The following is a 72,089-nucleotide window of genomic DNA, read 5'->3' on the forward strand; positions in this document are numbered from 1 at the left end:
CGGTGATACTCCTCGGGTTATGATGTATAGGATACAACGATACATTGGCTATTTTAGTATTCCTTTTCTATTTTCTATTGACATGTTTCTCATCCAAAAGTATATTTTTAGAGTGGAGTTAAATATTGTTTCTTGGAATCAATCACACGCTTGGTCGAAGGGTTCATAAACGACTGGAATAGTGAATTGGGCATTTTGAACTCCTACAAAAAGATTGTTAGGGATAAAAAAAGGGGTTCCAATTTAATAAAAGATTCCGGCTAGTTGTCACGACTTCCACCAAAGGTGGCTCCTCTCCCTGTTCGGGCGGCGCTCGCCGGTCTACTAGCTGCCACCGATCCTTTTTCATTTGGTTTTGTCTGTCTTGTCGTTCATATGTGTCCTATTTTGGTTAATTAATGAGGGTTTTTAATTCTGCCCTTCCCTCTTGGTTTGTGCGGGATTGTTTTGTTTACTGTCATTTGTTTGGGTTGCGTTTTCGTCTGTTCTGTTGAACAGGTGTTTTTCTGGCTACTGTTGTGATTCTGTTCCTATTCTTTGGACTTGTATAATAAACGCCCTTTCTTTACATTCTTTCTTTACCTTTGTATAATGAGTTGTTGAAGAAAATAAAAATCAAGTTTGTTGATCCCTGTCTGATGAACTTTTACCACCTCATAAAAACAATCTGCTGGTTTTGGATGATATGCTATTTGCTGGTAGCGAACATCCTGAAATTGCCCGAGCTTTTACACAATATACTCATCATCGAAACCTGTCCGTGCTTTACTTGGTACACAACATGTGTTTCACCAAGGTAAAAATAGCCGTACCATTAGTTTGAAAAAAAAATCATAGGGACAAACAACAAATTAACACTCTAGCTCAGCAGATGTACCCTGGAAGGAAATCCTACTTTATGGAAAGCTATGAGGACGCGACCAAAGCGCCATTTTCTTATTTAATCGTGTATTTAAAATCAAATACTCCAGAATACCTGAGGCTCCGAAAAGGATTGTTTCTGTGGGAGTGGCTGACGTTTTACATTCCTAAAAAGTAACCGATATGTCTCTGCGTTCATCACCAGCCTTATTGCTGCCAGACGTGGGGGTTGAACACAGGGTGTGATGGCAAATAAAATGTACTTGGTGCCTCAACAAGATTTGGATAAACTTAAACAGCAATTACAGGGTCCTGAAAATATCAGACAGAGGAAAATTATTTGGATATGGCCATGAAGGATATTTTGAACAGAAAAGGATGGAGAAGGTCCAAAAATATACAAACCTCTTGTAAAGGTATTTGGTCTTGGTAAAACAAGGTGAGAGAGAGAGACCAACCATTTATCTGGAATAAAAGTCTGCTTTAGTAATAATCGCCTATTTACTAATATGTCTAACATTTACAAACAAATTTGCTTATTTGGAAATTATATGTTGATTCATTTCACAACAATGTTTGCAAGTCAAAGCCACAATGTATGTGATCCAAAGTACCCATTAATGTGAATTTTACATATAGGCCTTTGTATTCTACGGGAAGGGAGCTATAATCATCAATGTCATGACAGGTATAATGAAAGAGAAATAAGATAGAATATATGAAAATCATAATGTTAAGATAACACAATCCAGTCGGTAGCAAATTACATGGGAAATTCATGCTTAGTGTTTCATTTACAGTGTTATAATGTGTGTTACTTGTGAATTCTGTCCTGTGGTGGGCAAATTTCACAATCGTGTCAAAACATTTAGAAATGGTGGTGGCTTTGATCACAGTTCTGAAGTAGCTAGCAGCACAAGCAAACATTGTTGTGCAAATCTCTTTTCACCCACCAGCAATCTCTTGCAATCCTCCTCCATACCATTTCCCTTCTGATTTTGTCTCTGTATTATAGAATTGGAACATCAGACATGGCCATGATTGGCTTTCCTCCATTTTTCTTTGTTTGGCTTGACCGGAACAAATGTTTCATGAATGGAAGATTTTCAAACTAACACCTGCTCCTCACCTGATTGGTTAATGGCAGTGGTGGCTGCGTGACATTTGCATGAAGTTGAGCAGAGCTCCTCCAGCAGGGTTCTCATTGCTCACCTTCCCACAATCCCGCATGCCCTCATTGGGTGAAAATCCTCCTCCTCTCCCCCTCCTAGTAGGGTCATTCCTACAGAGCTAGCAGGGTCATTCATACAGAGCTAGCAGGGTCATTCCTACCGAGCTAGCAGGGTCATTCCTACAGAGCTAGCAGGGTCATTCCTACAGAGCTAGCAGGGTCATTCCTACAGATCTAGCAGGGTCATTCCTACAGAGCTCGCAGGGTCATTCCTACAGAGCTAGCAGGGTCATTCATACAGAGCTAGCAGGGTCATTCCTACCGAGCTAGCAGGGTCATTCCTACCGAGCTAGCAGGGTCATTCCTACATATCTAGCAGGGTCATTCATACAGAGCTAGCAGGGTCATTCCTACAATGCGGTGCCTTTTCTGCCACCAGGAAATATGACTTATTATTTAGTTTAAAATAGTGTAAAATGTGGATTCCAAAACGTTTTAAAATTACGTTCAGGTGTCCTTTACCTTAAAAACAGTTATTGAAAGGGAATTGTATGAATTTGTAACTCTATTTTTCAGTGGATGTAGGCAGTCTTGCCATGTCCCTGGGTGTTATTCATACGGTTTAGTAATTTAGCAGACTCTTTTCCAGAACAACTTACAGTAGTGAGTGCATACATTTTTTGCACTGGTCCCCCGTGTGAATCAAACCCACCACCTTGATATTGCAAGCAGTATGCTCTATCAACTGAGCCAAATGGGACCATCTACTTCTATGAGGAATATCAGCCATAAAATAATACAATATTTAAAATAGTTCTTCATTATTTTTATAGTCCTAGTTTTTCATCAAAAACCTTATTATTATTATTTTTGACTAAATGTTTATTTGTTTTGTTATTTTTGTAGTTGGGGGGGGGTTAAAGGTACATTATCAAACTCAAATATAAAACATGTATCTGTAGGCTGCCACTCAAATATAACACATGTGTCTGTAGGCTGCCACTCAAATATAAAACATGTACCTGTAGGCTGCCACTCAAATATAAAACATGTACCTGTAGGCTGCCACTCAAATATAAAACATGTACCTGTAGGCTGCCACACAAATATAAAACATGTACCTGTAGGCTGCCACTCAAATATAAAACATGTACCTGTAGGCTGCCACTCAAATATAAGACATGTACCTGTAGGCTGCCACTCAAATGTAATAGTAAGAAATACATACAGAGTTTAAGTTATGAGAAATTCTATATAAACACGAAAAGTAAACAATGAAGAGGTGGGCCTCCACCCCCAACCTCCCATCGCATCCCATCACATCCCATCCCATCCCATTCCCCCAACCCCACCCAGCCAACATGTCGTCATCCAACGCCCCACCCCCACCCCCCATTCCCAGAAACCATGTTTCCCACCCCTTCACACCCCCCCATAACAACTAGGGTTGCTCGTCAGTCACCCCCCTCACCCTCCCGGGCTTTGGCTCTAGTGTTTCTGGGATAATGGTGTTGGTGAGCCATGACCAGCCTTTCAAGGCTACCGACTTGAGTGCTATGGGTCGGTAGTCATTTAGGCAGGTTACCTTAGTGTTCTTAGGCACAGGGACTTTGGTCATCTGCTTGAAACATGTTGATATTACAGACTCAGTCAGGGACAGGTTGAAAATATCAGCGAAGACACTTGTTTTATTTTATTCATCTGTTATTTTACCAGGTAAGTTGACTGAGAACACATTCTCATTTGCAGCAACAACCTGGGAAATAGTTACAGGGGAGAGGAGGGGGATGAATCTGCCAATTGTAAACTGAGGATTATTATTTGACTGCGATGGTTTGATGGCCAGATTGGGAATTTAGCCAGGACACCGGGGTTAACACCCCTACTCTTAAGATAAGTACCATGGGATCTTTAATGACTGCAGAGAGTCAGGACACCCATTTAACATCCCATCCAAAAGACAGCACCCTACACAGGGCAGTGTCCCCAATCACTGGCCTGGGGTATTGGAATATTTTTTAGACCAGAGGAATACTGGCCCTCCAACTAACTTCCAGCAGCATCTGGTCTCCCATCCAGGGACTGACCAGGACCAATCCTGCTTAACTTCAGGAGCAAGCCAGCAGTGGTATGCAGGGTGGTATGCTGCTGGCTAAACTTTCAAAGCACTTCATGGTTACCGACGTGAGTACTACTTGCAAGTTGGTCAGCACATGCTCGGAGTACACATCCTGGTAATCCGTCTGAATGTTGACCTATTTAAAGGTCTTACTCACATCGGCTACGGAGATCGTGATCAAACTGTCGTCCGGAACAGCTGATGATCTCATACATGCTTCAGTGTTACTTGCCTCGAAGTGAGAGTAGATGTACTTTAGCTCGTCTGGTATGCTCGTGTCACTGGGCAGCTTGCGGCTGTGCTTCTCTTTGTAGTCTGTAATAGTTTGCAAGCCCTGCCACATCCGATGAGTGTCTTAGCCGGTGTAGTACGATTCAATCTTAGTCATGTACTGACACTTTGCCTATTTGATGGTTCGTTGGAGGATATAGCAGGATTTCTTGTAAGCTTCCGGGTTAGAGTCCCGCTCCTTGAAAGTGGCAGCTCTACCCTTTAGCTCAAGGCAAATGTTGCCTGTAATCCATGACTTCTGTGCTTCCATCTTTGTGGCAACAGTTTGGGGAAGGCCCTTTTCTGTTTCAGCATGACAATGCCTCCATGCACAAAGCAACGTTCATACAGAAATAGTTTGACGAGATCGGTGTGGAAGAACTTGACTGGCCTGCACAGAGCCCTGACCTCAACCCCATCGAAATCCTTACGGATGAATTGGAATGCCAACTGCGAGCCAGGCCTAATCGCTCAACATCAGTGCCAGACATCACTAAGCTCTTAAGGCTGAATGGAAGCAAGTCCCCACAGCAATGTTCCAACATCTAGTGGAAAGCCTTCCCAGAAGGCTGGAGGCTGTTATAGGAGCAAAACTCAATTTTAATGCCCATGATTTTGGAATGAGATGTTCGACGTGGAGGTGTCCACATTCTTTTGGTAATGTAGTGTATGACCATTCTTGTCTATCAAAAGCTTTTCCTGCATCGAGAGATAATACATCCAAAGGAGCTGTTGTTTCTGATGAAGAGTCTTAGATATGTAATATTGAACGGATAATTGTTGAACAAACCCAATTTGGGTTGTAAGTCTCGAGACGAGACAACAACCTTTTGGAAAACAGTTTAATTTCTATGTTTATAACTGTGAGAATACTGAGTGGCATCCTTACCTTTATTTTCTAAAAGTGAAATCAGTGCCGTATTTACATCTCCCAAATTAACCTTTGTGAACGGCTGTGTTAATCATTAAGAGCCATAAGTGGACCTTTGATCCCGGGCTGTATCACAGCCGGCATGATCCGGCAGCGCACAATTTGCCCAGCATCGTCCGGGTTAGGGGAGGGTTTGACCGGGGTAGGCCGTCATTGTAAAATAATAATTTGTTCTTAACTGACTTGCAAGGGTTAAATAAGGGTTAAATAGAATAGAAAGTGTACTCTGGCATAAGGGTCATGAGTTTGCCAGGCATCAATGCGGTTGTAATCAGAGAATATATGTTGGAAAGCCTTAGTTGCCTGTGGATTGTAGTTGGTCTTATTAGATTTGTCCCGCATGTCCAAAACGACATTCATGTCTGTCCCAAAACCCAGTTGGAATTCAGTTCACTCTAAAAAAAACATGCTGTTAAGAGAATCAAAAAACATAGGAACATGAATTCTGAGCATACACATGAAAGGCAATTTTCTTTACATTTTGGATAAATTTAAGGAGAGTGATTTTGCCTTCTAGGTCTTAGCCTTTAGTAAGGATGGTGATTTTGAGTTTCTTATGTATTGTTATGATTATACCCTTAGTTTTGTTTGGAGCTGATGAAAAAGCAGACAATTTGTACAAATGGTTCTCAATTGTATGTGCGTCCTTTTGGAGCAGGTGTGTTTCTTGGAACTTTGCTATATCAACTTGATATAGAAAAGCCATCAATATGGCTTCTTGCTAAAAAATCAAGACAGCTGGAATGTTTGATATGACTATTAAAGCCTTTCAAGTTCCATGAGAGAATACCTAGTTTTGCCATAAAATGTCATTGTTATCTTGATCTGTCCAGTGCGCAATGTTAATCAGCAGCATGGGACCCATCTTCTCCTGCCCGAATAGTTTATAGAAAAGATTGCCCATGAAGGAAGTTGGGTTGCTCCCCTCCACACCAGTTTCAAGTCCTGTCACACACACATTGAATTTACGGGAATGATTTTCATGTGATTTCGTTTTCTCTTTTAAGAGTTTGATTATTTCCCCTTCCAATTTAGCTTGCGCTGTTTGCAGGTCGTGAAATCATACCTCTGTCACATTGGCTGTCTTCTCAAGACTTTCCACTTTAGTTGAATAGGTATCCACTTTCACAGTGAGCACTACCAACAAATTCATTTACAGATTTTAATTATAAATCGAGGGTGGAGGTAATCTCCTCACAAACAATCTCTCGTATAGTCTGGTGTTGAGAGCCGCCGTTTTCCCACAGTGGAATTGTGGACGGACAAATTCTTGCTGCTGAAGCAAAATAGACCTGCTAGTTATTTTTTGTCACACAATGAATGTCCCACACCTTAAAATTATGGTTAGTATTGACAAGTTTTAGGAAATAAGTCTGTTAATTCAGAGTCATTTTCCAAAAATGGCCATGATAAGGCCACATATTGCAATGCTTGCCACTGGAACCGGAACCACATTTTTCCTTCCTCATTATTATTTCATTTATTATTATTGTATTTAGCATTTTTCAAGTCTTTTTGTGTTCCCCTTAAAAAAAAAATCCCACAATGACATCACATTCAGCAAGTGTCATAATTGTTTTTTAGTGATAATTGTTTTTTCATGATGTTAGTCTGTTTGTATCACTCATACATTTCCACATTGTTAGGCTAAATTACAGATAAAATATCTAAAAAATAAAATAAAAAGTTAAATACGTTTAATATAGAAGTTAAAATCCTCTTCAAGTTCAACCATTATACTAGCTCAATTTCAATCACCCACAGACCTATGGCTAATTTAGGCTCCCAAATGTTCAACTTGTTAGGTTCCACCCTGTTAGGATTATGCATCTAACAGTGGTGAATAATTATTGGATGTATTTCTTTGGTGCCTGAGCTTGATCAATATTTTTTTCTGAAAGTCAAAGATGTACTTTTTCTGATAGAATGCATTTTTAAATATACTTTTTTTCCCCAAATGTTATGAGGTCCAAAAGGCACTGGAAAGTAGGAATGACCCAACAGTTGTTTTTTCTTGCAAGTGTTTATTCTAAGTACAGCCACACACCAACCATGCCAAGCAAGGGCTATTAATCTTGAGCTGACAGCTGTTTTGCTATGGCTGTATTTATCAATCTAGCAAGAAAGCAATAGAGCTCGCCAGCTTGTAAGTCCTAAAACCTGGGAATTAGTTTCATATTGTCAGAGTGGGCGCAACTGGTCAAAGGAAGTCAGGTGCAGAAGAGCGGAGATGAGTGAACAGGCACACTTTAATCAGGCAGAGGAAAACAGCCGGACGCAACTGCGTCACAACACTCCAGCCCAAGGAAAGAGCGATAGCACACATATCACCCAAATAGGTACAAAAGAACAAAATCACAGGTTACAACAATACCCGGCGCAAAACTAGCCTGTAGCGACACACAGGTAACGAACGAACAATACCACACACAGACATGGGAGGGAACAGAGGATAATATACACGTAGAGTAATGAGGGGTTGTAAACCAGGTGTGTGGGAAAACAAGACAAAACAAATGGAAAATGACAGGTGGAGCGGCGATGGCTAGAAGACCGGTGACATCGACCGCCAAACGCCGCCCGAACAGGAAGAGGGACCGTCTTCGGCGGGAGTCGTGACACATATTGTTCATTCAGCCATCCCTATGGGAAAATTTAATGGCAAAAGAATGGGGTTTTGGAATAAACTCAGAAAAATCAAGTCTGAGATTAACACAGGCTTACGTTTTGTTCTATGAGACAATCTTCATCAGCTAATGTCACAGGGTGGGGGTTACTGTATGTTTTGTTTTGTTTGAGATAATAGCAATCAGTTAACATGACCTTTATGAATTATGAAGCCTTTATGTGCTTGAAGTGCTTTTTTTAATAACATCAATTCTTCAAAATTCACAAAAAGTGACATTAGCTGATGAAGATTGTCTCATAGAACAAAACATATCCTAAGCCTGCATTTACCACAGACCTTATTTTTGGCTTTTTTATCCAAAAACACTACACAAATGCCATTCATTTTCTCCGTAGGCTTTGTCCAACTAACTATGGCGGAGTTAGTGTCTACACTATTTTTCAACCCATATGATCTCATACATAATAAAAATATAATAAACCATATTCAAATATGATGATAACATAGTCAACTAACGATGTGAATGAATAAGCCTTTTCATACTTTATTTTATGTCGATATATAGTTACAATCAGTTTTAGGAACATCTACCAAAAATATTTCAACTCCTTTATTGCATTACCCAAATATTGACATTAGGGATAGCCAAATATGTGAAATATGTGAACGTCCAAATCAACATTTTGGTCATTCGAACAGCATGTGTCCATCCGAGGGGAGATGTGAAAGGAGATGTGCTGTGAAAAGAGCCCTTTAACTTGGTGCTACTGATGTGCTTTGTGTCTTTCTCCAGGGCCTGATTGATGCAGGGGTTTACAGGGGCCTAGGATTTCTTAATCCAGCCCCATCTGTTTCAGAAGTAAAAACAAGTTTTTGACTTAAACAGAATATTACTTATTTACTTATTCTTTATCGTACAGCTATGAAAGTTATATATTTAAAACTACCAGCTCAAAAGAGTTCCCGAGTGGCGCAGTGGTCTAAGGCACTGCATGTCAGTGCTAGAGGTGTCACTACAGTCCTGGTTTGATTCCAGGCTGTATCACAACCGGCCGTGATTGGGAGTCCCATAGGTCGGTGCACAATTGGCCCAGCGTTGTCCATGTTAGGGCTTGGCCGGGGTAGGTTGTCATTGTACATAAGCTTTTGTTCTTAACTGACTTGCCCAGTTAAATAAAGGTTAAAAAAATAGGAATCCAGCGATGTCTGTGTCCCGATCAAGTCCGCTGAGAGCAGCTTTTCTAAGGACCGCCCCATTGATGTGACATAGCAATGAGCTGAATTTTTTGTATTGTAATGATGCAGCCAACCACTGGATAGAGCCAAAGAGGCGTATATTCAGAGAAGCCTAAGTGTCCTATAACTGTCTTTTTTTGTTCTGACTATTAAATGGTGGGAGATTAATAAAATAAGTAATATAAACATATTATCAGTAATTACCAGTGCCAAAAATGGGCGCTGTAGTCTTCCGAGGGGCTTTTAAAAGGCGTCTGGGTCGACCCATCAGTCTTGTCATGTCATCTCTCTCTCTTCCCCCCTCCTTTTATCTCTCTGCCTCCCTCTCAGCTGATAGAGCTTATTGAGGCCAAATAGGTTTAGGAGCATCGCTATGGCAACAGGGAGTCGTAAGAGGCTTTACCAAGCACCTCATCAGGAGCTGTGATCCGCTTTTTCCCTTTGAGATAGTGCCCCCAACCTCCTTGAACAAGAAACAACAGGCCAGGCCTCCCAAGGGGGAGAAAAGGGTGGGGGTTACTGTATAAGACCGATTAAGAGTGTGTGTGCTCAGATAATCCCCCTCCTGCTTGTGAAGTATCAGAGTCCCGTGCGACCAACAGAAATACGTCTTTCACCAACATCTCTCTCTCTACATCTGTCTTTTGGTCCAAGGACTTATCATATATTCACTCCACTGAGAATTCACTTCCTGCTATAGGTCCCGAGACTAACAAGAGTTCAGGTAAGCAGAGTTTATTCATTCAATGCTTTGTTTTAGTTCAAGGGGAAATTTGTAGTAGCACTATGGACTACAATACTGTGTGTCAAGTGAGATTGCTGGTAGTCAGGGTGTTAAAAGTGGGAAATATAGTCACATAAATGTATTTGTTGGATGAATTTCCTGTCTGAGATAGAAGCACTATACATTAGACGAGAACATCTTCAACCTTAAATCTAATAACACCTACCTACAATTGACAATGACAATTAAATAACAGGCAAGCAATTTACTAGAAAATTCCATGTGTTTGAGCTAATTTGTACATTATTAGCCGTGTTTATAGCTGGTGCTGACATGCAACCTGTGTCTGGATCATGTTCACATTCTGAGATTGCCCACATTTTCAGACGGGTGTAGACGATTAAAAGAGGCATTGTCAACAGATTTTGAACAATTTCTGCATATTTTCCTTAAAATATAATTATTTGAGATTAATATTACTGTCCCCACTACAACAACAAAAATACATACATTTTATTGAAATACTGTAAAATTCCGTTCATTCCTATGGAGGACTGCTCCTACTGGAGAGTGCCAATATGGTCAACCGATGGCTTCAAAGCCTCTCAATGGCCAATACATAGCATCAGTAATCCAGGGTTAATATATAGATTTTACTTAGTTACAGTTCATATAAGTAAATCAGTGAATTGAAATAAATTCATTAGGCCCTGATCTATGGATTTTACATACATATGGGAATACAGATATGCATCTGTTGGTCACACATACCTTAAAACGAAAGTAGGTAGCTGCGTGGATCAGAAAACCAGTCATCTGGTGTGACCACCATTTGCCTCATGCAGCGCGACACATCTCCTTCGCAAAGAGTTGATCAGGCTGATTGTGGCCTGTGGTATGTTGTCTCACACTTCAATGGCTGTGCGAAGTTCCTGGATATTGTTGGATAACATGCTGTTGGATAACATCCTGTCGTACATGTCGATCCGGAGCATCCAAAACATGCTCAACGGGTGACATGTCTGGTGTGTATGCAGGCCATGGAAGAACTGGGGCATTTTCACCTTCCAGGAATTATGTATAGATCCTTACGACAAATCTCGTCACAGTAGATCTGTGCATTCAAACTGCCATCGATAAAATGCAATTGTATTTGTTGTCTGTCCATAGCTTATGACTGCCCATACCATAACCCCACGGCCACCACTCTGTTCACCACTCTGTTCACAATGTTGACATCAGCAAACCACTCGCCCACACGACGCCACATACGTGGTCTGCGGTTGTGAGACCGGTTGGACGTAACTGCCTAAGTCTCTATAACAACGCTCGAGGTGGCTTATGGTAGAGAAATGTATAACCTGGCCTCCTCAGTTTTAATGGACATGGCAACCCTGAAGAGTTTGACATGAATTGGAAGTAAGCAACTTTGGTTGTGATTGATCCATGAAGTAGTGCACTATGTCGGGAACAGGGTGCCATTTGGAACACAAACACAATGATAGTGGATGTGAAGGGATATTATGGGCTTTGGCTTGTACAGACACCTGAATAACAGGAGTGTGTGTGTGAGAGACAACTATCTCTGTGCTGTTCCCCTTTGGGGATATTTTTTTTATCTGTGATAACAGCCTGTCCGGGGGAGACAGCCTCCAAACTGTTGTAAAAAAAAACGGCATTAGCTCACGAGGTACACACAGTACCTGTACCTCCCATGGGTTACATTGATGTGACCACAACCTAGGCTAAACAGACTATCTAGACATTCACCCAATCCATCCAGCGATATCAAGAAATTACTAACAAACCTCACTTATACAATATATAAGATTATAAAATTGATTAAGATTAAAATGATGCAATGTATTTTAGTACAGTGCCATTTCCATTTAGTTGACCTGGTTCATCAAAGATACAGTATACTGAGAAAAACGTCATTGCACAAAAGCAACCCTTTCAGACAAACAATCCATACCACAACCTAGCAAACACAGTATACTTTTCTTTTGGTGCGGAGGCAAAGAATTACAGTGCATTTGGTAAGTATATTCAAGCCCCTTGACTTTGTCAAAATGTTGTTACGTTACAGCCTTATTCTAAATTGGAATAAAATGTTTTTTAACCTCATCAATCTACACACAATACTTCATATATGACAAAGCAAAAACAGATTTTTAGACATTTTTGCTAATATATAAAAAAACAAAAAAAACGGAAATATCACATTTACATAAGTATTCAAACTCTTTAGACAGTACTTTGTTTAAGCAGCTTTGGCAGCGATTACAGTCTCAAGTCTTCTTGAGTATGATGTTACAAGCTAGGCATACCTGTATTTGGGGAGTTTCTTCCATTTTTCTCTGCATATCCTCACAAGCTCTGTCAGGTTGGATGGATGGGGAGCGTCGCTGCACAGCTATTTTCAGGTCTCCAGAGATGTTCGATCGGGTTCAAGTCCGGACTCTGGCAGGGCCACTCAAGGACATTCAGAGACGTGTCCCGAAGCCACTCCTGCGTTGTCTTGGCTGTGTGCTTAGGGTCGTTGTCCTGTTGAAAGGTGAACCTTCGCCCCAGTCTGAGGTCCTCCAGAGCAGGTTTTCATCAAGGATCTCTGTACTTTGCTCCGTTCACCTTTCCCTCAATTCTGACAAAGTCTCCTAGTCCCTGCTGCTGAAAAACATCCCCACGGCATGATGCTGCCACCAACATGCTTCACCGTAGGGATGGTGCCAGGTTTCCTCCAGACATGGTGCTTGGCATTTGCACCTAAGCGTCCAATCTTGGTTTCATCAGACCAGACCATCTTGTTTCTCATGGTCTGAGAGTCCTTTAGGTGCCTTTTGGCAAACTCCATGCAGGCTGTCATGTGCCTTTTACTTAGGAGTGGTTTCCGTCTGGCCACTCTACCATAAAGGCCTGATTGGTGGTTGATTGGTGCCTGATTGTCCTTCTGGAAGGTTCTACCATCTCCACAGAGGAACTCTGGAGCTCTGTCAGAGTGACCCGATTGCTCAGTTTGGCCGGGCGGACAGCTCTAGGAAGAGTCTTGGTAATTCCAAACTTCTTCCATTTAAGAATTGAATTTACCACAGGTGGACTCCAACCAAGTTGTAGAAACATCTCACGGAATGATCAATGGAAACAGGATGCACCTGAGCACAATCTTATAGTCTTATAGCAAAGAGTCTGAATACTTATTTATATAAGGCATTTCTGTTTACGCTTTGTCATTATGGGGTATCGTGTGTAGATTGATGACATTTACATAAAAATAAAAAATATATATTTCAGAATAACGCTTGTAAACGTATCCAAATGTGGAAAAAGTCAAGGCGTCTGAATACTTCCCAAATGCACTGTATGCCATGTACTGAATTACACCATGTTCTCTTCGTACACTCTGGTTCCTCCCAATCAAGCACATGGTAAAAGGGGGACAAGGCAACAGTGGTGATGGCCTCGTGGTTCGGTTGGAGCAGCGAGCTGGACTACCGGAGTCCACGGCGGGACCCATCTGATGTGGTCACAGACACCCTGATGCTGGAGCTCAGCTGGCAGCTGAAGGAGGCAGAGAGGATGCAGCGTGAGAGGGACAACGAGTATCGGCGCCTTCAGACAGGCGTGGACTACACGTGGCTGGTCAACACGCCACGCAACACCTACAATGTGTCGACTGGTGAGAGGCTGGGCCTGGAGGACCTGTGCTCCAAGGTGCATCCGTCCTACTGTGGAACCGTCATACTGAGGTGAAAAACCCTTGTCTTGACCTTATTTGTTTCTTTACTTAACCCCATAATCTACACTGGCCTTCTGGTCAAGTTATCTATCCAACCCTTCACCCCCATTGATTCGATGGTGTTCTCATGATCGAGTACCCTCTTACTCCTGTTAGAGTTGCGTCAATTTGAATCTGGTATCAGGATAAATATGATAATGAGTCACCGATTGTATACTATGTATTTTTTATTAGCTAAGCAATAAGTGGTAAATGCAATTTTTGTATATACGGGCTCTCTGTCCCACCTCGCAGGGCAAACAGAGAACTGACTTGTTCTTGACAAAGATATTATAAATATACCCTGACAGAAATGGTTCCTGCTTCTGAGCCGGCCTGTCAGAGTGGTCAACAATGGTCAGTGGAATTATCTAACTGGTCAGAGCACACGTACCTTGCCAGTCTCCTCTAAGAATGGGTCTCAGTACTCTTTTGGGTCCACATATCCACCACACATCAGCCAGACCACTAGTTTGGTTTAAGCCTGTAACTGGCCAAGTGGAATTAATGGCTATGTTACTACTGCAATCAGCTTCAGGCAATCTCCCATAGTCTATGCCATTACCTGTACCCGTGATGCAACTGTAATTGCCCCCATACGCCTTAACACCCCAAGGGGCCCGATGAGGAGGTACTGTAGGAAACACAAGGCTCAAAGAGGAACAGAGGGTTGAATTGGGCTTAACCTGGTAAAAACTTCTCAGAATACACAACCACCCCTCTCCTTCTCCTATAGCAAATGGGTATGTAGCCAGAACAGGTGTAGCATAACCACATATAATGCAGTCATTTCTTTTCAGGGTCTTAGCTGTATACCTCATATAAGACAGCCACAAATTGTCCCTACCATCAAAACCAGTCTCAGTGCCTAATTGATCAATAGCTGAATCGTCTCTAACGTTAATTACCTGAATGGGGTTTGACACAGTGGTGGTGGGTGGTAGGCTCGGTCCAGGGGTGGTAGAGGAGTGTGTCTGGCTCTGGTTCGTCTGGGACCTCTGTGGTTTTGGCAGCACCTTAATAGAAAACACACCCATTGTGTCTGTACCGGTCCTTTGTAGTCCGAGGGTGTAAGTGCCTGCATCAGAGAGCTTAATAGTTTTGATGTCCTTTACCAGATCACGTTCGGATCACCAATTGTTAGAGTTGCGTCAATTCGAATCTGGTATCAGGATAAATATGATAATGACTCACTGATTGTATACTATGTATCTTTTATTAGCTAAGCAATAAGTGGTAAATGCAATTTTCGTATATACGGGCTCTCTGTCGCACCTCGCAGGGCAAACAGAGAACTGACTTGTTCTTGACAAAGATATTATAAATATACCATGACAGAAATAGTTCCTGCTTCCGAGCCGGCCTGTCAGAGTAGAGACTGGGCGTGGTTTAAATTCACCCAGCCTATCGTTGATTGTTGTCGTACGAGCTGGTACCAGCCCCCGGGCGCTCCAGTTGATAGATGTAACTTGCTGTAAAGAATATCTATGCGCTCATGCTCGATACCGTTATCTCACACCTGGCTCCTGTTATCTAACAAAAGACTGTTTGTTCTCGCAACACTACGTTCTGAATGTGCCCCCCCAACTCATTGCACAGTGCCTGTCTTCATGTTACTCTGTATTTTTCCATCATGAGAAAGGCCCATGGCCCTGAAACTGTTAGCAATGTGTCAAGTCAGCTATGTTGCAAAACACATACATACATCCACACAGGCCAACAGCAGATAATATTCAATCACATATATGGTAACGGGCTATAGTGCATAACACAGAATCCTCATACTCCCTGAACGAACCCTCTGACCAAGGTTGTGTTCAGTAGGGCATGCAATGGAAAACTAAAGTGAGCATTTCTTATTTAAACAACTCTAGGTAGTCCCTTCCTGTTTTAGTCCATTTGATGCCAAATGAACACTACCCTGCTCAGCACAAAGCAGTTCAAATTGGGAAAGGTGAAGCTATCGATTGGTTGTCTCAGGTGTCTTGCACTAATCGTTAGTTGGTGCTAGTTGATCTATTTGTGGAAAGGTGGTACTGACCTAGGTGTTATCCGAGGGCTCAGTCAGGTGATAATTGAATATTAACCACAGGTACTGGAAGGAAGCCCATTGGGGAATGAGAGGTGGTTTCAGGTAAATCAACTCCCACTGGTTTTGTACGTGCAGAGGATCATTATTCCTGGACCATTGTGAAAAACATACGACGTGCAGTATAATGTACAGCAGCTGTTGAGATAGAGTTCATATATTTGATGGTGATTTTCCTTCTGTGGAGAGAAAATGTACCCACATTAATATTGAAAAGGCAGAGCGAGAGAGAGAGTTGGTGGAGGGAACAGAAAACACTGGAGGCCAATCTGCCTAATCAACAGGAGTAAAGGGCTGGTGGGGGCTGGTCTATTTAAAGGCATCCTAAGAACTTATCAGCCTTGTCTTGAGGGGAGTAAGTGGCTTTAGTTGGCAAGCCTTCCTGTCTCTCCCCCTGCCCTGTTGTTCATGCAGACAGAGGGGCCATCGTTAGCTATCTACCTGCTATACTGGCTGATGGGCAAGGGACTTGAGAGCACTGATGTCACAAAAGCATGGGGAAAAGCAGAGACGCTCTTCCGATATACAGGTCTGCCAAAATAAAGGATGCAAAGTATATGGAAGCAGCACATGCTTTCAATACACATGCTTTCAAAACAGGTGTGGTTTTCTGAGCTTATTAAGCGATTAACATCCCATCATGCTTACCGGTCATGTATAAAAATGCCCAGTTGACCATTTGGCTTCCATGGCTAGAAGAAGAGATCTCAATGACTTTGAAAGATGGGTCACAAAGTAGCATAAGGGGTTTTAAGGGTGTGTGTTTGTGTGTGTGTGCGTGTCTCAGTCACCAGATCTCAACCCAATTGAACAAATTATGGGAGATTCTGGAGCGGTACCTGAGAAAGCGTTTTCCACCACCATCAACAAAACACCAAATTATGGAATTTCTCATGGAAGAATGGTGTCGCATCCCTCAATAGAGTTCCAGACACTTCTATGCCAAGGCGCATTAAAGCTTATCTGGCGGCTCGTGGTGGCCTGATGCCTTATTAACACCCTACTAAAACACTTAATGTTGGTGTTTCCTTTATTTTGGCAGTTAACTATATAATAGGCTTTTTTGGATTAAATGTTTTTCTAGTGCATTAGTGATAGCACATGTTGTGGTGGTACAGTGAGAATGGTATAAGCTGGTGAGTGGAATAGCCAGCGCTCATCCCCTTCCCAAACATTTCAAATGTACGCTCCTTTGACCCCTCCATGAGTAAAAGTGGATGCGCACACAGTTTTTCCCCTGAAACCATAACCAGGCAAAGTGAAACAAAGCTATTGATTATAGCGGGTGGCTAAAGGTCTCTTGGTTTGTACCATTTTAAAATCCAGATGAAACATCATTCAATCCAGATGCATGTGTATTGGGGGTGGTTGGGAACCATGCTCGTGTGATGAGTACCTGAGCCTGAGACCTGAAGACTTGTGTTGGCTCCTTGTATCAATGCCCAGGCTTTAGCTCAGTGGGCTTAAAAAGTATTGTGGTGTGCAAGATACCCGGATTTGAACCCTGGCCAGCAACATGAAGACCTGCGTTGGCTCCCTGAGTTAATTCCTTGGCTGGAGCTCAGGGGGCTAACCTAACAGTCATGTAGCGCAAAGGAAACTTGTGTTCGAAACCCGACCAGTCACACATAGCTGAGGGTTCAGGGTTTCAAAATTTCTGGAACTTTCATTAAATTCCCTGGTTTCCCCGAAATCGGGAGGGAATAAGCAGGAAATCCGTAATTGTCCATCCAGGATTTCAGGAAAACCAGGGAATATATGGAGTTCCAGGAAGTTTGCAACCCCAGCTGAGACTGATGTGACTTCTCTCTCTTTCCTTGTTCCCTACCTGACGTCCAGGTTCCGCCAGGTGGTGACTGAAAACGAGCCAGAGATGCAGGAGGTATTGGCCCTTTTCCGCTCTGTCATCCTCGAGGCCCTGGACCGCCTGAGGGAGGAGCAGGAGGCACAGCGGCTCTCACGCCAGTGGAACAACAAGCGGGCCATGAGCATGTCTCTCATGAACTTCAAGTCACGCATCAAAATCAACCCCTTTGGCAGCACCGTGGGCCTGACCACGACCAGGGGGGAGGGCGAGCTGAAGACGGTGTCGGAAGACGTGGAGAAGGCGCTGGAAGAGAGGGCTGACAGGGCCCAGAGGGTTAGGAGCATGCCTGACTTCAAACACAAAGGGCTTTACACTACCAAGGCCATCTGAGCTGGGGATCCACAAGACAGTGTTGTGGTTCAGCGGGGGACGGAGAGAAGCTAGTGAGATGTAGTCTATAATAATCCCCCCGGAACCTGCCCAGTCTGCTTTGCACAATAATGGGGAGAAATAGGAGACATCTCTCCCATCCTCTCCTTTGGCAGGATGGGGTGATCACTATTGAATGCTCCCCAGTGGGAGCTATGCTTAGAATACTTCACAATGAGATTGTCAGACACCTTATTTGCTGTACTGTACTATTGAAATCTTTGTCTTGTAAATTATACATTTTCAGTGCCTTTTCAACTTAATACTTGGTAACTATTTATACTTAAAACTAATTAACCAATGAGACTTACATTAAAAGCAATTAACAAGAAGTTCTGTGACATTTTTAGAACTGTAAAAGGGAAGTAGTACTAAAAACAGCTTTAGACTGTTTTATAGCTAAAAAAAGAAGATGTATCACTGACTGCTCTATTACACGATGTTCAGTATGAAATTGTATTGATCTTTTAATTCTTTAGTTGGAATACAGCGCATCTTGATTCACGTCTGTGTTGTCAGTCTTACTTCATTGCTATTGATTTATTTCTGTGCAAATATTTTGAAAGCCCATCACCTTCTTATGGCATTTTCTCAAGAGAGAAGCAGAAAATCCACATTTTCTAAGTGGCAAGTATATAGGCACTGTTTTATTGCATAGCAACTAATATCCAGGAGCCTGTACTATTTGCTGTGTCCAAGAAAATTGACAAATCCTAGATACAGGACAAACTGTCTCACAACAGTTTCACAATGGCAGCAATAGTTCACACACAAAGGGAATGGATGTTTTGTATCGGAACATTGCACATCACTACTGTAGAGTATAACAGCAGCAGTTTATTGCTGTTGAGAAAAGAGCAGTTGTATTGAGTGGACTGTTACAAATCAAGTTGCCTTCACAAAGTATAACGCTCCTCCAAAATACATTTGATTTACATGGGATGACATCCAGTTACGGGTCTCAGATTTGTACATTCTATAGATGACTCTGATATATTAAATATAGATGTCTTAAACACCAACCATTAAAGAAATAAAACTCCAAGGGATACAGTCAAGAGTTGCAGGACAGTTTTGTCCGTTCTTTAAAACATAGATCATCAAACAATGCAATGCCAGACTGGTGTTTTATTTGACAGATTACACTACAATGAAGCTTACACAAATCTTTGTTCATCACATCTGGGTTCAAATAGTATTTGATTTCAAATACTTTGAGCCTGCCTAGAGAGAAAAATGGACAGAGTTGGCACTTTTCCTTTGTTCCATTGTGCCAGGCATGCTTAAAGGGGGAAATCTGCAGTTCAAAACAATAACAAAGCAGACACCCTGCCATTGATTAGGTACATAGCTCAGCTATGGGGCTGGAGAAATTGGATAACAAACTCATGGACAGAGCTATGAAAACAAGGACTGACCATCCATGACAGCCAAATGATGGTTAAAACTATGTTAAGGCTATATAGTGTTTGTTTACATTTAAAACAAGCTTATATTTTGGGTCCTGGTGGGGTACGACAGTTAGATACCTATAAAAGTTATATTCTTCGAGACCAAACGAGTATATCATTCATTTAAATCTAAAAATTAATTGATTTAGCAACAGCAGATTGCCCCTTTGACCAATCCCAAAGAAAACAAATACAATTTGAACTCGGGTAGGTTGTTCATCACTAAGATCTTTGCAGATGACAGTAAATTCCACCACAGCAACACTCTTGCTTAGCAAACATACAGACAAAAAGTCAGCGACTGGCTCCTTCAATATTATAGTAAAAATTTGTTCTAAAAATCAAAACAGAGACATCGGTTACAAATAGTCTGCAGAAAGGCGCTGGCAACCACGTGACAGCACGAAGTCAAATTCCGAGACATAAGCTTTAACTGACATTTTCAAACAACCTGGGCCATATCCCCAATCTCTTCCTGTGATAATAAACCTAAAAATGTATTTTCTTTCAGAGCTTTATCACATGGGTTCTTTCCCTGAGTTCTGTTCTGGAAAAAAGTGGAAGATTCTGGAACGCAACTAACGGTGACGGTCCATGCATTACAACGTGGAGTTGAGGAATTCAAGCAGTTCTGCGCGATTCTTGTCTCTCTGTTGAAAAAAATAAACACACACAAAATCAGTCAAAAGTTGACACCTACTCATTCAAGGGTTTTTCTTTATTTTTACTGTTTTCTCCATTGTAGAATAATAGGGAAGACATCAAAACGATGAAATAACACATACGGAATCATGTAGTAACCAAAAAAAGTGTTAATAAAACAAAATATATTTCATATTTTCCAAAGTAGCCACCCTTTGCCTTGACAGCTTTGCACACTCAACCATTCTCTCAACCAGCTTCATGAGGTAGTTACCTGGGATGCCTTATAATTAACAGGTGTGCCTTGTTAAAAGTTAATTTGTGGAATTGCTTTCCTTCTTAATGCATTTGAGCCAATCAGCTGTGTTGTGACAAGGTAGGGGTGGTATACAGAAGATAGGGCTATCTGGTGAAAGACCAAGTCCATATTATGGCAAGAATAGCTCAAATAAGCGAAAGTGAAAAGACAGTCCATCATTACTTTAAAGACATGGTCAGTCAATCAGGAAAATGTCAAGAACTTTGAAAGTTTCTTGATGTGCAGTCGCAAAATACATCAAGCACTGATGAAACTGGCTCTCACGAGGACTGCCACAGGAAAGGAAGACCCAGAGTTACCTTCTCTTCAGAGGATAAGTTCATTAGAGTTACCAGCCACAGAAATTAGAGCCCAAATAAATGCTTCAGAGTTCAAGTAACAGACATCTCAACATCAACTGTTTAGAGGAGGCCGCGTGAAATCAGGTCTTCATAGTCAAATTTCTGCAAAAAAAACACTACTAAAGGACACCAAGAAGAAAAGAGACTTGCTTGGGCCAAGAAACATGAGCAATGGACATTAGACCGGTGGAAATCTGTTCTTTGGTTTGATGAATCCAAATCTGACATTTTTGGTTCCAACCGCCATGTCTTTGTGAGATGCTGAGTAGGTGAACAGATGATCTCCGCATGTGTGGTTCCCACCATCAAGCACTGTCTGTGATGTATTTAGAATTCAAGGTTAACCAGCATGACTACCACAGCATTCTGCAGCGATATGCCATCCCATTTGGTTTGCACTTAGTGGAACTATTGTTTGTTTTTATCACAACAATGACCCAACCCACCTCTAGGCTGTGTAAGGACTACCAAGAAGGGGTGTTGGAATGCTGCATCAGATGACCTGGCCTTCACAATCAACCAACCTCCACCCAATTGAGATGGTTTGGGATGAGTTGGACCGCAGAGTGAAGGAAAAGCAGCCAACAAGTGCTCAGCATATGTGGGAACTCCTTCAAGATTGTTGGAAAAGCATTCCAGGTGAAGCTGGTAGAGAGAATGCCAAGAGTGTACAAAGCTGAAGTCAAGGCAAAGGGTGGCTACTTTGAAAAATGTAAAATTGATTTATTTGTTTAACACTTTTCTGCTTGCTACATGAATACATATATGTGTTATTTCATAGTTTTGAGGTCTTCACCATTATTCTACAATGTAGAAAATTGTAAAAATAAAGAAACCTTGAATGAGTAGGTGTCCAAACTTTTGACTGCTATGTATGTATGCACGTATGCATGCATGCATACATGTATGCACACACACGTCTAGCAGACTCTAGCACCAAGAGCGAGTCAACTTAGAATCAGTGAAATCAACGAAGGTCGGTAAACAACCTTCACATACCACAATCATTGCAAGTAAAAACCATCATGGAATACTCACCAGCTTGTCTTTCTTTGACTTCTTCAATTTCATTTTTATCTTCTTTCCTGAAATCATGCTGAACTTGCTTTTTCTCTTTCTTTCTTTTAAATACTGAAAGACAATTCATTTCAAAATGACAGCTTTCAGACAGCTTCAAACTACAGGTATGGCTGTAGCGCACATCATTTAGGAAAAATAGCACCATAAACGCTTTCTACCTTGGATATCTGAATAGGTCCAGGTCCAGCGCTTTCCTCCTCAGTCTTCATTTTCTTGTCCTTCTTCCGTTTAAGCTTTTTTTCCCTTTTCCCTTTCTTTTAAAAACAGAGTGAAAACAGAGCATATTTTAAATATATTAAAATTACCATTTTATTTATTTATTTAACCTTTATTTAACCAGGCAAGTCAGTTAACAACAAATTCTTATTTTCAATGACGGCCTAGGAAGTGGGTTAACTGCCTGTTCAGGGGCAGAACGACAGATTTGTACCTTGTCAGCTCGGGGGTTTGAACTTGCAACCTTCCGGTCACTAGTCCAACTCTCTAACCACTAGGCTACCCTGCCGCCCCATTTGAAATCTAACAAGGTACAGACTACACCAACAAAATAATTAGCTACTGAAAACTAATGAATATTTACCTTTTTGAGTTGTTTTTCCTTTTTCCTTTTCTTAGAATTCTTTCTGGACTTGCTGTGGGAATCTTGAAAGGAGATTGCAAAATCTAACTGAGACACTGCTTATCAGGCTTTAACTGCTTTTTGTATATTTATATAAATAAAATAAAAATAATACACAAAAATATTTCAGATACATTTGCGTCTTAACTACGGTACACGTACTGGCACACTCACCACTGCTGCTCGAACTACTCCTACTGCCAGACGAGGAGCGGGATGAGGATGATGAAGAGGATCCCGATGATGAGGATGAGCTGGATGAGGAAGATGATGATCTACTACGGCTTTTCCTTTTAATTTTCTCTTTCCCTTCAATAGAAAAATACAGAAGCACAGTGTGTTATCCATGACTTCAAGGTAGGCACACACATATGATATCAGCTGATAAGTGATCACCACAGACCATTCAATTACCTGTACTTGTTGTTCTTCTGTCATCTCTTCCTATGGCGGCCTCAGTACTTCTTCGGTCATCTCTTCTTGTGGCAGTCTCAGTACTTCTTCGGTCATCTCTTCTTGTGGCAGTCTCAGTACTTCTTCCGTCATATCTTCTTCTGGAAGTCTCAGTACTTCTTTTGTCATCTCTTCTTCTGGCAGTCTCTGTACTTCTTTTGTCATCTCTTCTAATGTCATCTCTTCTTGTGGAGGACTCAGTACTTCTTCTATCATCTCTTCTTGTGCTGGACTGCCTTCTCACGTTGTCTACTTCGGCAGACTAACAAAAATAAAGTAAGTCTGTAAGTATTGTGAGGCCAAACCTCTATCATAAGCTCGTCTGAGTTTACAAACCCAGACAGAGCAGTAGATCAGTAGGCTAAATTAGTTAGCCTAGCCGTTCATGCAGATTGGAGTTAGGATAAAGTTGGCGATAACTCTCTCCGGTTGTCACCCATCAGATCGACACTGGTGAATTTCGGTAAAGTGGCTTACTAATTGCCCTGACAAGTTAGCTAGCTAGCTAACGTTAGCGCTCATATATAATAGCAAGTTGCATATAACGTTAACGGAAGTGAAGAAGGCTAGCTCGCTAGGTACTTACCATGGTGGCTGTTATTTCGACGAAAAAAAAGAGGTGAATGCAATAAAAGTTGTTGATTCTCAAAGCTATATTCTCTATACTACTATTCAGAAATTAATAGTAATGCTTCATCGACGGTACTTATTTGTAAATGTAACGTTATGGCTGTAAGAGTTGGCTAGTTTGCTGACAACACCATGGAGCCATTTTACATCCCACAATGCACCGTTAATTTATTAAAGGAACACCACAATATTTTAAACCTCGATGCGGACACGTTATTTTCGGTTTGATGGCTTGGCAGCAAGGTAATAATTCAAACAGAAAGATAGAAAATATCTGTCTCTAATAGGATACACGAGTCCTGAATACACAAAATAATTCAGTGACATATTTGATGCTCCTCATACAGAATAAACCTGACCTCTCATCGTTTATTAAAAATGTATTATTAAAATAAACTCATAATAAAACATGGAATTTGGGAGCGCGTTCCATAGCTAGGCGAGGAGACGCAACAACCAATGGTTGCGTGCCAAGTCATCGGACGTGTCATCCACTGACAAATCGCGGTCTATGTGGTCAAAAAAATGAAGAATCATTATGCCATGTTCAAAATAACTGAGAACTCGGAAATGTCAGACTTCCGACTTCAGTGTTGCGGTGTTCAAATCTACTGGGAATTAGGGAAAATATCAGGTAAAATCATGACGTCAGTGATCTTCAGGTTGGAAAGTCGGAGCTCTAGAAAGAGGCCAGAGATCCCGAGTTGGAATTCCGAGTTGGATGACTGTTCAAATAGATTTTTCTCAATCGGAGCTCCCTTTTTTGAGTTCCCAGCTGTTTTGAACACACTAAAGTCAGAAGTCGGAAATAGCCGAGTTCCCAGTTCCGAGTTATCAGTTGTTTTGAACGATGCATTAGTTCACGACAACTGGAAACTATGAAAAAAACGAGCTCCGACTGGGAAATTCGTTTTGAATGGTCATCCGACTCTCTGGCATCTTTCTAGAGCTCCGATTGTCTTGATAACACAATTAGTGTCTTGGCCCTGGAAAATGTACAACACGCCTTCTACGTTCTGATTGTGAAAAGAATGTTGATGGTGATAATGCAATGGAATCATGTCAAAGAACACACACAGAGTCACTCTTATATTGTATAAAGCCATATTCATAAATTACAGTATAAATATTTATACATTAACAAATATGTAATACATACTAATTTTATGTAACTTTAAAAAAAGTCATATCAAGCATTTTTTGTTTAAATATTGCCTGCTGGTGTTCTAAGCATTACATCTAAATCACACATAGGCTACTACATCAGCCAAATGTACTACTTATCTAGCTACACTACATGGCCAAAAGTAAGCGTTATAGCAACAAAGGTGGAACCAACTCCATTTTAATGCCCATGATTTTGGAATGAGATGTTAGACAAGCATCATTTGGGCCATGTAGTGTATCTGTAGTCAGTTTCATCTTTACCTGCTACAATGGTCTAGTACAGGAACTATTGTTGACTATTTTCCTCCTGCACTCTCAGGTATCACTTTAGCTTTATTCAACAAAATGGTTGCGATATAGCCTGAGTGTACAAAACATTATAAATACCTGCTCTTTCCAAGACATAGACTGGCCAGGTGAATGCTATGATCCTTTTTGATCTAACTTGTTAAATCCACTTCAAATCAGTGTAGATGAAGAAGAGGAGACAGGTTAAAGAATGATTTTGTTTCATCCTTGAGGCAATTGAGGCAATTGTGTATGTGTGCCATTTAGAGGATGAAGAGGCAAGACTAAATATTTAAGTGCCTTTGAACGGGGTATGGTAGTAGGTGCCAGGCGCACTGGTTTGTGTTGGGAATTGCAACGCTGCTGGGGTTATCACACTCAACAGTCTCCCATGTGTATCAAGAATGGTCCACCACCTAAAGGACATCCAGCCAACTTGACACAACTGTCATTCTAGATGATTCTGTGCTTCCAACTTTGTGGCAACATTTTGGGGAAGGCACATTCCTGTTTCAGCATGACAATATCCACACCAATGTTGAGATTGGTGTGGAAGAGCCCTGACTTCAACCCCACCGAACACCTTTGGGGTCAAGCACTGGAGTCAACATGGGCCAGCATCCCTGTGGAATGCTTTCCACACCTTGTACAGTCATTGACCCAACAAATTGAGACTATTCTGGGGTAAGGGGGGGGGGGGGGGGTTCAACTCAATATGATGAAAGTGTTCTTAATGTTTTGTACACTCAGTGTATAAAGAGATACTTGTGATCTGAATCACTAAGTACCAATTGTTAGTCCTAGGTGCAGGGATTTAGAGAAACTGACTATATCCATTATGTAACTAACTACACTTTGCATTAAGAGGTTACAATAAGAAGTGAAAGAAATATAGAAAGCTTATGTATCCTAAATCTCTTAGTGGCTTTCTTTCTCATGCCCCATTTATTCAGAACCCACGTGACATGTAGACTATCCGGTTTTTAATTGGACATGTCGGATTTCAATTGACTTTCTGTGTTTGAAAAATGAAAAGGAAAGACACTCAACTCCATTTTAGCTGAGAGGATACTGGGGTAGAAGAAGGGGAACCTTAGAGTATTTGGATGCACACAGGGAGTAGCTTAATGCAGAACCTATTCTTGCCTAGCTCCGTTCCCCATGAGACCTGGGCCCGTGTTTATCAAGCGTCTCAGGAGTGCTGATCTAGAAAGGTAAAACTGATCCAAGATCAGCACCCCCACTCTGAGACGCTTGATAAATACTGGCCCTTAGCTACTGCCTAAACTTTGCAGCCTGGTCTGGTATCAGATTCTCTCCAGTAGGAGTAGTGAGCTCCAGTCATGCGGCCTAGCTCTGCAGCAGGCTAAAGTAGCAGTTGATTTTATTAATTAAACAAGGCCTAGCACACAATATCGGCTATGTCAGTTGGATGGCGACATAAAAAGTCACGTTGAGAAAAATATACAATGTATAGCCCTAACTAATGAGGCAAAACAAATGTCTGTTAACATTTCGATAGTTTCACAAAGCATGTGAGACAATTGGTGATATTGTCAGCTTGATATATTGTTTCTACTATTTCTATACATGTTCTAATGGCTCAGAACGGTGGTCATCAAATTCAGTGTAAAAAAAGAATCCCTGAAAGTATCTTTCCTCCGATTGTGTGAAAGAACAGTTCATGTTTCAATGCAACTTATTCAGGATCATTTATATCAAAATGCTCCTTCATTTAAATAAATTTTCAGACTAACACATCCAAAGCACTGCAAGCATGTTGCTTGAAATGAGTTTCTGTAAACATTATTTGTTTAAGATAAGAAAATCCTTACAATATTATCTCAATTGCATTGAGACCTAGTTTAAAAAAAAATATGTAACACACCCACCTCTTACACTTTAGTTGAAATTATAACGAGCTATGACATGTTTCCCAAATGCTCTTCAGTGGACCTACTTCAATTGAAGATTAAAATATTTTGTACAAATCTATGGACAATGAGGACCTAGTTTGGACCTAGAAAAGTGCAACATAGGCTAACATTTCCCTGCTGATCGAGTTGATTTAGAGATGTCTTAATAAGGCAGCATGAATCACGATATGATCTCAATTTGTCTCATATCAATCCAATTATTTATGCAGTAGTTGAAAATAACTGACAATTTCACAGCACTAGCCATCCTGGGTTGAATTCAATAGTACAACATAGATTCTCTCCTTTACGTCCTCTGCACTGATGGTCAAGCAATTAGACGGGTGACGCATGAAGTCCTGGTAGGGATCTACCAATTAGATGAAGGAGAGGTGACAAGGAGAGGAAGCCAGTTAAGACTATTGAGATAGAGTACACCCAATGTCTAATGTGTGGTTCATGATTCCTCACTTTCCCATTTCTAGCTCAGAGGGTTGTATGTTGTGAATGTGCAGCAAAGAGTGGGAGCTTTACGCCTCTGCTTTTTGGTCTCCGTGAGCCAGGCTCTCCTCGCCCTCCTCCTCCTCCTCCCCAGGAACCTAGAACACAGTCACATCTCAGTCAGTCACAGATCTCAGAATTTAGCCACAATTTAATCTATACCAAATCTTATTTGTTATAAGATAGTCTTTTTTAAATTTAAAAATCAAATATTTTATGTGTGTCTCCAGGTGGTCACGTTCAATGTAATACAAGACAGTATGCCACATTTGCCATGTATGACTAATAACAATCTATATGTGGCTAATGCCACCTTATGGGACTGGATATGTCAAATGTTACATGAGTGTCACACCAATAATGTAACATCCTATACGTTATACCATATACCTCAGGCATTTGATTCAACTGTAAGCTAGTGATGGTCATTAATGGATCAGGATAATGTGTTGTATTTGTTTCTTTCAGATTATTACCTCCCAATAAATGGAATCATCAAAGCAGTTCTGATCTGGAGGCTGTCCCCAGAATGGAAGCTTCATTATCAGACCTGTACAAATAGAAAAGTTATTAACAGTATTATTAAATATATGTTTCTCAGCGGGCATCGTATAAAACAAACTGCATAGTTTTAGAAAATATGAAAACTGTCTGTTCAAATGTTATGTAGATTTTTTGAATGACAAAGAATGGCAGTCTCTCTCCACCCACCTGTAATAGTTCCTCCAACCAAAGCGAACCCAAGTGATGAGGCCAGGGCTGCACCCTGCATGGCAGCACTCCTGAGGGAAGAATGGCGGAAATGAGAAACAGTACTTAGGTAATTACGGCAAGAGACCCTTATTTTGAGACTAATTATTGAGGCCAAGTTCACACCTTAACGGAAAAGTGAATTATTAGACTTTCAAGAACTACACTATCTGTATCTGATATTGACTACACATCTTCATTTACCAAAGGTCTTGAGAAAATCATTCCTTTTCAAATGCCTTTTATTTCTAATACCTCTAATTCCTTTATCCAATGCCTTTATAGAAATACAGTATGAGGAATGCCATTGGATGAGCCCTACCCGTTCTTCTTGCCCAGAGCGACAGCCACAATGCCAGCAATACCCCCGAGAATGCCAGGCATGCCGTGCAGATTGTGGACACCACAGGTGTCCTGGATGCCCAGGTTGGATGCCAGGATTGGCTGAAACACAGAGAGAAACAGTTGTGTAATTTCTATATTCCCTAGTGCCCACTCATTTCAACATATTTCTAGCCATCTGATGGCAGGTTAGTCAGTCATGGATGGATGGGTGATTGTTTTGACTAAAATGCAAGTTTCTCCCAGCATGCAAAACTCGTTTAACAAACCAGAACCAGATTTTCTCATTGGGCTGAGGACACTATTTCCTCCCCCTAACTGGTTAGTGAGGACGCTGACATTCAAAGGAATGTAGGTTTATTGCAACTCAGGCATGTCTATGTTGCAACACTAGTTGGCTTTTCATAGACAATGTGGTGTCCTGGTCCACTGCAGGGTTTTAGCGGCAGGTAGCCTAGTGGTTAAGAACATTAGTCCAGAAACTGTAAGGTCACTACTTCAAATCCCAGAGCCGTCAAGATGGAAAAATCTGCTGTTTTGCCCTTGAGCAAGGCAGTTAACCCCCAACAAAAACAACTACTCCCCAGGGACTGATGATGTTGATTAAGACAGCCCTCTGCACCTCTCTGATTCAGAGGGCTTTGGTTAAATGCACAAGACACATTTTGGTTGAATGCATTCCGTTATGACTAGGTATCTCCCTTTCTATTGGTTCAGACTTGTGTGACCTTTGAACTCACAGTGAGGAACTTGAAGCCCAGAGTGGAGACGATGCCAGCCACGAACCCGATGATCATGGCACCAAAAGGGCCGATGTCCATGTCAGCGCAGGTTCCCACGGCAACACCTCCTGCCAGAGTGGCATTCTGGATGTGGACCTATGGAAGACACAGAAGCATCTTTTTTATTTTATATTTTATTTAACCTTTATTTAACTTGGCAAGTCAGTTAAAAACAAATTCTTATTTACAATGGCGGCCTACCCCGGCCAAACCCTCCCCTAACTCGGACGACGCTGGGCCAATTGTGCGCCGCCCTATGGGACTCCCGATCACTGCCAGTTTTGATACAGCCCGGGATCAAACCAGGGTCTGTAGTGAGCTATGCTATAGTAGGTGCTGTGTGAGATTTTATTGTCGCTTTCCCAAAGACATACAATACACGCGCACACACTCAATATTCTTGTTTGAACATAAACAAGTAAAAATAAATTGAAAGAAAGTAAACAATTTCCAGATTTGCTGTGATCCTTTGTGGTTTGAATGAAACATTGGAAGACTCACCATGTCCAGTTTCCCTTTGTGCTCCACCAAGCTGGAGACGGCATAGGCAGACAGTACGCAGGCAGCCAGGGAGAAGTAGGTGTTGGTCACCGCCATGAGCTGATCAGTGCCAGATTCAGCGATGGCAGAGTTGAAACTGGGCCAGAACATCCAGAGGAACACGGTACCTGGAGAAGATATTCAAGGAGGATTTTGATTTGTCTGCTACTTCAGTTAATTCTAAAATATATAAACAAAAAAGTGATGTATTAAATATATTGAAACTACATTGAACATAATTATGCCTGCTAGTGTCACTGTTTTTATAATACAGTGAGTTTTAGAAGTGATACACTGTATTTCCACTAGGTGATGAATGAGACCTATGATTTGGGGGAGCTTCCCCTTCCCCTTCCCCTGTGATAAAATGTACAGTGCAAACAGACACCAGGAGCCGTATGTATTAAGCGTCTCAGAGTAGGAATGGTAATCTAGGTTCAGGTCCCTCTGTCCATGAAATCCCATTAATTGTGATCTAAAAGTGGTGCGGCCTAGTGGTTAGAGCATTCGGCCAGTAACCGAAAGTGTTGATGGATTGAATCCCCAAGTTTACAAGATAAGAAATCTGTTGTTCTCCCCCTGAACAAGGCATAGGAAGTTCCCCGGTAGGTTGTCATTTTAAATAAGAATTTGTTCTTAACTGACTTTCCTGGTAAAATAAAATAAATAAAAATGATACTAAAATCAGCACTCCTACTCTGAGATGCTTGATACTTAGAACCCCCTTATTGCTGAATTGTTTTTACTAGTGTTCCAAAGAACGTTTTAACAATATTTAGCGGATCTATCTACTACTCTTTAATCTATAACAGTTGTTAGTGACTGTCTACGCTAATCAATAAAATGCATAGATTATTAGGATACATTTCTTTCTCCCCAATTTCATGATATCCAATTGGTAGTTGCAGGCTTGTCCCATTACTGCAACTCCGTACGGACTCGGGAGAGGCAAAGGTCGAGAGCTATGCGTCCTCCGAAAGACAACCCCTCCAAGCTGCACTGCATCTTGACACACTGCTTGCTTAACCCAGAAGCCAGCCGCACCAATGTGTCAGAGGAAACAACATACAACTGGCGACCGAAGTCCCCTAACCCGGACGACGCTGACCCAATTGTGCACTGCCTCATGGGTCTCCTGTTCACGGCCGGCTGCGACACAGCCCGGATCAAACCCGGGTCTGTAGTGACGCCTCTAGCACTGTGATGCAGTGCCTTTTACCGCTGCGCCACACGGGAGGCCAAAATGCATTGATCTTGATGACTGCCATGTGAGCTGCTCTTACCGATCATGGCGAAGAGGTCAGAGTGGTAAACAGAGCCATCATTCTCATGGCTGTTCCTCAGAGCTGGCCGGTACAGCATGCGGGCCACTGCGAGACCGAAGTATGCCCCAAAGGCATGGATAATCATGGAGGCCCCAACATCATTGGCCTGTGAGTGGGACAAACCACATAAAGTAGTTAGTTCATGTTGTAAAAAAAAAGACCAGCCCTACTAACCTAACTTTCTCCTTAGCCTGCTAGTAACCTCAGTCACCTGTCAATCACCCATCCTTCACACCTCTGCACATTCTTGTGCACTGATTTGTTGGGTATAGGATTGGACCGATTCAAGAATATCAAATAAAATTGACCTAGATATATTTTTCCCTTTGTAGGTTCATCCCTAAGAATTTACGCCGTGGTTATATTTGTCTGAGCCCTTTTGGATTCAGGATGAATCTTGTCTGATCGCGGTTATCTTGGGCTGTCACTTCTCACCACTAGAGGGCAGTCTCACTAGGGTTATGGGCCAGGTGTATAATGTCCCCGGTAAACAGATAGTACACATATATGGGTCAACAGGAGATTCACACAGTTTTTGCTGCTACTCACAAGATTGCACGCAATATTGCTTATTGAACTGTATTAACTAATATCATTTTCTAGTATAGTGTTTTTCATGTTCACAAGTTCTTAGATGAGTGGACAAGGTTGAAGTTAGTTTGTTGTGACAGACTGTTAGAATAAGGGTTAGTTCTGGGATCGGAGATTATGGTGAAGTGCACTGACCTCCAGGATTTCTACCACCAGATGTTCGTTGATGCTGAAGATGGTGATCTCCAGGATGGTCATGATGAGGAGCTGGACAGGACTGGTTTTACCCAGCACTGCCCCGAACGAGATCAGAACGGTGGCTGTGCTGAAATCTGCGTTGATCATCCTTATGGTGAGGAAGGAGAGGACGAGTAGGAGGGAGTGAAGAGAGAGAAAGAGCGAGAGATGTCTTGTTAACACTAGAACAGAACACTTCTCTATGATTGTCCTCTATCTTGTGCACATAATACCACTAATGCTAGCTTCATTCATTCTACCCGTTCTGTTGCTGTATTAACCTTTTTGGGATAGAGGGCAGCATTTTCACTTTTGGATGAATAGCGTGCCCCGAGTGAACTGCCTCCTACTCTGTCCCAGATGCTAACATATGCATAGTATTAGTAGTATTGGATAGAAAGGTATTGGAGTGGGCATCACCAAAGCCCTGACCTCAATCCTATCGAACATTTGTGGGCAGAACTGGAAAAAGCTTGTGCGAACAAGGAGGCCTACAAACCTGACTCAGTTACACCAGCTCTGTCAGGAGCAATGGGCCGTAATTCACCCAACTTATTTTGGGAAGGTTGTGGAAGAATACCCAAAACGTTTGACCCAAGTTAAACAATTTAAAGACAACCCTACCAAATACCAAGTGAGTGTATGTAAACCTCTGACCCACTGGGAACGTGATGAAAGACATAAAACCTGAAATAAATCATTCTCTCTACTATTATTCTGACATTTCACATTCTTAAAATAAAGTGGTGATACTAACTGACCTAAAACAGAATTTTTACTAGGATTAAATGTCAGGAATTGTGAAAAACTGAGTTTAAATGTATTTTGCTATGGTGTATGTAAACTTCAGACTTCAACTGTACGTTCATGTACTATTACTGCAAGCTGATTATTGGTTTTGACGGTTTTGGTAATGTCTATGTTGTATTTACTTGATGTCTTCTATCATGGGTACTATGATGATACTGCTAGCTTTATTTATTCTGAACGTTCTGTTAGTGTACTATTTGTATTTACTTGAAGATGGAGACTTTGATCTTGCCGTCATCCAGGTGCCAGAGGCCTTGCATGATTAGACCCCACTGCAGAGCAAATGCGGCCAGGAGCAGGTTGAGGCCCACGCTGCTGAAGCCATATCTCTTCAGAAAGGTCATCAGGAAGCCAAAGCCAATGAAGATCATAACGTGGACATCCTGGAACACTGGGGAACAAATGGCAGGTCAGAGGTCAGCTCAGTGGAGTATGATTCATTAAAAAAGTGACTTCCAAAATGGCAGAGATATTAACATTTTAAATTCACATGAAATCCAAAACACATTGGTGGTAGTGTTAACATAATATAATTGCATCTTTTCTCTATAAAACAGGCCCCATATGATTTATTCACTTTGAATGAATAGTGAATGAAAACTAAAACAAATGAATAAAACCCTGGAAGGGCTTGCTATGTGATTATAATCCTCTATTACAACACGTCAAAGACATTCAAATCAGTTGACAGTCTAGCTATTGATCAAAACCTAGGGCTATAAGTGGCATGTAAATATTCCATTCATTATGTTGCTTTGCCTTTGGCTGCTCAAATGATTCACAGAGCACCCGCATTGGATTGTGCAGCAACATTAGTAACCCATATCCCCATGAGGGGGTCAATGAAAATCCTGAGGAGGATTAGATTAGTCTGTGAATGGGATACTGAGAACTGAGGCTCCCAATAACCCAGTTTGATGTGTCATGTCAGTAGCCTTACGCTGTTCCATTCACTGGGATCACATGATCTTAACCAAGTCTTCTAAACTTAATAGATGGATCACTGTGCTCGCACTTTATGCATGTTTAGATTGATGTATACAAGAGGACAGACTTTACTTATAAGGACTTTAGCTCACTGTGTGTGCGGACAGCAGGATGTGAGCACTATCCGAGTTTCTGCAGATAATGATCAGGCTACTGGCCCAAGAGACTGACCAAATGTGTGTATGTGTGTGCGTACATATGTAGGTGTGTGGAGCTTAAAACGGTTTGTCCACCGCAGCTGGAGGAACAATCCTAATTCTCCAAGCTCCACTCCCACTCTACTCCACCACCCACACACTCTACTCCCGCTCTCGCTCGACACTCAGAAAAGGTTCGCTTCCCTGAAATGCCTGACCACAGGAAGCCAGACTCCCAATTCCCAAAAGTGATCAGTCATTGTGCGATGGATGACTGGTCCTCATCTGGAAAGTACATCAAGGTGTTGCCGTTTGCAGAATGTGGAAACAATAGTCCTTGTTGCCCCAGCTCTGGTTAGCATTGTGGTGGGAAGTTAGCATTGTGGTGTCAGGGAAGCTGGGTAGGGTAGCCTAGTGGTTAGAGCGTTGGACTAGTAACCAGAAGGTTGCAAGTTCAAACCCCTGAGCTGACAAGGTACAAATCTGTCAATCTGCCCCTGAACAGGCAGTTAACCCACTGTTCCTAGGCCATCATTGAAAATAAGAATTTGTTCTTAAATAAAGGTAAAAAAATTCATATTTAAACAACAGGCTGTCCTGGGGAAGTAATGGAATACAGGGTGTGCAGTTGGGGAGCTGAGGTGCAGCATAGACTAGCCCGATAGGTCCGTTGTCTTGTTTTGTCTGTGACTATATATGACTGTGTATGACTCTCTGTGTATGACTCTCCAAGAAACATGTCTACCAACATGCCATTCCAGTGCCATACACATCTCTTTCTCTGTATGTCTCTGTGCCATACCAGGCCTTACTATAAGTAAAAACCGATGCTACATTTTAGGCAGTTGTAGAGGGATTGTTATAACTGGCAATTCATTTAAGAGTTGAGTTTGTTTGGAGGCTCCCTCTTTATGCTACACAGTGATAGAAACAGAATAAACAGGAAGGTTAGCTCTTCTAAACAGATTTTGTCTCAAATTAGAAGTCCATGAATTCCTCACTCATTATCGTGTTTACATGTGACTGTTTCTTTCTACCCAGGAGTGCATTGTATTGCTATGGATGAGATTCAGCGCACCGGACCATGATTATAATCAGGTTTAGTATTACTTATGCAATGCCTCCGAGACATCATAGGATACATTATAACCCCTCTGGCACTGGCCAGAACACCCGCGCCTATCCAGTAACAAACAAATAACTAAAATCTATCCAATATTTTCCCTGATATCAAAGTCTGAACAATGTAAAACATGTAAGATATACAAAATGCCTTGTAAGATATATACAGTCTTGGCCAAAAGTATTGAGAATGACACAAATATACATTTCCACAAAGTTTGCTGCTTCAGTGTCTTTAGATATTTTTGCCAGATGTTACCATGGAATACTGAATTATAATTACAATCATTTCATAAGTGTCTAAGGCTTTTATTGACAATTACATGAAGTTGATGCAAAGAGTCAATATTTGCAGTGTTGACCCTTCTTTTTCAAGACCTCTGCAATCCGCCCTGGCATACTGTCAATTCACTTCTTGGCCACATCCTGACTGATGGCAGCCCATTCTTGCATAATCAATGCTTGGAGTTTGTCAGAATTTGTGGGTTTTTGTTTGTCCACCCGCCTCTTGATGGTTGACCACAAGTTCTCAATGGGATTGAGGTCTGGGGAGTTTCCTGGTCATGGACCCAAAATATCGATGTTTTGTTCCCCGAGCCACTTAGTTATCACTTTTGCCTTATGACAAGGTGCTCCATCATGCTGGAAAAGGCATTGTTCATCACCAAGCTGTTCCTGGATGGTTGGGATAAGTTGCTCTCGGAGGATGTGTTGGTACCATTCTTTATTCATGGCTGTGTTCTTAGGCAAAATTGTGAGTGAGCCCACTCCCTTGGCAGAGAAGCAACCCCACACATGAATGGTCTCAGGATGCTTTCCTGTTGGCATGACACAGCAGTGGGGCGACAGTGTAGCCTAGTGGTTAGAGCATTGGGCTAGTAACTGAAAGGTTGCAAGTTCAAATCCCTGAGCTGACAAGGTACAAAATCTGTCATTCTGCCCCTGAACAGGCAGTTAACCCACTGTTCCTAGGCCATCATTGAAAATAAGAATTTGTTCTTAACTGACATGCCTAGTAAAATAAATAAACACAGGACTGATGGTAGTGCTCACCTTGTCTTCTCCGGACAAGCTTTTTTTTCGGATGCCCAAAACAATCGGAAAGGGGATTCATCAGAGAAAATGACTTTACCCCAGTCCTCAGCAGTCCAATCCCTGAACCTTTTGCAGAATATCTGTCTGTACCTGATGTTTTTCCTGGAGAGAAGTGGCTTCTTTGCTTCCCTTCTTGACACCAGGCCATCCTCCAAAAGTCTTCACCTCACTTGTGCATGCAGACTCACACCTGCCTGCTGTCATTCCTGAGCAAGCTCTGTACTGATGGTGCCTCGATCCTGCAGATAAATCAACTTTAGGATACGGTCCTGGCGCTTGCTGGACTTTCTTGGGTGCCATGAAGCCTTCTTCACAACAATTGAACCGCTCTCCTTGAAGTTCTTGGTCATCCGATAAATGGTTGATTTCGGTGCAATCTTACTGGCAGCAATATCCTTGCCTGTGAAGCCCTTTTTGTGCAAAGCAATGATGACCGCATGTGTTTCCTTGCATGGAACCATGATTGACAGAGTAAGAACAATGATTCCAAGCACCACTCTCCTTTTGAAGCTTCCAGTCTGTTATTCAAACTCAATCAGCATGACAGAGTGATCTCCAGCCTTGTCCTTGTCAACACTCACACCTGTGTTAACGAGAGAATCCCTGACATGATGTCAGCTTGTCCTTTTGTGGCAGGGCTGAAATGCAGTGGAATGTTTTGTTTGGGGGGGCGGGATTCAGTTAACTTGCATCGCAAAGAGGGACTTTGCAATTAATTGCAATTCATCTGATCTCTCTTCATAACATTCTGGAGTATATGCAAATTGCCATCATACAAACTGAGGCAGTAGACTTTTTGAAAATTGATATTTGTGTCATTCTCAAAACTTTTGGCCACGACTGTACAAGATAAGATAGCCATGTGTTGACTGAACAAATCAGCATTTTTGTTGTTAATACATTGCATGCAATGTTTTCTGTTCTTTAGCATTGATTGAGGGTACTGATTGGGAATGTGCAAATCAAGCAACGTGCAAAACATTACCTCACAATGAGTGGGTTGATGCAAGGGAATGGACAAGGTAACAAAAACTAGAATACATGATGTATCGTGTATTATTGCTGGGAACTAACTAGCCTGATAAATTCCTTCCGGTGTCAGCACCCTACTATACCAACTGAGACGTAGAGTACTAAACTTGAAGCTTAGGAACATAGCGGCAAAACAAGTCTCAGCTTTTATCTTGTCCATATTGGATATCTCCCTTCTTCGGCCTACCACTACACATTCATCTTATCCAACATTGTCATCTAAAATCTCCAACCTTGCAAAACCAAATAAATAATACAGAGATATGCACTATTGTTATGTACTGTAGAAGGTAGTTTAGTGTTAGCACACAGTTAGGCACCACACCGGACCAGGATAGACTTCAACACTCCGTACCCCAGGTGGCAGCACCAACCATGTCCAAGTGCTGTGCTAAAAGGATGTTTTGGGTGGCCGTGAGGCCTTTCGTTTGTTTTTTATCTTTAGTTTTGGCATTAGTGCTGAGCGATTTACCAATATTTCTTATTTTTTTGGTTATTAAGGAATATAAAACAGTAAAGTAATCAAATTAAAATGAATATGCACATCTGGAAGCAACAGGGGGAGGGAAGATGTCCTGGAAACCTGTCACCATGGGTGACACGCTCAACTACATTTCCTTGGTGATTTACATGGGACTGGTAAAGGTATCAAGATTAGTTGACAACTGGAGCAATATCCCCACTCTATCAGCTCGAGTTCCCCACCTCCATCATGAGTGAAAACTGATTCTTGGCCATCAACCGTACTCTTAACATGAGTGATCCACAAAAGGATCAAGAGAATGACCAGCAAATCGGGACTGCAGGGTATGATCGTCTTGCAAGAGTCAAGCCCCTTTATCATGACATGGTGGAGGCATGCCAAATGTACTTCCAGCCTGCTCAAAATCTATATATAGATGAGCACTTGGTTGCCTCAAATGCTCAAATTGGCTTGCAGACCAAATGGGGTTAGAAGCTCTTTGTGCTAGCCGATGGGGCATGGGTGAGGAGGAGTGTCCCCATTCCTGTTTCTGTGAAGGACTTCAATGCCAGCATGGGGGTTGTTGACCTATCTGATCCTCTGATAGGCTATTACCAGGTCTTCCACAAGACCAGGAGGTAGTATATAACTTTTTTTCTACCACTTTGTGGACATTGCTACAGTAAAGGCTTTCATTCTCCACAAGCACATGGCCAAACCAAAAGGTCTCTCCCAGTTGGCCTTCCGAGAGTAGCTGGTATTGGAAATGGCTGAATTGCGGGCCCAAAGCAACCTCACCACCATCACAAGACCCTCCACTCAAGGTGAGCGGCACTATCTAACACACCTGCCAAAAGACAAAAGGAAGAACTGCAAGCATTGCACAAAACACAAAGAGAAAAAAGGGTGTTTCCTGGCAGAGAGGGACTGCGTCAAAGACTATCAAGACATGCACAAGCTATGATGAAAGTGAAATCCAATCATCTGGGATGTAAAAATGAACACGAATGCCATTTGTAAATCATTCAGCTAATTTCTATTTGTACACCTTTTTTATTGGAGGACACGTGTGTAACCGTGTTTGTGTTTGATAAGACATTTTTGTATCTTCTTTAATGTCCAGTGGCTACTTTGAAGAATCTGAATATAAAGTATATTTTGATTTGTTTAACACTTTTTTTTGTTACTACATGATTCCATATGTGTTATTTCATAGTGTTGATGTCTTCACTATTATTCTACAATGTAGAAAATAGTACAAATAAAGAAAACCCTTGAATGAGTAGGTGTGTCCAAACTTTTGACTGGTACTGTACATCTATTTATTTTATATTGTTTTGTAAACAGTTAATTTTAAACTCCATTTAAACTCCTAGTAAAGATTTCCTGCAGCAAAGCACCCCCACAACATGATGCTGCCACCCCCGTGCTTCACGGTTGGGATGGCGTTCTTCGGCTTGCAAGCCTCCCCCTTGTTCCTCCAAACACAACGATTGCGATTGTAGCCAAACAGTTCTATTTTTGTTTCATCAGACCAGAGGACATTTCTCCAAAAAGTACGATCTTTGTCCCCATGTGCAGTTGCAAACCGTAGTCTGGCTTTTTTATTGAGGTTTTGGAGCAGTGGCTTCTTCCTTGCTGAGCGGCCTTTCAGGTTATGTCGATATAGGACTCGTTTTACTGTGGATATATATACTTTTGGACCTGTTTCCTCCAGCATCTTCACAAGGTCCTTTGCTGTTGCTCTGGGATTGATTTGCACTTTTCGCACCAAAGTACGTTAATCTCTAAGAACAGAACGCATCTCCTTCCTGAGCGGTATGACGGCTGCGTGGTCCCATGTTGTATATACTTGCGTACTGTTGTTTGTACAGATGAACATAGCCCCTTCAAGCGTTTGGAAATTGCTCCCGAGGTTGAACCAGACTTGTGGAGGTCTACAATATTTTTCCTGCAGTATTGGCTAATTTCTTTAGATTTTCCCATGATGTCAGGTGAGAGGCACTGAGTTTGAAGGTAGGTCGTGAGATACATCCACAGGTACACACAACAATTTTGTCAATTAGCCTATCAGAAGCTTCTAAAGCCATGACATAATTTTCTGGAATTTTCTGGAATTTTCCAAGCTGTTTAAAGGCACAGTCAACTTGGTGTACGTGAACTTCTGACCCACTGGAATTGTGATACAGTGAATCATAAGTGAAATAATCTGTCTGTAAACAATTGTTGGAAAAATTACTTTTACAAAATTACAAAGTAGATGTCCTAACTGACTTGCCAAAACTATAGTTTGTTAACAAGAAATGTGTGGAGTGGTTGAAAAACGAGTTTTAATGACTCCAACCTAAGTGTATGTAAACTTCCGACTTCAACTGTATGCCACTTTGGAGAGGTTTAGGGACACTTGGAAACGTCCCGTGACCACACCTGACACCACTTACTAAAACATCTGCCCATTTCTAGTTGTTAGGTCTATCAATCCCTTTTTAATTTCTGATTTTGTTCACATGTTGTGAACAGCTCTAATCATCAATAATTCCCTTGTAGCTTGTCAATGAAAATATATATATATTTTTTTTACGGATTTGTGTGTGCCTGATCTTGTGTATTCTGAACTATGTAAATTATCTTCAGTTTATTTCCTCATTATCTCCCAGATATCTTCTTTCCAAATATACATGTCAGAATCACGTAATTACACATGAATAGCAGTTACTTTTGGGTACGTCTTTTTAGCTAAAAAATATATGATGTCATTATTTAATAATGCATTTAATATATATATATATATATATATATATATATATATATGTATATATATATAATATTGAAACTAAAATCAAAAACTGTGATTAGCTTTTTATAATCAAACCGAAACCGAACTTACCTCAAAAAGCACTAATCGCTCAGCACTATTGGGCATGCCTGTTTATAGTTTTTCTTTTTGCATATATTTGTTTTTGGCACCATCTGAACAAAATAACCCACTTGGGCTCGCCAACCCAAAAGAGTCAAGACTGAGCTGACCCTGGATCTAAAGTTAGTTTTCTGACTTCCTGGCCCGGGTCGCATACACTTTACTTCTCACATTTTTGCACACATCCAGTCAGGTTACAAAAACATTAGGCAAGCTGTCACGGATCCATGGAACTTTCATCACGCACACCTGTCCCCTATTCCCACTGATTAGTACATTTAACATTTACATTTAAGTCATTTAGCAGACGCTCTTATCCAGAGCGACTTACAAATTGGTGAATTCACCTTCTGACATCCAGTGGAACAGCCACTTTACAATAGTGCATCTAAATCATTAAGGGGGGGTGGTGAGAAGGATTACTTATCCTATCCTAGGTATTCCTTGAAGAGGTGGGGTTTCAGGTGTCTCCGGAAGGTGGTGATTGACTCCGCTGTCCTGGCGTCGTGAGGGCACGAATATAAGTATGCCCTTTGGTTTCCATGGGGCTGTCGTTTATTGTTACAATGTCCGTTGGTGCATGTGAGTACCTGTGCTGTGTGTTTTGGGCTTTCGTGCCCTTGTGGATTGTGCAGATGATTACGGGTCTCACCCCGAGTGTTAATCGATGTGCGTTTGTCTATTTATTCGAGATACTCGTCGCTATTTTGTCTTGGGTTTCAACCCTGTGTTTTTGTTACGTGTTTGTTTGGTCTTCATCCCCGTGCCTTCACTCGGCACGCCGTAATTTGGGCTAAATAGAAAACCCTATTACGCATTCCTGCATCTGTCTCCCGAATCCATCTTGCCAACGTGACACAAGCCTAAAAACCGTAGACTTAGCAAGTACAATGTTAACAGTAGCCTGTCTATTCGGTTCCGTGACACTCTGCAGTGGCCTTTAGAGAAACCCCTTGGATGGTCTCATAGGAATGGGCATTTTAGCGATGCAGGATACAGAAGCTAGTGGCTGAGGTTCACTTCTATTAACAATGCTCTAAGGCTGCTTGCCCTGCATTCTTGATCAGCTTCGACCCCATCCATCTTATATCACCTGAATACTTGATACCTTTGAGACACCATACCAGTTAAAGGCTCTGAGAGAAGGGTGTTGTGGGAGGTAGAGAGAAGGTCCATTTGGAACTCAGCCTCTCAGATGGGCTCTATGTCCAACATGTTAGGTCATCTTCCATCCATGGTAGTTGTAGTGTGCTAACCAGGATTTCAGGTTGATAGTCTGAAATTAGGTTTCAGGCCAGCAGCCAAAATATTTTCAATAATGTTAAATGCTGACGCGTTTGGAGGTCACCATAGCTCTGACAAATGACCTGGCTTAAACATAATTGAAGGGAATTAAGCTTGCGTTTTATCAACCTTCTGTCTGCATTTCCGTAATCCCGTATGGGGAATCCTCATTCTGTCTCCCAGGCATGATAACCCAGTGCCAACGCCACTGCATTCACTAGGACAGGTGCCCGTGCCAAAATGAATCATGCAGATTTGGACAAATCTCAAACCTCCAAGGCACCAGTGTCTTTGAGTTTCTTGAGTTTCATTTAGCATCATACTGAATCTAACTGCAATTGGTCAGTGGTGTAAAGTAACTAAGTATAAAATACTTTGAAATACTACTTTGTTCAGGGACATATTATTCCATTTCTGTTTTGTCACATGTTGTCACGCCCTGGTCGAAGTTGATTGTGTTTGTCTTTATTTATTTGGTCAGGCCAGGGTGTGACATGGGTTTATTGTGGTGTGTTTTGTCTTGGGGTTTTGTTAGGTATTGGGTGTGTGGCTTCGTGGGGGTATCTAGCATAGTCTATGGCTGTCTGGAGTGGTTCTCAATCAGAGGCTGGTGTTTATCGTTGTCTCTGATTGGGAACCATATTTAGGCAGCCATATTCTGTGAGTGTTTCGTGGGTGATTGTTCCTGTCTCTGTGTTTGTGTTCACCAGATAGGCTTGTATAGGTTTTCATGTTCGTTCTTTGTTTTGTTCGTTGTTTCATGTCTAGTTCATTTTTATTAAAGAACATGAATAACCACCACGCTGCATTTTGGTCCGCTTCTCCTTCGACAGACGAGAACCGTTACAGAATCACCCACCACAAAAGGACCAAGCGGCGTGGTAACAAGCAACAGCAACAGCAGGAGCAACAAAGAGAGGAATGGACATGGGAGGACGAATTGTATGGAGATGGACCTTGGAATCAGCCTGGAGAATATCGCCGCCCCAAAGAAGAACTGGAGGCGGGGAAAGCGGAGAGGCGCCGGTATGAGGAGGCAGCACGGCGACGCGGATGGAAGCCCCAAAAATTTCTTGGGGGGGGGGGCTCAGGGAGAGTGTGGCAGAGTCAGGAGTCAGACCTGAGCCAACTCTCCCTGTTTATCGTGAGGAGCCAAGGAGGAGACCAGAACCAGAGCCGGTGTTGGAGGTGAGTGAAGCAGAGACTGTGAAGGAGAATGGGGAAATTGGAGGAGAGAGTAATGAGGGAGTTGCTGTGTTGGTGCTTTAAGCATGGAATTCGCCTGACGGAGCGTGTCGGGGATTTGATGGCACCTGGGTCAGCGCTCCATACTCGTCCTGAGGTGCGTGTTAGTCGGCTGGTGAAGATGGTGCCAGCCTCACACACCAGGCCTCCTGTGCACCTTCCTAGCCTTGCACGTCCTGTGCCAGCACTCTGCTCTCAAGATCTCCAGTACGCCTTCACGGTCTAGCCCATCCTGTGCCACCTCCACACACCAGCCCTCCGGTGGCAGCTCCCCGCACCAGGCTTCCTGTGCGTGTCCTCGGCCCAGTACCACCAGTGCCAGCACCACGCATATCAGGCCTACAGTGCGCCTCGCCTCTCCAGCGCTGCCGGAGCCTTCCTCCTCTCCTGCGCTGCCGGAGTCTCCCACCTCTAAAGCACTGCCGGAGCCTTCCTCCTCTCCTGCGCTGCCGGAGTCTCCCGCCTGTTCAGTGCAGCCAGAGCCTTCCTCCTCTACAGCGCTACCAGAGTCTCCCGCCTGTTCAGCGCAGCCAGAGCCTTCCTTATCTCCTGCGCTGCTGGAGTCTCCCGCCTGTTTAGTGCTGCCAGAGCCTTCCGCCTCTACAGCGCTGCCGGAGTCTCCTGCCTGTTTAGCGCAGCCAGAGCTGCCAGCCTGCATGGAGCAGCCAGAGCTGCCAGTCTGCATGGAGCAGCCAGAGCCGTCAGTCTGCCAGGATCCATCAGTCTGCCAGGATCCGCCAGTCAGCCAGACTCTTCCAGATCCGCCAGTCAGCCAGACTCTTCCAGATCTGCCATACTCTTCCAGATCTGCCAGTCAGCCAGACCCTTCCAGATCTGCCAGTCAGCCAGACTCTTCCAGATCCGCCAGTCAGCCAGACTCTTCCAGATCTGCCAGTCAGCCACCATCCGCCAGTCAGCCAGACCCTTCCAGATCTGCCAGTCACCCAGACTCTTCCAGATCTGCCAGTCACCCAGACTCTTCCAGATCCGCCAGTCAACCAGACTCTTCCAGATCCGCCAGTCAACCAGACTCTTCCAGATCCGCCAGTCAACCAGACTCTTCCAGATCCGCCAGTCAACCAGACTCTTCCAGATCCGCCAGTCAACCAGACTCTTCCAGATCCGCCAGTCAACCAGACTCTTCCAGATCCACCAGTCAGCCAGACTCTTCCAGATCTGCCAGTCTGCCAGGATCCGCAAGTCAGCCAGACCCTTCCAGATCTGCCAGTCAACCAGACTCTTCCAGATCCGCCAGTCAACCAGACTCTTCCAGATCCGCCAGTCAACCAGACTCTTCCAGATCCGCCAGTCAGCCAGACTCTTCCGGATCCGCCAGTCAACCAGACTCTTCCGGATCCGCCTGTCAGCCAGGATCTTCCAGATCCGTCAGTCAGCCAGGATCTTCCAGATCCGCCAGTCAGCCAGACTCTTCCAGATCTGCCAGACTCTTCCAGATCTGCCAGTCAGCCAGACTCTTCCAGATCTGCCAGTCAGCCAGACTCTTCCAGATCCGCCAGTCAACCAGACTCTTCCAGATCTGCCAGTCAGCCAGGATCCGCCAGTCAGCCAGACCCTTCCAGATCTGCCAGTCAACCAGACTCTTCCAGATCCGCCAGTCAACCAGACTCTTCCAGATCCGCCAGTCAACCAGGCTCTTCCAGATCCGCCAGTCAACCAGACTCTTCCAGATCCGCCAGTCAACCAGACTCTTCCAGATCTGCCAGTCAGCCAGACTCTTCCAGATCTGCCAGTCAGCCAGGATCTGCAAGTCAGCCAGACCCTTCCAGATCTGCCAGTCAACCAGACTCTTCCAGATCCGCCAGTCAACCAGACTCTTGCAGATCCGCCAGTCAACCAGACTCTTACAGATCCGCCAGTCAACCAGACTCTTCCAGATCCGCCAGTCAGCCAGGATCTTCCAGATCCGTCAGTCAGCCAGGATCTTCCAGATCCGTCAGTCAGCCAGGATCTTCCAGAACCGCCAGCCAGCCAGGATCTGCCGGATCCAACTACCTGTCTGAGCTTCCTCTCAGTGCTGAGCTTCCTCTCAGTGCTGGGCTTTCCCTCAGTGCCGAGCTTCCCCTCAGTCCCGAGCTTCCCCTCAGTCCCGAGCTGCCTCAGTCCCGGCGAGGGTGGACTATCCAAGAACGCGAGGAGGAGGGACTAAGACATTGATAGAGTGGGGTCCACGTCCTGCGCCGGAGCCGCCACCATGGACAGACGCCCACCCGGACCCTCCCATATGGTTTTTGGTGTGTGTCCGGGCATCCGCACCTTAGGGGGGGGTTCTGTCACGCCCTGGTTGAAGTTTATTGTGTTTGTCTTTATTTATTTGGTCAGGCCAGGGTGTGACATGGGTTTATTGTGGTGTGTTTTGTCTTGGGGTTTTGTTAGGTATTGGGTGTGTGGCTTCGTGGGGGTATCTAGCATAGTCTATGGCTGTCTGGAGTGGTTCTCAATCAGAGGCAGGTGTTTATCGTTGTCTCTGATTGGGAACCATATTTAGGCAGCCATATTCTGTGAGTGTTTCGTGGGTGATTGTTCCTGTCTCTGTGTTTGTGTTCACCAGATAGGCTTGTATATGTTTTCACGTTCGTTCTTTGTTTTGTTCGTTATTTCATGTCTAGTTCATTTTTATTAAAGAACATGAATACCACCACGCTGCATTTTGGTCCGCTTGTCCTTCGACAGACGAGAACCGTTACACTTGTCTGTGGAACTTGTTCAGTTTATGTCTCAGTTGTTGAATCTTGTTGTGTTCTTACAAATATTTACACATGTTAAGTTTGCTGAAAATAAACACAGTTGACAGTGAGAGGATGTTTCTTTTTTTGCTGAGTTGACATTTAAAACCAGATACTTTTTCCTCAAGTGGTATTTTACCTGGGGGACTTTCACTTTTAATTGAGACACCTTCATAGAAAATATCTATACTTTTATTCTGGTATGACAATTGGGGAGCTTTTTACACCAGTGCAATTGGTGAAGTTGCTTTTTGTGAACTGTAATTGCAAATTACAAATTCAGCCTGACTTTGATGAAAGGAGTAGACTATGGCTGTAAAACAACCCTGTGTAACAAATCTTAAGGTCCCCATTCTTTGAGGAAAACAAGTACTTCACAGAGCCACAGAAACCATTGGTTCCTCTCAATATTTTTTTTAACAATGATTTTGTCCATTGATGGTAAAGCCCAGCAACAACAGGCTCATATTTTTCAAAATTGCATTCCTCCTCTTATTTCCTCTGCTATGAACCTGTAATTGCGGCAACTTCTGGTTGTTCAGCTGAATGAGCATGTTATGGGGCGTTAAATTAGCCAGTCTGTTGAGTAAATTGACCGTTTTGGGGGGTCAATTATGATAGTTATGAATGGAATCTGCAAATGTTACAGCTTTCTTAAGAAAAGAAAGTCAATGTTGCCTTTAATACACATCTCTAGCTATATAACCCATTAAACAACATCTTGAAATAAAAATATTCTCTCAGTTTATTTAAAAACAACCAACCTAAAGGTTTTAGGATGTCTTTGGATATACAAAATTCTTGGAATGGAAAAGGATCGGCCCAAATGCTAAGCACTACGCTAATCTCTTCGGGTCACACCTGCCCTGCCCATTTCTGGGCAAACCTCTATACTGTAAGTCTGCAAGTATTTATGCTGTTTTAAAATAGGTAGAAAATACACTTACTGGGATTCCAAGAACCACCCAAAGAACACCAGACTAACATCTAAATTATTTTTTAGTAGGGGTGGGGCTTTGGCATTTTTCATAGACTTATCTATCTCCAAACACAAATGCATGTACATTTTTAACTCAATCGTATGTCTCACTAAAATACATGACTGCACTTCCCTTAAGTGCACTTGCAAGTTCTATTGTAATAAGTATGTCGATGCCATTCAGTCCTAGCAATCATCTTCCCATTTGCACAATCCATCTGGAGGCTAGCCACAGTGAACCTGTCCAGTATGAGAGAGAGTGGTGTTCCTATGACAGCTCGAGCATCTGGCCCATTCCCTAAAGAGTATTTCTAGGTGTGAGGATGCTGGAATGGGCACGTGCACAACAACCTCACACCATGCTTTCCCACGACATCTCTCTCTCTCTCTGATTGTTCACAGGAGTATCTGATAACTCAATAATACCATCTCCAATGATCTATAGCTTATCCCTCAAAGCTACTGCACAATTATTAAGAGAATAAGGGTCAAATCTTTGAGACTCAACTTCAATAGCCCTTCATCCATAGCAACCAGGGTTGGCATTAAGGAGTCAATACAATAAAATCCATGATTCAGCCAAGCTCCCTCAACCAGGCTGACACACTGACAGCCCACACATACAATATGTGGCACCACACTGAGGAAGCCTGCTCCCAGACCTGTTCCTGTCTTGCCAACTCCTATGGTCATTGTCATTCCAAGACCACACAAACTGATCTGGGACCAGGCTAACATGAAGGAGCCTTCAGGTGTCACTTACTGGGATAAAGGGTCAGAGGATCCTGTTCCGTCTTATTCTCATGGTGTGTGGTGTTGTGGGCTCCGTGCCCCCCATGTTCCCATCATCGTAGTCCACAAACACAGCGAACAGGATGATGGTGATAATCTCCAGAGTCAGAGCCAGGATAGGAAACTTAAGCCTCATGTTGGTGGAGTATGCAGGCATGCCAATATTAACTAACTGTGTGTGTGTGTGTGTCTCTCTCTCTCTCTCTCTCTCTCTCTCTCTCTCTCTCTCTCTCTCTCTCTCTCTCTCTCTCTTTTTATCTTTATCTCAGGCTGACCCTCTGTCTCTGACACACGCTCACTTTTTCTCTCTCTCCCTATCTATCTTTTGGGGCTTGTGGTAATAGTCTGACGGGTGGAGAGCAACTGGTGTCTGGTTTTAAATTGGTGCAGTTTTCGTGGGGACCAATGGCAGGGCAGAACAGTCAGGCCCGCATGGTTACTCCCCTTTCTTCACTTTGCTCATGGGGATGGGTTTCCTCACTGTTGGGTGTTTACTCTTTTTAAAAGAGGGGGAAAAAACAAGACTTTGGCAAAACACACAGTAATGACCCCCGGCCAGTGACAGAGACATGAGATGAATGGCTAATGAGCTTTTTTCAACTAATTTGTCACTGTCAGAGTCATGCTGGTGTGTCTGGGTGATACACTACATCACCAAAAGTATATGGACACCTGCTCGTCGAACATCTCATTTCAAAATCATGGGCATTAATATGGAGTGGTTCCCTCTTTCCTACTATAGCAGCCTCCACTCTTTTGGGAAGGCTTTCCACTAGATGTTGGAACACTGCTGCGGGGACTTGCTTCCATTCAGCCACAAGATAATTAGTGAGGTCTTGCCACAGATGTTAGGCGATTAGGCTCACAATCAGCGTTCCAATTCATCACAAAGGTGTTCGATGGGGTTGAGGTCAGGAATCTGTGCAGGCCAGTCAAGTTCTTCCCACACCTATCTTGACAAACCATTTCTGTATGGACCACGCTTTGTGCACGGGGGCATTGTCATGCCTGCACAAAGTTGGAATTACAGAATTGTCTAACATGTCATTTTATGCTGTAGCATTAAGATTTTCCTTCACTGGAACCTATCCCGAACCATGAAAAACAGCCACAGACCATTTATTCCTCTTCCGTCAAACTTTACAGTTGGCACTATGCATTTGGGCAGGTAGCATTCTCCTGGCATTTAGCAAACCCAGATTCGTCCTTTGACTGCCAGATGGTAAAGCGTGATTCATTTCCACTGCTCCAGTCCAATGGCGGAAAGCTTTATACCACTCCAGCTGACACTTGGCATTGCGCATAGTGATCTTAGGCTTCTGTGCGGCTGCTTGGCCATGGAAAACAAATGCAGTTGTTGTGCTGGCGTTGCTTCCAGAGGCAGTTTGGAAGTTGGTAGTGAGTGTCACAAACAAGGACAGACAATTTTTTATGCTTCAGCGGTCTTGTTCTGTGAGCTTGTGTGGCCTACCATTTCTCGGCTGAGCCATTGTTGTTCCTAGACGTTTCCACTTTACAATATCAGCACTTACAGTTGACCGGAGCAGCTCTAGCAGGGCAGAAATTTGACAAACTGACTTGTTGGAAAGGTGCCACGTTGAAACTCACTGATCTCTTCAGTAAGTATCACACCCTGATCTGTTTCACCTGTCTTTGTGCTTGTCTCCACCCTCCTGCAGGTGTCGCCAATCTTCCCCATTATCCCCAGTGTATTTATACCTGTTTTCTCTGTTTGTCTGTTGCCATTTTGGCTTGTCTTGTCAGGTCTTTCCAGTGTGTTTTCCAGTCTCCCTGCTATCTCAAGTTCAGTTTCCTCGTTTCCCGGTTCTGACCATTATACCTGCCCTGACCCCAAGCCTTCCTGTCATTCTGTACCTGCCTGACTCTGACCTGTTTACGAAACTCTGCCTGTCCTGACCCCGAGCCTCCCTGCTGTTCTGTACCTTATTGACTCTGCCCTGGATTATGGACCTCTGCCTGCCCCCTGTTTGGGTCAATAAACATGTGACTCAAGCTGTCTGCATCTGAGTCTTCTCCTGAGTTCTGATAGTAAGGCCATTCGAAAACCAATGTTTGTCTATGGAAATTGCATGATTGTGTGCTCGATTTTATACACCTGTCAGCAACGGGTGTGGCTGAAATAGACAAATTCACTCATTTGAAGGGGTGTCCACATACTTTTGTATAGATAGTGTATCTAAGCCAATGTGTTTGTCCCCGGATCACAAGTGCAGTTGCAATGTCATGTTATGATGAGGCATAATCCAGTCAAATGGTAGACAAAAAAATGCTCATCATGTGCTGTGCAAATATACACTTTAATATGAATCCAAATGTATTTATTTAAATACACATGTTGTAGCACATGGCCAGTGTCAATGCAGTGTGGATTTGATTGAAATCCATTCAAAGACACTCCTCCTACTGTGTGCCATTATTACAACTAATCAGAGTAGACATTTACAGGTATAATTCTTAATAACTTGTTATAAGCATATATGATAATATATAATGTCTTATAAGGAGTATAATGTCATGTCTCTATGTAGTAAATGTTCTGCACAGCATGCCTGTTATTTTATCAGGATCATTATGAAATAAAATACATTTTAAGGGGAGTAATATGACAAGTATCGCCTAAAAATACATTACATATGCCAGTGTTAAAGTGAATTATCCAACTTTGCTTCTCTCACAATGCAGCCTTCCCATAGCCAACCTCCCACAATCAACATTTTAAGGAATCATTTGACAAGTCTTGCCTAATAAGTTAATGCATTACACCTGCCAGTGTTAAGAAAGTGCATTACCAAATTTGGATTCCACACAGTATCTCTCCCAATGCAGCCTTTCCCGTAGCCAGCCTTCCTCCCACATTCAAGCTGTTCCACTTAAGTTTGTACCCCCACTTTATCCCTCTGTGACTGGTTCCCACAGTAAAGGTCCTGTTTGTGCTAACAACCCGAGGCTTTCTACCAAATTACCACTGGGCATGGGTCCGTCAGTAGGCCTAAAGAGTCTTATGAGTGAGCGGCATATGTATTCAAACTCTGCCAGCTACGCTTTTCTGTTGTTCTTGGAGCTCAACCCAGTGGACCTGTTCCCAGACCTGTTGGAAATCGCTTCCACATGTTGAGGGATATTATTACCCCCTCCTCTGTCAAGTTCTTCTATGGTTGGAGAACAGAAAGAGAGAGCAGCCAACTTGGTTTCCATCTTGGTTTTCCAATATGCCACATTGGTGAAAGAGAGTAAAAGAGGTAAAAGAGAGGCTCTAAATTGTAATGTTTAGAAATGAGTGCTACAGTATAAAGGGACAAACATTTAAAGAGGAAAATGTAATTAGTGACAATGAAATATTACCATATGCATTCATTATATTGATCAATCACTTTTGTGATTTTGTGTCTGAAACTGTTGAATGGAGCCAATGCTTTTTCAATGGGGGGGTCCCACTTTAAACAACATGCAGCTTATAAAGCCTTCCTAAACACGACATAAATCCGTTACAAACCATCTATAACCATATGTCATGCTTTATAAAGGGCTCATAAATGTGTCATAACCACCAATGTCAAATGTGACAGAACCCTGTCACACCCTGATCTGTTTCACCTGTGCTTATGCTTGTCTCCACCTCCCTCCAGGAGTCACCCATCTGCCCCATTATCCCCTGGGTATTTATACCTGTGTTTTCTGTCTGTCTGTGCCAGTTCACCTTGTTTTGTCAAGTCAAACCAGCGTGTTACTCTGTGCTCCTGCTTTTTCCTCTTTCTGTTTTTTTGCCAGTCCTCCTGGTTTTGACTCTTGCCTGCCTTGACTATACTGCCTGCCCTGACGTCGAGCCTGCCTGCCACTCTGTGTCTCCTGGACTGTGACCTTGTTTTGTTCTTTTGCCTGTCCACAACCATTCTCTTGTCTGCACCCTTGGATACTAATAAATATCAGAGACTCTAACTTTCTGCCTCCCTTGTCTGCATCTGGGTCTCGCCCTGTGCCCTTATAAACCAATTATGTCAAATATGCCATAAACCTGTGCTTTATAAAGGGTGGTATAAGCACCGCTTAATAAAGGGTAGGGCCTTTTAAAATATTTTTTCATTTTTTGCCTACTTCAGTCTTTTTCCCAAATTCCAATTTCTTGGTTTTGTTTTTCCAGGTTTCAGATTTCCCCACCCAAATTCTGGATTACCCCAGTTTTTTTCCACACTTTCTTAATAGAAAAACAACTCAATTGGAATTTCTTTGTACACAACAATGCTTATGCACATCAGCGGATGACTTTTGAGGTCTGGGAAAAATGTAAGAAACTTTTATTTTTCAGCCCTTTAATTCGTGAGCATGCACTGCACTGTTGTTTGGTTAGCGGGTTTTTTGTAGTGCTTTAAGCACACGTGATGTGAACTTTTCATGTTCAAAATTGTGCACTCTCCCCAAACAATAGCATGGTATTATTTCACTGTAATAGCTACTGTAAATTGGATAGTGCAGTTAGATTAACAAGAATTGAAGCTTTCTGCCAATATCAGATATGTCTATGTCCTGGGAAATGTTCTTGTTACTTACAACCGCATGCTAATTGAATTAGCCTACGTTAGCTCATCCGTATTTGATCCCCGTGTAGGGTAAGTGTGATTCAGGTTGGATAAGAGGGGTTGGGATATGGGGTTACTGGGGCCTTATGCTCTGCATGATCTGCAACCCAAATGGACACCTTAAAGCCTATATAGGACTTCCACTTAAAAGTGGAAGAAGTTTGGAACCACCAAGACTCTTCCTAGAGCTGGCCGCTCGGCCAAACTGAGCAATCGGGGGAGAAGGGCCACGGTTAGGCAGGTGACCAAGAACCCGATGGTCACTCTGACAGAGCTCCAGAGTTCCTCTGTGGAGATGGTTGTTCTTCTGGATAGTTCTCCATCTCTGCAGTACTCTACCAATCAGGACTTTATGGTAGAGTTGCCAGACATTAGACACTCCTCAGTAAAAGGCAAGTGACAGCCCGCTTGGAGTTTGCCAAAAGGTATCTAATGGACTCTCAGACCACGAGAAACAACTCTCTGTTCTGATGAAACCAAAATGTTACTATTTTTTTCCAATTATTTTTATTTTACCCCATTTTTCTCACCAATTTCATAGTATCCCATTAATTGTAATTACTATCTTGTCTCATCACTATAACTCCCGTAAGGAAACACTGTGCACCTGGCGACCTTGGTTAGCGTGCACTGCGCCCAGCCCGCCACAGGAGTCGCTGGTGCACGATGAGACAAGGATATCCCTACTGGCCAAACCCTCCCTATCCTGGATGACGCTAGGTCAATTGTGTGTCGCCCCATGGACCTCCCAGTTGCGGCCGGCTGCGACAGAGCCTGGGTGCGAACCCAGTCTCTGGTGGCACTGCTAGCGCTGCGATGCAGTGCCCTAGGCCACTGCGCCAACTGGGAGGCCAAAATTTTACTATTTTTGGCCTGCATGCCAAGAGTCACATTTGGAGGAAACCTGGCGCCATTCCTGCTTTGAAGCAAGGTGGTGGCAGCATCATGCCGTGGGGATGTTTTTTTTTAGCACCAGGGACTGGGATACAAGTCAGGATCGAGTGAAAGATAAATGGAGAAAAGTACAGAGAGATCCTTGATGAAAACATTTTCCAGAGCACTCAGGACCTCAGACTTGTGGTATGGATCTGCTATTTACTTTAGAACCGGAACCCCCAACAGAAACTAACTAGCGGTCATCAGCTAACCTTTATCCCGGACAACTCCTGCCAGTCTGCACAGCGTGATTCAACCCAGAGCATACCAGCGAGCTTCAACCCAGAGCTCTGAACCTTTTCACCTGGATCATCGCAGCCAGCTAGCTCCTACCCGAGTGGCTAACGTCTCTGTCCCGAAGCAAGCACCAATTAGCCTGGAGCTAGCCTATGCTAGGCCCATCTCCCGGCCAGCTAAAGAGGTCTATTTGCCACTCCTTGGGCTACAATACCTATTTTGCCAATTGGCCTGGACGCTTTTACTACAAGGAGCCCTGCCAATCCATCACGACTGGTCCGCCCAAGGGGGCTACAACTGACTTCCTTTGCGCCGTCCCCCTAAGGCCCTTCTGATAGCCAGCTACCTCCGGCCCGCTAGCTGTCTGAATCGTCATGTCTCCAGCCCGCCTAGCTACTCACTAGACTCCATGATCACTCGGCTACGCATGCCTCTCCCTATTGTCAATATGCCTTGTCCATTGCTGTTTTGGTTAGTGATTATTGCCTTATTTCACTGTAGAGCCTCCAGCCCTGTTCAATATGCCTTAGCTAACCCTTTTGTTCCACCTCCCACACATGCGGTGACCTCACCTGGTTTAAATGGTGTCTCTAGAGACAGTACCTCTCTCATCGTCACTCAATGCCTAGTGCAACCAGTGCTCCCGACCAACCGGGCTACTTGCGGTTGTGTCCCGCCACCCGCCACCCACCACCCACCACCCACCAACCCCTCTTTTACGTTACTGCTACTCTCTGTTCATCATATAAGCATAGTCACTTTAACCATATGTACATACTACCTCAATCAGCCTGACTAACCGGTGTCTGTATGTAGCCTCGCTACTGTATATAGCCTCGATACTGTTATTTTTCACTGTCTTTTTACTGTTGTTTTATTTCTTTACTTACCTATTGTTCACCTAATACCTTTTTTGCACTATTGGTTAGAGCCTGTAAGTAAGCATTTCACTGTAAGGTCTACCTACACCTGTTGTATTCAGCGCACGTGACAAATAAACGTTGATTTGATTTACCTCCACTGTATTCACATGTTACCATACCCTTGTCTGTACATTATGCCTTGAATCTATTCTTACATGTGTCGGGTTCACCTAGGGGTCATGAAACGGGTGGACCAAAATGTTTGATGTATTAGAATAATTGATTATGATTATATTTTATTAATAGAAGGGGAGGGGTGTTATGAACTTGAGTGAAGACCCAAAAGCGGTTTTAACAGAAAACAGAGTTCTTTAATGAAAAAACAGGAATGGCATAAATCCTCTTCCAACGCTGTCAGCGGAACAAAAAGAACGTTAGTATAGTGCAGGATGCACCTGCCAGGCAGACTCCGACAGGACAGGACAAGGTGGAAGCAAACGAGACGACAGCTTGCTTCTGGCATCAAAAAACACAAACAAGAATCAGACACTGAAAGTAGCAGGAACAGAGAGAGAAATAGAGACCTAATCAGAGGGGGAAGAGAGAACAGGTGGGAACGAGTGAATGAGCTAGTTAGGGAGATGTAGAACAGCTGAGGAATGAGAGACAGAGAAGGTAACCTAAAAAGACCAGCAGAGAGAGACAGAGTGAAGAGAAAGGACAGGAACAGACATAACAAGACATGACAGTACCCCCCACTCACCGAGCGCCTCCTGGCGCACTCGAGGAGGAAACCTGGCGGCAACGGAGGAAATCATCGATCAGCGAACGGTCCAGCACGTCCCGAGAGGGAACCCAACTCCTCTCCTCAGGACCGTACCCTCCCAATCCACTAGGTACTGATGACCACGGCCCCGAGGGCGCATGTCCAAAATCTTACGAACCCTGTAGATGGGTGCGCCTCGACAAGGATGGGGGGGGGAGGGACGAGCGGGGCGCGAAGAACGGGCTTAACACAGGAGACATGGAAGACCGGGTGAACGCGACGAAGATAGCGCGGGAGAATAAGTCGCACTGCGACAGGATTAACGACCTGAGAAATACGGAACGGACCAATGAACCGCGGGGCCAACTTGCGAGAAGCTGTCTTAAGGGGAAGGTTCTGAGTGGAGAGCCATACTCTCTGACCGCAACAATATCTAGGACTCTTAGTCCTACGCTTATTAGCGGCCCTCACAGTCTGCGCCCTATTACGGCAAAGTGCCGACCTGACCCCCTTCCAGGTGCGCTCGCAACGCTGGACAAAAGCCTGAGCGGAGGGGACGCAGGACTCGGCGAGCTGAGATGAGAACAGCGGAGGCTGGTACCCGAGGCTACTCTGAAAAGGAGAAAGACCGGTAGCAGACGAGGGAAGCGAGTTGTGGGCGTACTCTGCCCAGGGGAGCTGTTCTGACCAAGACGCAGGGTTACGAAAAGAAAGACTGCGTAAAATGCGACCAACAGTCTGATTGGCCCGTTCGGCCTGACCGTTAGACTGGGGATGAAAGCCGGACGAGAGACTGACGGAAGCCCCAATCAAACGGCAAAACTCCCTCCAAAATTGAGACGTGAACTGCGGGCCTCTGTCGGAAACGACGTCAGACGGAAGGCCATGAATTCGGGAAAACATTCTCGATAATGATCTGAGCCGTCTCCTTAGCAGAAGGGAGCTTATCGAGAGGAATGAAATGAGCCGCCTTAGAGAATCTATCGACAACCGTAAGAATAACTGTCTTCCCGCTGATGAAGGCAGTCCGGTGATGAAATCTAAAGCGATGTGAGACCACGGTCGAGAGGGAATGGGAAGCGGTCTGAGGCGGCCGGCAGGAGGAGAGTTCCCAGATTTAGTCTGCGCGCAGACCGAACAAGCGGCGACAAATCGACGCGCGTCACGTTCCCGAGTGGGCCACCAGAAACGCTGGCGAATGGAAGCAGCGTACCCCGAACGCCGGGGTGGCCGGCTAACTTGGCAGAGTGGGCCCACTGAAGAACGGCCGGACGAGAAGGAACGGGAACGAACAGAAGGTTCCTAGGACAAGCTCGCGGCGACGGAGTGTGAGCGAGTGCTTGCTTTACCTGCCTCTCAATTCCCCAGACAGTCAACCCGACAACACGCCCCTCAGGGAGAATCCCATCGGGGTCGGTGGAGACCTCAGAAGAACTGAAGAGACGAGATAAAGCATCAGGTTTGGTGTTTTTTGAGCCCGGACGATAAGAAATAACAAACTCGAAACGAGCGAAAAACAGAGCCCAACGAGCCTGACGCGCATTAAGTCGTTTGGCTGAACGGATGTACTCAAGGTTCCTATGGTCAGTCCAAACGACAAAAGGAACGGTCGCCCTCCAACCACTGTCGCCATTCGCCTAGGGCAAGGCGGATGGCGAGCAGTTGCGATTACCAACATCATAGTTACGTTCTGACGGCGATAAGCGATGAGAGAAAAACGCGCAAGGATGGACCTTGTCAGAGAGAGAGCGCTGAGAAAGAATGGCTCCCACGCCCACCTCTGACGCGTCAACCTCAACAACAAACTGTCTAGAGATGTCAGGTGTAACAAGAATAGGTGCGGATGTAAAACGATTCTTAAGAAGATCAAAAGCTCCCTGGGCGGAAACGGACCACTTAAAGCACGTCTTAACAGAAGTAAGGGCTGTGAGAGGAGCTGCCACCTGACCGAAATTACGGATGAAACGACGATAGAAATTAGCGAAGCCCAGAAAGCGCTGCAGCTCGACGCGTGACTTAGGAACGGGCCAATCAATGACAGCCTGGACCTTAGCGGGATCCATCTTAATGCCCTCAGCGGAAATAACGGAACCGAGAAAAGGGACAGAGGCGGCATGAAAAGTGCACTTCTCAGCCTTCACATAAAGACAGTTCTCCAAAAGGCGCTTCGCACGTGCTGAACATGAATCGAGAGAGACGGTGAAAAAATCAGGATATCGTCCATGTAAACGAAAACAAAAATGTTCAGCATGTTCTCAGGACGTCGTTAACTAGTGCCTGAAAGACAGCTGGAGCGTTAACGAGGCCGAAAGGAAGAACCCGGTATTCAAAGTGCCCTAACGGAGTGTTAAACGCCGTCTTCCACTCGTCCCCCTCCCTGATGCGCACGAGATGGTAGGCGTTACGAAGGTCCAATTTGGTGAAAAACCTGGCTCCCTGCAGGATCTCGAAGGCTGAAGACATAAGAGGAAGCGGATAACGATTCTTAACTGTTATGTCATTCAGCCCTCGATAATCCACGCATTGGCGCAGGGACCCGTCCTTCTTCTGAACAAAAAAAAAACCCCGCTCCGGCGGGAGAGGAGGAGGAGACTATGGTACCGGCGTCGAGCGAAACCGACAAATAATCCTCGAGAGCCTTACGTTCGGGAGCCGACAGAGAGTATAATCTACCCCGGGGGAGTAGTTCCCGGAAGGAGATCAATACTACAGTCATACGACCGGTGTGGAGGGAGAGAAGTGGCCTTGGAACGACTGAACACCGTGCGCAGATCGTGATACTCCTCCGGCACCCCTGTCAAATCGCCAGGCTCCTCCTGTGAAGAAGAGACAGAGGAAACAGGAGGGATAGCAGACATTAAACAGGTTACATGACAAGAAACATTCCAGGATAGGATAGTATTACTAGACCAATTAATAGAAGGGTTATGGCGCACTAGCCAGGGATGACCCAAAACAACAGGTGTAAAAGGTGAACGAAAAATTAAAAAAGAAATGGTTTCACTATGATTACCAGAGACAGTGAGGGGTAAAGGCAGCGTCTCACGCTGAATCTTGGGGAGAGAACTACCATCTAAAGCGAACAAGGCCGTGGGCTCCCCTAACTGTCTGAGAGGAATGTCATGTTCCCGAGCCCAGGTCTCGTCCATAAAACAGCCCTCCGCCCCAGAGTCTATCAAGGCACTGCAGGAAGCAGATGAACCGGGCCAGCGGAGATGGACCGGAAAGGTAGTGCGTGATCCAGAAGGAGAGGCCTGAGTAGTTGCGCTCACCAGTAGCCCTCCTCTTACTGATGAGCTCTGGCTTTTACTGGACATGAGGTGACAAAATGACCAGCGGAGCCGCAGTAGAGACAGAGGCGATTGGTGATTCTCCGTTCCCTCTCCTTGGCCGAGATGCGGATACCCCCAGCTGCATAGGCTCAGCATCCGAGCCGGCGGAGGAGGGTGGCAGTGATGCGGCAGGTGGCAGTGATGTGGAGAGGGGAGCAACGGAGAACGCGAGCTCCTTTCCACGAGCTCGGCGACGAAGATCAAACCGTCTTTTATGCGAATAGCGAGAGCTATTAAGGAGTCCAGACTGGAAGGAACCTCCCGGGAGAGGATCTCATCCTTAACCTCGACGAGGAGACCCTCCAGAAAACGAGCGAGCAAAGCCGGCTCGTTCCAGTCACTAGAGGCAGCGAGAGTGCGAAACTCAATAGAATAATCCGTTATGGATCGATTCCCCTGACATAGGGAAGACAGGGCCCTGGAAGCCTCCTCGCCAAAAACAGAACGGTCAAAACCCGTATCATCTCCTCCTTAAAGTCCTGATACTGGTTAATACACTCAGCCCTCGCTCCCAGACTGCCGTGCCCCACTCACGCGCCCGTCCGGTAAGGAGAGAAATGACGTAGGCGATGCGGGCTGCGCTCCTGGAGTAAGTGTTGGGCTGGAGAGAGAACACCACATCACACTGAGTGAGGAATGAGCGGCACTCAGTGGGCTCCCCAGAGTAACACGGCGGGTTGTTGATCCTGGGCTCCGGAGACTCGGAAACCCTGGAAGTGGGCGGTGGATCGAGGTGGAGTTGGTGAACCTGTCTTGTGAGGTCGGAGACTTGGACGGCCAGGGTCTCAACGGCATGTTGAGCAGCAGACAATTCCTCCTCGTGTCTGCCTAGCATCGCTCCCTGGATCTCGACGGCGGAGTGAAAAGGGTCCGGAGCCGCTGGGTCCATTCTTGGTCTGATTCTTCTGTTATGAACTTGAGTGAAGACCCAAAAGCGGTTTTAACAGAAAACAGAGTTCTTTAATGAAAAAACAGGAATGGCATAAATCCTCTTCCAACGCTGTCAGCGGAACAAAAAGAACGTTAGTATAGTGCAGGATGCACCTGCCAGGCAGACTCCGACAGGACAGGACAAGGTGGAAGCAAACGAGACGACAGCTTGCTTCTGGCATCAAAAAACACAAACAAGAATCAGACACTGAAAGTAGCAGGAACAGAGAGAGAAATAGAGACCTAATCAGAGGGGGAAGAGAGAACAGGTGGGAACGAGTGAATGAGCTAGTTAGGGGAGATGTAGAACAGCTGAGGAATGAGAGACAGAGAAGGTAACCTAAAAAGACCAGCAGAGAGAGACAGAGTGAAGAGAAAGGACAGGAACAGACATAACAAGACATGACAAGGGGTTATAAGACTTCTCCCTCCTTGCATTTATAGGGTCCTAGACTACAGATTAACAATATATATATTCATTTTATAGTTTTAGAATTGTTCCACAGTTGGTCTTTTTCTTTCTTTCTCTCTCTCTCTATCTCTCACATTGTCTGAATGAGACAGAACTCTGCAGGGGAGTGTGGGAGATAATAGACATTCCACAATAAATCAGCTTTGGGGAGTGGACGTTACTGCTAAATTTAAGATAACACGAAAAGCCATTGTTTATATAGGGTTTTGGCCTCAGGAGTAAAAAGGTAATGACAGAGAGATTAAAGTAGACGGCACACGTCAAAGTAATTGATTTATGACCCTACGTCATGATGACGTGTGCATGTTCAAATATGGGCCCCTGGCCCCGTCCAGTCTGTTCCTGTGGTCACGGGTTAGAGGGTGTGTGTTATTTTATATCTATATGGCATCCTTTGAAGTAGTCATGGTGATTGATGTCTAGGGGCCTGGTTGAACTGGGGGGTTTTAGTGTTTGAACTTTTGGACCGTGTATGTCCCCCAACCCAGTTTTATTGCCCTTATGTTTGTTATCTGATGAAGCAGGAATGTCCTGGGGTATTGGCTGTGTCATTTGCATTCTAAATATCCAGAACAAGGCCTGTGATTTTTTTAAATAAAGGCCAGAATATTAAACATAGAAAATATGTCTCCAAGGGCAATTCTGGGGTTGCTCTGCAGCTCATGTCATGAATCCAATGACAAAAGCCTGGAGGATGTTTTGCGTGAGGCTCCAGAATGTTTTAAAGGATTTTTGTGTACGAGTGAGGGGCATATTTCTTACCTATTCCGACCTGAGGAATCTACGGTTAAGATATTCACAGACAGCTTATCCAAACCCTTTTATAGGGCAGAACCCGAGAGCTTTTCTCCAGCGCTAAGGATGAGAGAATGGCTTAAAATAAGACTCGCGCTGTGTCAAATTGAACAGGCGCTGAGTGCTTCAAGTCTACACGGATATGCGTTGGAAGAACAAGTCTGCGGACAAAATGATCTGATGGCCATAAGAGTCGCTTCAAATGCGTATACCCCGGACTCCCGAGTGACAATTTTAGCATGTGAACAATATGATAGTGCAAATGGGGCGAAAACTGTCAGTTCATATGTATCTTCCAAAGCATGCAAGGATGTAAACTTCTTTATATCAATGTTTAGTTTTAAATGGCGCAATTACCATATTTTCCGAACACTGATGAATAAGCTGGACAGTCTTTTCGAAAATCGTGAACAATTACGGAGATGGCCGAGGTTATCGTTGAGACATACCCAGGACCCACAAGTCCGAAGGTGGATCTTTCCCTGGAGTGAAAACGTCCGGAGCTTCGATGGAGCGGTCAAAAGACTTTGCGATGGGGAATTGGAAACGGATAAAGGGCAGGACTAACCGGACCCTTTATCTGTAAGAAATAGTAAAAAAATTCTGAATTATAACGTGTGTTAAAATGTATGTATTACATATTCAGAATTAAATCATTGTTTTTGAAAAGGGCTCTCACCATTTAACGAAAGGGGAAGCGGTCTTTTATGTCACGCTAGGGTCTGTCGCAGACAACTGTAATATCTGAAAAAACATGTATTATTTTATAGTCTTTTCCTACAATGGTATGTTATGAACATTAAGGGTTATTAAAGTTTGTAATAATGTACAACTACAGGCCTCCAAGGTTTTTAACATAAAAACACTAATGATGCATGTTTAAATATTATTCCAATATGTTAATTAATTCAAACGTTTCTTAATAAAGGTTGTAGGAAATATTTTGGAATTCAATAAAAGGAATTTAAAAACTGTATCTCACCCCTTACTGTAAAATGTATTTCACATCATCACCAAGCTCTGTCGCGAAGGAAAAAGACTGTAAAATCCAGGGGCGTGCATGAGTGTGCGTGTGATGGAGCAGCAGGAGTTTGTGTGTGTGTGCGTTACAGAAACAAAAGTGTGTGTGTTCAACAGGGGGCCCAAACATGGAGCCCCATTCTATCTGTAGAGAATCGTTTGAAACCAAGGTTTGCACTATCAGGCATATGTCATGTCCAGATATCTGCCGACCGCCCGGGGTTAAACACTGATATCTAATCAACGCCCTGTACCCCAACAAACCTGTTGCAGACAGAATGGCTCTATGAATTCACATCCATGGTTTTCTAAATCAAACATACAGGGGGGTTGCATACAGGATATCTCCCGAAACTCATTCCGTACTTTCGCAAGCTAGGTACAGAACGTGGAGCATCTATTTTTAACACTGTTAGCACATCTTTAGCGCAAACCCACAGGCCCTGAATATTTAGCTGCCCAGACAGATTAAAAAATATATATTCTGAATAAGAGAATCGCTCCTAATGGATATTTCTGGAGGTGAGTAAGTGAAAAATATATTTTAAGATTTGTTTGAATATTATCGGGATATTATTGTAATATTAAACCCGAGTTATTTGTGTATTTCAGCCAAATGCCAATATATGTTAAAAAAGTGTATATATAGCGTATACCGGTTAAAATTGTCTAACGTTTGTTAGGATCCCAAACATTTACGCAGCAGTTACGAGGTTTAACGGATCTGGAACAATATGAGGAGGATTCTCAGTCTCAAAAACCAGGCAGTCAATCACCATCATCATTTTTTCACTGTAAGTCCTTATAATTGAACACATACACAGCAATATTTATATAAAAAATAAAAAATAGTGTGTACTATTTTAAAAGCTATTTTATGTATTTACAGCCGACATACAGCCAAGAGTGATAAAGGATTCGTTATGGACATCTGACACAACGGGTGACTTGGACGCAATTCTCCCATTCTGTACGAACGTTTTTTCAAACTCCCCGCGAATTCCGGTGTCATGCTTAGGTGTAATAGGTGGCAGGGAAGTCAGGCGCAGGAGAGTCAAAAGGAGTGTAAAATGGAGTCTTTTAATAAAGTTCCCCGAGTATGCTCCATAACACTAAATGTACAAACAAACAAACACGGGTACGGGGACCCGACGCGCACCTATACAACAAACACACTACACTGACAATAAAACAATCTCTGACAAAGACATGAGGGGAAGCAGAGGGATAAATACACAACAGGTAATGAATGGGATAGAAAACAGGTGTGTGGGAAGACAAGACAAAACCAATGGAAAATGAAAAAAGGATCAAGGATGGCTAGAAGACCGGAGACATCGAACGCCGAGCACCGCCCGAACAAGGAGAGGCAACGACTTCGGCAGAAGTCGTGACAGTACCCCCCCCCCCCCCCTGATGCGCGGCTCCAGCAGTGAATCGGCCTCGGGGACGACCCGGAGGGCGAGGTGCAGGGCGATCCGGATGGAGACGGTGGAATTCTGATAACATGGAAGGATCTAACACGTCCTCCACCGGAACCCAGCATCTCTCCTCCGGCCCGTACCCCTCCCAGTCCACGAGGTACTGAAGGCCCCTCGCCTGACGTCTCGAATCCAAAATGGATCGAACAGAGTACGCCGGAACCCCCTCGATGTCTAGATGAGGCGGAGGAACATCACGCACTTCAGCCTCCTGGAGCGGGCCAGCCACCATCGGCCTGAGGAGAGACACATGGAACGAGGGGTTAATATGGTAATGAGTGGGTAGTTGTAACCTATAACATACCTCGTTCACTCTCCTCAGGACTTTAAATGGCCCACAAACAGCGGACCCAGCTTCCGGCAGAGCAGGCGAAGGGGCAGGTTTCTGGTCGAGAGCCAGACCCTGTCCCCTGGTGCAAACACTGGGGCCTCACTGCGGCGACGGTCTGCGCCAATTTTCTGGCGCCTTATGGCACGCTGAAGGTGGACGTGGGCTGCCTCCCAGGTTTCCTCAGCGTGCAGAAACCAATTGTCCACCGCAGGGGCCTCGGTCTGGCTCTGATGCCAAGGAGCCAGAACCGGCTGATACCCTAATACACATTGAAAGGGAGTAAGATTAGTGGAGGAGTGACGTAGCGAGTTCTGAGCCATCTCTGCCCAGGGCACGAACTTCGCCCACTCCCCCGGCCGATCCTGGCAATAAGACCGCAGAAACCTACCCACATCCTGGTTAACTCTCTCCACCTGCCCATTACTCTCGGGGTGAAAACCTGAGGTAAGACTAACCGAGATCCCCAGACGCTCCATGAACGCCTTCCAGACCCATGATGTGAACTGGGGACCCCGATCAGACACTATATCCTCAGGCACCCCATAGTGCCGGAAAACGTGTGTAAACAGGGCCTCTGCAGTTTGTAAGGCCGTAGGGAGGCCGGGCAAAGGGAGGAGATGACAGGACTTTGAAAACCGATCCACAACGACCAGGATCGTGGTGTAACCCTGTGAAGGTGGAAGATCAGTCAAAAAATCCACCGACAGGTGCGACCACGGCCGTTGAGGAACGGGTAGAGGTTGTAGCTTACCTCTGGGCAGGTGTCTAGTAGCCTTGCACTGGGCGCACACCGAGCAGGAAGAAACATAAATCCTCACGTCCTTAGCTAAAGTGGGCCACCAGTACCTCCCTTCAAGACAGCGCATCGTCCGACCTATCCCAGGATGACCAGAGGAGGGTGATGTGTGAGCCCAATATATCAATCGGTCGCGGACAGCAGACGGAACGTACAGACGACCAGCTGGACACTCAGGGGGAGAAGGCTCTGCATGTGACGCCCGCTCAATGTCCGCATCCAGCTCCCACACTAAAGGCGCCACCAGACACGAAGCTGGGAGTATGGGAGTGGGATCCATGGACCGCTCCTCTGTGTCATACAGCCGAGACAATGTGTCTGCCTTAACGTTCTGGGAGCCTGGTCTGTAAGAAAGAGTAAACACAAAATGAGTAAAAAACATGGCCCACCTTGCCTGGCGAGGATTCAATCTCTTCGCCTGCCGGATGTACTCCAGATTGCGGTGGTAAGTCCAGATGAGAAAAGGGTGTTTAGCCCCCTCAAGCCAATGCCTCCACACCTTCAAAGCTTCAACAACAGCTAACAGCTCTCGGTTCCCCACATCATATTTTCGCTCCGCCGGGCTGAGCTTCTTCGAGAAGAAAGCACAGGGGCGAAGCTTCAGTGGTGTACCCGAACGCTGAGAGAGCACTGCTCCTATCCCAGCTTCGGATGCGTCCACCTCCACTATGAATGGCAAAGAGGGATCCGGATGAGCCAGCACAGGCACCGAGGTAAACAGAGTCTTCAGGTGCTCAAAAGCCCTGTTCGCCTCAGCCGACCACTGCAAGCGCACCGGGCCCCCCTTTAGCAGTGAGGTAATGGGAGCTGCCACCTGACCAAGACCCCGGATAAACCTCCGGTAGTAATTGGAAAACCCCCAAAAACGCTGCAACTCCTTTACCGTGGTTGGAGTCGGCCAATTACGCACGGCTGTAATGCGGTCGCTCTCCATCTCCACTCCTGAAGTGGAAATCCGATGCCCTAGGAAGGAGATGGATTGTTGGAAAAACAAGCATTTCTCAGCCTTGACATATAGATCATGCTCCAACAGGCGACCAAGCACCCTGCGCACCAGGGACACATTTTCGGCGCGTGTAGCAGAGTATATCATCGATATACACCACTACACCCTGCCCGTGCAGGTCCCTGAAGAGCTCATCTACAAATGATTGGAAAACTGATGGAGCATTCATCAACCCATATGGCATGACCAGGTCCTCATAATGACCTGAGGTGGTGCTAAATGCCGTCTTCCACTCATCACCCTTCTTAATACGTACCAGATTGTACGCACTCCTGAGATCCAATTTTGTGAAAAAACGTGCCCCGTGCATTAACTCAATAACCGTATTGATCAGAGGTAGCGGGTAACTACATTTCACTGTGATTTTATTAAGACCTCGATAATGAATGCACGGGCGTAAACCGCCATCCTTTTTTTCACAAAAAAGAAACTCAAAGAGATGGGTGAAATGGATGGCTGAATGAAACCCTGATGCAGGGATTCAGAGACATATGTCTCCATAGCCTCAGTCTCCGCTTGCGACAGGGGACACACGTGACTCTTGGGATATGCAGTGTCTACCAGGAGATCTATCGCACAATCCCCCCGTCGATGGGGTGGTAATTGAGTCGCCTTCTTTTTACAGAAAGCGAGAGCCAAATCAGCATATTCGGGGGGAATGCGCACGGTGGAGACCTGGTCTGGACTTTCCACCGTAGTAGCACCAACGGAAACCCCTAAACACCTACCTGAGCATTCTCGCGACCACCCCGTGAGAGCCCTCTGTGGCCAAGAAACAGTGGGGTTATGACAAACTAACCAGGGTAGGCCTAGCACCACAGAATACGCAGGAGAATCAATAAGGAAAAGACTAATCTTCTCCTTGTGACCCTCCTGCGTTATCATACACAAAGGTGCGGTTACCTCCCTGATAAACCCTGATCCTAATGGTCGACTATCTAAGGCATGAATAGGGAAAGGCATATCCACAGGAACAATAGTGATCCCTAAACTATGAGCTAGACTTTTATTAATGAAATTCCCAGCCGCACCTGAATCTACTAGTGCCTTATACTGGGAATGCAGTGAAAAATCAGGAAAAGAGACAGAGACAAACATTAGTGCAGCAGAGGGCTCTGGATGAGAATGGTGCCTACTCACCTGGGGTGACGCCAGAATGCCCTGCCTGCCCTCTCTATTCCCAGAGGAACCAACCCGGCACCGATCAGCAGTGTGCCCTCTGCGACCTTGAATGGTGCTCGAGCGGGAACCCCCTCCGGTCTCCCTGCGCACCATCCCTCCCAATTCCATAGGTTCGGGAGAAAGGGTGAGGGAGGATGGAACAACCAGACCCCGATCTAGACGTCCACGAGTAGCCAGCATGTTGTCCAGCTTGATGGACATGTCCACCAGCTGGTCGAAGGTGAGTGTGGTGTCTCTACAGGCCAGCTCCCGACGGACGTCCTCGCGTAGACTACAACGGTAATGGTCGATCAGGGCCCTGTCGCTCCATCCAGCGCCGGCAGCCAAGGTCCTAAACTCCAAAGCAAAATCATGTGCACTCCTCGTCTCCTGCCTCAGATGATAGAGGAGCTCACCCGCTGCTTTGCCTTCAGGTGGGTGATCGAATACTATCCGGATTTGGCGGGTGAACTCCTCAAAATGGTCCAACGCCGCATCCTCCCTTCTACACACAGCGCTGGCCCATTCCAGGGCTTTCCCGGTGAGGCATGAGACGAGGGCGTTACTCTTTTCACGGTCAGATGGTACTGTGGAGGCCGTGGCTAGATTTAAGTTCCGTTTAAGGAGGAAACCCCGGCAGCCAGCAGTATCTCCGTTGTATTCCATGGGTAGGGATAAATGGATCCTCGATTCCGGAGAGGAAAAAACGTTCACGGGAGATTCCGGTTGTGGTGGTGGTGGCGCTGGAGAAACTCCCTGTCTCTCCCAGCGATCCATTTTCTGGGCAATTTGATCCTGACGGAGCTGATACAGTCAAGCTCCCTCGCTTGTTCCTGAACGCGTTCTTCCAGCTCCATGTGCATAGTGTCCTCTCCTGCTGAATTCATATATTTGGTCAGAGATTCTGTCATGTTTAGGTGTAATAGGTGGCAGGGAAGTCAGGCGCAGGAGAGTCAAAAGGAGTGTAAAATGGAGTCTTTTAATAAAGTTCCCCAAGTATGCTCCATAACACTAAATGTACAAACAAACAAACATGGGTACGAGGACCCGACACGCACCTATACAACAAACACACTACACTGACAATAAAACAATCTCTGACAAAGACATGAGGGGAAACAGAGGGTTAAATACACAACAGGTAATGAATGGGATAGAAAACAGGTGTGTGGGAAGACAAGACAAAACCAATGGAAAATGAAAAAAGGATCAATGATGGCTAGAAGACCGGTGATGTCGAACGCCGAGCACTGCCCGAACAAGGAGAGGCAACGACTTCGGCAGAAGTCGTGACACCCGGGAACCTCCACCCCCTCACGACATATTCCAGACCCCAACAGGCAACGAATAACTGTGGCCCAAGTACATTGCTCAGATTCAACGCCACCTGAAAAATACTGTTGGGCAGGGAACTTGCGGCTTCACGAGCAGGCGCTACAGGGACACGGTATGAGACCATTATACATTTTGTTATTAGTTATACATCTTTTTTATTAGTTATACCTCTTTTGATAGAATATGTTAAAACAAGGACAAATAATGTTTTTTCAGACTGCCAGGAGACAGGCCATGCAGAATCGGGAACGATAGATGAATAAAGTCACACCCCCCCGGTTTCGGCGATTCGTCAGAACAGCCAGCGCCAAAAAAGTCGAGGTATTTTAACGATGTATTGTTAATATATAGTATTATACCTGAAATGTATTTGACATTTTATGTATCTAACATATTTTTATATTTAATAACCTATTTTGTACGTATTATTTTCTTTCAGACTCCTCCCCGGCAAAAAACGGCCCAGAAGGACACATACATCTAGAGCTGGGGGATTCCAGCGCACCGAACATTCCCGATGAATCAACCAAAGCGGAGAATAGCCCTGTTTTTAATGACATTTCAGATGTTGACGACCAGTTATTCTGTGAATCGGCCAACCTTATCGACCCCGTCAATTCTACGGCATCAACATCAGTACCTGCAATAGAACAAGAAAGGTTTTTCACATTATTTTCCAGGGCTTTGAAATCGAGGAATGTTTTGCTATACAAACGACTGGGTGTTTTAATTGAGAGACAGTACAGAGACGATGTGTTATTCTGGCATAGAACAATTCCACGCATGTTAAACAGCAAACTGATTAAAAAATGCAAATACAGACGCTAAAATCATACATGTAACACCTATCATTCCAGAAATACCCAAAAACGCACATCCTTAATTATCCAAATGGCAGAACTACAGGAACAAGGTGAGACAGTTGAAAGCCTCTTAGCACAGATACCGCCAGAACTCTTAGAAATTATTAAATATATGAACGAGTCAGGGACGTCCGATGAAAGCATATTATCCCAGATTCCAGCCGAACTCCTAGAAATGATTAATCGTATGAATGAGTCGGGGACGTCCGATGAAAGCATATTATCCCAGATTCCAGCCGAACTCCTAGAAATGATTAATCGTATGAATGAGTCGGGGACGCCTGATGAAAACCTGTTATCACAGATTCCCGAAGCCCTCATAACATTAATTAATAGGTTGAACGAGAGTCAGACATTTTCGGCCCCTGCCACCCCAACAGCGATAGACCAACCAGTAACGCCCAGGTCCGTAGAGTCTGAAACGCCACAAGATGTTTTTGGGGAATTGGAAAATTGTCTAATAAATCTGGAGGGAGATGGTATTGATAGACGTGTCCGGGTTGTGTACCGGAATAAATTCAACAATACAGAGATTCGACAGTTTTTCAATTTCCTATGGGTGAATCAGAATCTTGACTATGCGATATTTTACATGATGATAATGGACACTCCAAACGATCTGTTAGAGACGGCAAGAGATTATGGCGAACCACGTGATGTCTTACAGTTGGAAATTTGTGGAGATAACACAGTATCTCTTATTTTACCCAATGGCGAAGCAGATCTTGAACAATTTACCGCGCTGCTAGACCGCCTTGTTCAGTCAAATTTAGCCATCATAGCAGATCGAACCCTCGAGCTTGTAGTGCAAATAATACGTCAACCGCAGAGGGGTGGTGGGCAGAGAAGGAAGCTTGATAGCCGAATGCATTCAGAAATCATAAGCAATAAAAGGGCCTACCTCATAAACGTTCACAATCCCGATAATAAGCTATGTTTTGCAATAGGCCTAGCGCATTTACTTAACCCTGGATGTACTGATCTGACGGCATTGCAAAAGGCTAGAGAGATCCAAACGGCTGTGGGTCTCGGTATACAGGAGGCGGTGGCATTCTCGGACATAGTCAAATTTGAAAACTTTCTGAATATCAAGATTGTGGTTTTGTACCACAGTAGAGCTAATGCAGCTCTCTTGAAGTTCCAAAACACCCCCCAACCGCACCCTCAGATTCTGTACTTTTATGTGCAAAACGAACATTACTACGCCTTTACCAACATCACGGCGTTCTTAGGCGCCCCCTATGTCTGTCCATCCTGCCATACCGGCTACACCCGAAATGGGGGGCACTCGTGCCGTTATAACTGTTCAGTATGTCTGGATGTAGATTGCCCAATGCAACCCTTAAATTTGAAACCCTGTGAGGATTGCAACCGCACATGTCGTTCGACCTACTGTTATGAAAAACACAAAATTGAAACATGGCACCCCAAGGCATGTAAATCTGTAAGCATTTGTGCCATTAACAAGAAATGCCCAAAATGTCATTGCAATTACAACCTTAAAATAGATAGCCCTAAACCGCATGTGTGTGGAATCATACATTGTCCAATCTGTAAAGCGCCTTTGAAAAGCAGAGACGCTGAAGTGGTTCAAGAAGTGCCACACGAGTGTTATATTCAGCCCTTGGCTGAAGATGAACATTCAGAGAAATATGTGTTCTATGATCTTGAGACTAATCTGCAATCGGGGGATCATTTGCCTATTTTTGTATCTACCATGACATTCAAGGGGGAAAAGTGGTCTGCAGAAGGATCCAATTGTGCACTACTCTTTCTAAAACATTTTAGAAAGCCACAGTACAGAAACTTCACGTTTATAGCCCACAATGCAAGAGCCTACGATTCTTACCTGCTTCTGAATCCATTGATATAGCAAGGCGTGGCACCCAGGGTCATAGCTCAAGGTAGTAAAATCTTGTGTTTTGTAGACCCAGCCTTCAACCAGAGATACATTGACAGCTTAAGCTTTTTACCCATGTGATTGTATGGCGGCCGTACCAATGCTTTGACATTGCGGTATGTAGCGCAACCCGACGAGACAAGAGGCTATGTAGATTTTTGAATGAGTCCCTCATGCTATCCTATAGGGCATCCGGAAATTATTCATCGTGATTTTGACTTACCTCAAAACTATTTTGGTCTGATCAAAGCAACAGTCTACCCTCCTAGGGTTTTGTTTATACCAGTGTTGCCTTACAGGGGCCCTCAAGGAAAACTTTTCTTTCCCCTTTGTCGCACCTGCAGTGAAAACAAACAACAAACCCCATGGGATCACTCTGATCAAGAAAGGGCCCTGACCGGGGTGTGGGACACAGTTGAATTCTCTAAGGCTTTAGAGATGGGGTATCGTGTGGCCAAAATCTTTGAAGTATGGAACTTTTCAAAGAAATCAGACTCTCTTTTTAAAGAGTACATCAAGACCTTCTTGAGATGTAAGCAAATGGCTTCAGGCTATCCTGCATCGGTCACAGATCAAGAGAGCAAAGACAGGTACATTCAAGACTATCACGACAGAGAAGGCATCCTTCTTGACCCTGACAGAATAGAGGTCAACAAAACCAAACGAAATGTGTCAAAATTGTACTTAAATTCGCTTTGGGGCAAATTAGCGCAGAGGTGTAATATGCTAACAACGTCGATTATTAAAGACCCCGAAGAATGTTTGGAATTTGTTTTTTCGGACCATACGAAATTTCACATTTTTCATTCTTGAGTCAAGACATTGCCTTGGTGCAATGGCGACGTAACAAGAAGTGGGTTCTACCCCCGGGTAATGTAAATGTGTTTCTTGCAGCATTTACCACGGCCTATGGCCGACTTGAACTGTACAAGCTCATGGAGCAGCTTCAGTGGCGGGTTCTTTACCACGACACAGACTCTGTGGTCTATGTAAGCAAACCGGGGGATTGGAGCCCCCACTCAGCAACTATCTGGGTGGCTTAACGAGTGAACTCGCAGAGGGTGACCATATCACAGAATGGTCCTCCTGTGGTCCCAAAAGCTATGCATTTAGGACTAAAAAGAATCATGTGGTGTTGAAAGCCAAAGGCGTGACTCAAAACTACGAAAATGCCCAGCGTGTAAACTTGGAATCAATCACACGCTTGGTCGAGGGGTTCCTAAATGACAGGAATAGTGACTTGGAGATTTTGAGCTCCTACAAAACGATTGTTAGGGATAAAAAGGGCTTCCATCTGAGGAATGCCCCACTCACTAAAAGATTCCGGGTAGTCTACGACAAGAGAATGCTTTTGCCTGACGGGACCACATTGCCCTTTGGCTACTGACATATGCTACATGCCGCAGTGTGTCAGTCGAGACTCAAAAACTATGAAAATGCCCCGCGTGTAAAACTTTGAATCAATCACACGCTTGGTCGAGGGGGTTTCTAAATGACATGAATAGTGACTTGGAGATTTTGAGCTCCTACAAAAAGATTGTTAGGGATAAAAAGGGCTTCCATCTGAGGAAGGCCCCACTTACTAAAAGATTCAGGGGTGTCTATGACAAGAGACTGCTTTTGCCTGTCTGGACCACATTGTCCCTTTGGCTACTGACTTATGCTACAAGCTACAGGGTGTCTTAAAGCTTAAGATATAATGACTGCT

The 72,089-nt window shown here is 44.1% G+C and overlaps 3 protein-coding genes across 4 annotated transcripts; 1 reads left to right on the top strand and 2 right to left on the bottom strand.

The window, feature by feature from the left end:
* The first annotated feature begins 9,774 nt into the window (after positions 1 to 9,774).
* On the top strand, positions 9,775 to 18,545 carry LOC135557478 (protein RD3-like). Its single transcript, XM_064990750.1, has 3 exons — positions 9,775 to 9,941; positions 13,361 to 13,687; positions 17,645 to 18,545. The coding sequence occupies exons 2-3, from the start codon at positions 13,395 to 13,397 to the stop codon at positions 18,000 to 18,002; spliced, it is 651 nt and encodes a 216-aa protein (XP_064846822.1). The 5' UTR covers positions 9,775 to 9,941; positions 13,361 to 13,394; the 3' UTR covers positions 18,003 to 18,545.
* Positions 18,546 to 19,097: 552 nt separating this feature from the next.
* On the bottom strand, positions 19,098 to 23,756 carry LOC135557480 (ADP-ribosylation factor-like protein 6-interacting protein 4). Of its 2 annotated transcripts, XM_064990752.1 has the most exons (8): positions 23,533 to 23,756; positions 22,908 to 23,208; positions 22,668 to 22,802; positions 22,455 to 22,516; positions 22,033 to 22,128; positions 21,833 to 21,925; positions 21,241 to 21,439; positions 19,098 to 20,142 (listed from the first exon to the last, which is right to left on the bottom strand). In XM_064990752.1, the coding sequence occupies exons 1-8, from the start codon at positions 23,533 to 23,535 to the stop codon at positions 20,114 to 20,116; spliced, it is 918 nt and encodes a 305-aa protein (XP_064846824.1). In that variant the 5' UTR covers positions 23,536 to 23,756; the 3' UTR covers positions 19,098 to 20,113. The 2 variants fall into 2 exon arrangements, with proteins under 2 accessions (XP_064846824.1, XP_064846825.1); XM_064990753.1 differs by lacking the exon at positions 21,241 to 21,439 and having other exon boundaries at positions 23,533 to 23,755.
* A 901-nt stretch (positions 23,757 to 24,657) lies between these two features.
* LOC135557479 (ammonium transporter Rh type A-like) lies at positions 24,658 to 47,903 on the bottom strand. Its single transcript, XM_064990751.1, is given in 11 exon segments — positions 24,658 to 27,546; positions 27,925 to 27,998; positions 28,160 to 28,230; positions 28,521 to 28,642; positions 29,281 to 29,418; positions 29,824 to 29,990; positions 31,146 to 31,293; positions 31,914 to 32,064; positions 32,973 to 33,156; positions 47,534 to 47,590; positions 47,593 to 47,903. Coding segments are annotated over 11 exon segments (1,308 nt in total). The 5' UTR covers positions 47,720 to 47,903; the 3' UTR covers positions 24,658 to 27,477.
* Positions 47,904 to 72,089: the final 24,186 nt, after the last annotated feature.

The sequence above is a fragment of the Oncorhynchus masou genome, chromosome 16 (assembly GCF_036934945.1).
Source record: "Oncorhynchus masou masou isolate Uvic2021 chromosome 16, UVic_Omas_1.1, whole genome shotgun sequence".
Lineage (NCBI taxonomy): Eukaryota > Metazoa > Chordata > Actinopteri > Salmoniformes > Salmonidae > Oncorhynchus > Oncorhynchus masou.

What these genes read in the sequence shown, in the direction of transcription:
- LOC135557480 (XM_064990752.1), bottom strand. An exon ending in CAGAAGAACAACAAGTACAG is followed by an intron (nt 22,803 to 22,907) that starts GTAATTGAATGG and finishes TTTCTATTGAAG; the next exon opens with GGAAAGAGAAAATTAAAAGG. An exon ending in AGGAAAAACAACTCAAAAAG is followed by an intron (nt 22,129 to 22,454) that starts GTAAATATTCAT and finishes TGTTTTTAAAAG; the next exon opens with AAAGGGAAAAGGGAAAAAAA.
- LOC135557478 (XM_064990750.1), top strand. Translation starts at nt 13,395, where the DNA reads ATGGCCTCGTGGTTCGGTTGGAGCAGCGAGCTGGACTACCGGAGTCCA. An exon ending in TGTGGAACCGTCATACTGAG is followed by an intron (nt 13,688 to 17,644) that starts GTGAAAAACCCT and finishes CCTGACGTCCAG; the next exon opens with GTTCCGCCAGGTGGTGACTG.